The sequence below is a fragment of the Miscanthus floridulus genome, chromosome 12, assembly GCF_019320115.1.
Source record: "Miscanthus floridulus cultivar M001 chromosome 12, ASM1932011v1, whole genome shotgun sequence".
In the NCBI taxonomy this organism is placed as follows: Eukaryota; Viridiplantae; Streptophyta; class Magnoliopsida; order Poales; family Poaceae; genus Miscanthus; species Miscanthus floridulus.
The window spans coordinates 30596596-30668684 of NC_089591.1; the positions used below are offsets into that span (position 1 = coordinate 30596596).

General features: G+C 47.9%; 1 protein-coding gene across 2 annotated transcripts; it reads right to left on the reverse strand.

The window, feature by feature from the left end:
* Positions 1-19321: 19321 nt before the first annotated feature.
* Positions 19322-49645, reverse strand: LOC136498177 (acetylserotonin O-methyltransferase 1-like). 2 transcript variants are annotated; one of them, XM_066494134.1, is made up of 3 exons: positions 48832-49645; positions 47107-47196; positions 45816-46955 (listed from the first exon to the last, which is right to left on the reverse strand). In XM_066494134.1, exons 1-3 carry the CDS (start codon positions 49612-49614, stop codon positions 46758-46760), a joined length of 1071 nt encoding a protein of 356 aa, XP_066350231.1. In that variant the 5' UTR covers positions 49615-49645; the 3' UTR covers positions 45816-46757. The 2 variants fall into 2 exon arrangements, with proteins under 2 accessions (XP_066350232.1, XP_066350231.1); XM_066494135.1 differs by lacking the exons at positions 45816-46955; positions 47107-47196 and adding an exon at positions 19322-19438.
* Between the last annotated feature and the right edge of the window lie 22444 nt (positions 49646-72089).

Genomic DNA, 72089 nt, shown 5'->3' on the forward strand with positions numbered 1-72089 from the left:
TTATTCGCGCTCGTGGCCCAGCTTCGCTCTGGCCCAGTCGTGCCACGCCGTGTTCCTTCCTCCGTGTCGCTAACAGCACTGGCCCGCCCATCAGGTCTCCTTCCTCCTCCGTCTCATATTCGGTGTGGACATCTCCGCGTCGCCGCCGGCCATGTCCGCTACGCCTCGGCGCCGTGACACCCAAGCCGCCTCGACCCCCCATAAATACCGCCGTGCACGCCACCTCCAACCCTATCTCCAGCGCTACAGTTCCCTTTGCCAACATCACCGAGCGCTCACAGCCACGCCGCCACCAAGCGCCGCCATCCGCCATCGCCCAGCCAAGCACAGCGCCGCCTCCACTTGCTCCACGCTGCCGAAAATCCCCTTGGTAAGTTCTCCTCGCCTCTCTCTCTCCTCCCGTGGCTTCCCCATCAAAAACCATGGCCTCTAATGGCGTTTCCTTGCTTCGCCACCGAGCTCCGTCGCCGGCCATGGCCGTCCGCCGTCCTGGTGCTATTCCGGCGGCCAGAATAAGTCCCACCCTTCCTCAGCCGTTCATCGCGTGATCTGCGGTCTAGATCCTCCCATACCCCTTCGCACGCCATATTGCTAAAGAGCCCCTTGGTTTCTTCAAAATAGAACCGCGGTCCATTGCGTATTTCATAGATTCCGTCTTCTTCTTTGGAAAGCGTAGTTTGGTCGGTTTAGATCCAAAATACGTTTTCACTTACTTACAGATTTGCCACTGATTTTGTTTTAGCCATAACTTCTCCGTTTTAACTCTGATTTGACCCGTTCAACTTGCGTTAGGTTCATAATTTCATAACCTACATGTTCATACTACTGTTAGATATGTTTTAACTTTTAAAATCAAGGTTAGATTTAATCTATTATTTTAATAAAGGAAATCTTATTTAATTCATATCTTCTACGTTTTAGCTCCGTTTTGACCCATTCCAGTTGCGTTAGATTCATAGCGACGAGATCTACGCGTTAGTAATAGTGGTTACCATGTCACTATTTCTAGAATTTCATGGTTTAAACTCTAATTTGAATAATAATTATGCAACTAGATTTTATAGATAAAATATGATTTGTTTTACTTTAGTTTTATAATTCAAATCTGAATTTGATTCAATTCAATTTATATAAGCTTCTATATAGTTAAAATAAATGAAGCCTATAGTTTTTGCGTATAAAGTAAATCTTTCGGTGCTTGTATCTTTTCAACCGTAGCTCCGAGTAGCATGCTCTTCGTGTCTGTGTGTTCGTAGTGAGACGTAGATTCGTTTTACAAACTTTTTATCTTGATTTTTATGTTTGGTGTACTGTTCTAGTTTAGATCTATTGTTTGTTTTATGTATGATTGTATGAATGCTTGTGTAGTGCTCTATGATTATGTCCAGTCAGTGAGATATATGTGGTGAATCAAGAAGTAGATTTTTGAAGTTTTGGACTTGAAGAAGGATCTAAGTTTAAGGCAAGTATAGCATGTGATCTTCTTTGTTGTCCTATACATCTTTAATCATTTAATTCATACTACATGTGTTTACCTTGACTGCCACTAAGGATTTCCTAGTATTTTGTTACCTTGTCCCTTGTTACCTATGGGGTATTGCATTGGGCAGTTTGATGCTAGTGCTCAATTACAACCATGATCTTGTAACTTGACTAATGGTATATGCAATAAACGTTAAAAGATGTTTTTAGCAACATGGAACAAGGGGGCTAGAGCCTTGGGCTATTTTATGGTGCTCTAGATTCCTCTCCCTAAGGATTTATATGTAAGTGATCATCCAGGGCTTACAGTACAACTGTGAGGGCTACATGACTCTAGCTTTAGCTCAGTATGAGGACATTTTCTAGCTTGTTAGTGGTTATCTTCATTGGCGTAAGAATGGCTTGACGAATCGGGTATAGTGCGGCCTCTATCCTCTTGAGTATAGGCTGCGTGTCATTATGCCATCGGGAAGGGGGGCTCTATATCTGTTTGTCGAGTGAATCTAATGGCCCTAACTTGTTAGACGAACCTTTGAAAGGCTTAATAGTGAACTCTGCCGACCTTCCTTAGTAGTGGGTCAAGAGGCTCGCGACCTCGAGCGAAATGGTAAATCACGACTCATAGTGAAAGTATACAACCTCTGTAGAGTGTAAAACTGGTATATCAGCCATGCTCACGGTCACGAGTGGCCTTGAAACCTTACAGAATAGATGATCATTAATGGTTAATGATGATGAACACTAATGATACTGACGATGAAGATGCTCACTAATGATTACGGTTTATGCTATTTATTATTTATGTTTACCTGATCATGTGTTTATAAGGGCTAGTGATAAACTTGTTGCTACTCCTTTGCTAAAATTACGATAATTAAAAGCTAATTGCAGTTAAACCAGTGTCAGCCTTTTGAGCCTCATGAACCCCATGTTATATTTGTTGAGTACGACATGTACTTATGTTTGCTTTACTTTTTAAATCTTTGGAAAAATCTCGGATGGATACCAGATTGCTAGAGTTTGGAGGAATTAGCCTTGTGATCAACTAGTCAGTTGTCCCTGTGGATTTGGAGTATTTGCCTGAAGATCGGAGTTGTCTTTCCGCTTTCTATACTCTGAGGTTATATTCTTTATACTAATACGTTATGTATTTAAGCATTGTCTATTGATATTACCCTTATTTGTAGCTATATATAAGATTTGACTTCCTAGGCTCACATATGGTGTGTATCTGGTTTTGTCCTTAAAACCGGGTGCTACAGGCGCGCGTGCCGAAGGGGGGAGGTGCGCTTGGCAAGGGCGGTCTCCCACTGCTCCGCTATCCATATCGGGAGGATCTCCAATAGAGGAAAGAGAATATGAATATGATCGGTTGAGATTAGATAGATTGGGACGACACCATCTAGAGCCCCTTCCCCTGCCGGGCTCTTACAACTTCCATCTCGTTGATTTTGTTATCTCCCTGTGATGATCCTCTCACCATCTCTATGATTATCACCTTTCCTCCTGCAGTTCTAGAAGGAATGGCTTGCTTGCAACGTTGAATTATCTTGACACAATTTTCATCGCTCCAATCAAGTAAATTGTTCTGAAACAGGTAGACATTATAAAAAAAATTGAAGGGAAAAAAAGAAAAAACAAAATAATGAAATAACCTATTTCTCTATAAGTTCGAATACTATTTCAGTACGCAATCAAGGATCCGAAGTCAATTTTTATAATTTATTGAAATAATATTTTCCATATGGAAGTTCATAACATATAATCTGGTTGATTTACCCAACTAAATATGTTTAGACTAGCACTACCAATCTTCCATATGATCACGTTTTGATTCTTAAGGTCGATGAAACTTATAATTTGTTCTTTCAGTATATATGCGACCTTTCTGTTGACTTTTGTTGCTCCAGTAGTTGAACAAACATAGGAGTGGGAAATAACACATCACGTTCCATCCATTTCAGTTGTGAGAGATTTTCTTCTTATATATGTTTATATAATACATTTTGACTCCAATCATTAACGTAAGAAATATTGCATTCCAATAGAATTTAACCCAACTATATGAAATCGACAGGTTCATTATATTTTTTAATCTTTCTATAATGTCACAAAGTGTAAGAGATCCAAAAATATGTTGTAAAGCATATATATATACTCACTTGTAAAAAAACATTTTCCGTCCACAACTTTGGTTTTTTGTACTGACGATTCATAATGCATAGACGCCAATAGAAATAGAACTATGAGCCAATGCTTTAATCGGACAGTATAAATAGATTTTTACCAGTGGTTTTCTTAAATCTACCGCCAGTAAAAATCATGTATTACTACGCTAACAGTTCTTTTAAGCTTATCCTAGTAGAAATCTAGTTTACATTGGTGATAGCGTTAAGAGATCTAGCAGTGTAAATACTTGATTTCAACTAGCAGTACAACCTGTATTTACACTCTCAGTTTTCCATAACCTAGTACAAATAATTTGAAAGCAATTTTTTTGAATTTATCAAATGATCTCAAATGGATAAATGATTTAAACAAAAATTGTAGTACTTGAAAAGATCTACAACTCTGTAGTTGACTAAATTTACATTTGGTATTATTTAAGACCACGGAATTATGTTTTAAGATTAATGATCTTGAAATTCATATTTTTTAATCTTTAAGATCTACACTGACGGCATTCTAAAGATTACTGCTAGTGCAAATATTTACACAGGCAATTCTTAAGTGATGGCAGTGGAATGTGTTGATTTTCACTAGTCCCTCGTACTACAGATTTGAAGAAACACCGATACAAATAAAAAAGTGCGAAGAGTTAAGATGTTTTTTTTCTGTACTAGTCACTTGAACGCAAAACGAGCCCGGTATTGAAATGCGCTGCTTGGTACGCCTGTTGTCGAATCAGAATTGTTTTTCTCATTCAATGGGGGAAATTAAGGGTTGTTATTATTGTGCTGTTTGCTCGCTTTAGCCCAAATTCAATGCGACAAACAACATTAGTTCGATTAAACCTATGATTAAATTAAATTGCTGCTAAGTTCTACTCCCTCCGTTCCTTAATATAAGCCATATAGTTTTTAGCACCAATATTAACACACGGCTTGGGGAAGGATGTGAGACCGAGGAAAAAAAAATCAGGCCATCTTCTCTCTTCCAATCAGATTGTTTCCTAAATCTAAGGGATTGGTTGGGACATGTGCTACGTACGGTGGGAAGATTTTCAAACTAATCGGCGTGGGAGCTGATACGTACCTATATTATGGAATTTTCTTTAGAAATCTATATGACTTATATTAAGGAATGGAGGGAGTAATCATTTAGCATGATCGTAACAGTGAGGATGTGGCCCATTGGTCATTGTAAATAAGCTTTTGAATTAATCAGTTAACCTATAAGAAAAGAATAAAAAAAGAAACACCCGCTCATGACGGGAGAATCAAGCATCCGAGCTGCCCAGCCTTGTTGGTGCGGACATCAGGCCCTTTCATTGCTTGTGTTGTTGGTAAACTTTCACATATGTTAGACACAGGTTATGTACACAAAAAAAATTACTAGTCTAATACGTACTTCCAAATTTATAAAATAAAATAATTTACCACATCCAATAGATCATGCATGCATCAATTAAATCTAAAAAAGATTTTTTATTTCTAGAACTTTCTTATTCATCCTATTTTAGAAAAATAAATAAATATACATATTTTATCTATTACCTCCATGCAATTAGTAGATGACCATAACCATCCGATCTAAATAAATTAACGGTTCATTGGGTCAATGATGGCCACACCGTTTTCATAATTCATGTTTGAGCAGCCAACAAGAACATCCCTATTTAAGAGCTTCCATGACACTGGTCTCATCACCGGTGATCTAGCCTCTCATATCCCACTAAAGATCCTATCACCATAGTTGTACAAACCTCCGCCACAATAAAGTACAACATCTTCTCGCAAAGGTGTTCCACAACAAGGTGAGCCAGTCCCACCAAAACCTACAATTATGTGGAGGCCATTCTCACACCATAACTAGTGATGGTAACACCTTCCTAACACCTTCCTGTATTAACACTTTTGGAATCTTGGGTGTTGTACCCACAACTACTAATGGGTAGCACCCTCCTATCATTCCTTTTCATATAGCGTTAGCCATCGAAATGTTTGTAAGACATATGATTAAATTAAATTGCTACTAAGTACTAATCCTTCATTATAATCGTAACACTGATGATATTTCCCATTGGCCATTGTAAATAAGCTTTCAATTAATCAGTTAACCAATAAGAAAAGAAAATAAGAAATACCCCCTCATGATGGGAGAGTCAAGCATCCGATCGACACAGGTTACATACACAAAGAAAATTTACTAATCAAATTTGTCATTATAAATTTATAAAATAAAAAGATTTATCACATCCAATAGATCATGCATGCATCAATTAAATCTAAAAAGATTTTTTTCTAGAACTTTCTTAATCATCCTATTTTTTAAAAATAAATTAAATAAATATATATTTTATCTATTACCTCCTTGCAAGTAGTAGATGATCATAACCATCCAATCTAAATAAAATGCTTCACAATCATTTGGGTGTACCATAGCAAAGCCCTTCCATATTTGATATACTTGGCTTGACTCATCAGTGGGCTTCGTGCATTGTAACAGGGTCAATGATAGCCACGGCCTTTTCATAATTCATGTTCGAGCAGCCAACAAGAACATCCCAATTTAAGAGTTTCAATGACTTTTGTCTCATCACCATTCTATCACTATCGTTCCACAAACCCCTATGAACAGTAAAATTGCAATATTTTTTCCCCTGCAAACGTCACTACTACAGAATTAGACATCACTGCCGGATTTTGAGAAACCGACAGTGATAGCCCATTACTGTCGGTTTTTGGCTAAATCGGCGGTGATAGGACACTGATAACCCAACCGACACTGATATTCGGGTCTTCACTTTCGGTTCATATCACTATCGGTTTAAGCCAAGAACCGACAGTGATATTGGGTCATCATTGTCAGTTTTAGCCAAAAACGGACACTGATACTATCATTGTCGGTTCGTGACTTGAACCGACAGTGATATGCTGCAAGAAAACTTCATAAGAAAACTTTTTTAATTTGAGATCATTTGGATGTCTAAATATTTTCATTTAAAATCATCTATCTAACGAAAATTATGTTTGATTTCTAAAATTAAAAATTTGAATTTTTAAACGATCTCGGATTGGGAAACGCCCAAAACAAAAGTTGTAGATCTCAAAAAGTTATGCAACTTTATAGTTGATAACTTTTTAATTTGAAATCATTTACTACTTCAAAATACTGATTGAATTTAAATTTTAAAATAGTTGAAAAACTATGATTTCTCTTTTTAATCTCTGGCTAAAACTTGTAACTAGTCTTTTGTCCCTCATACTAACTTCAAATTTGATGATTTTTTTCTCTAAAAATTTCTAAAATCATGATCTATTAATTTATTGTTTTGTTATACCTATTATTTTATCCATCTTTTTATGTGACTGTGTTTTATATATTTGAATTTTGAATTTAAAAAAATAGCAACTTCAAATGCCATTTTGGAACAGTAAATGATTTCAACTGAAAAAGTCATGAACTTAGAAGTTGTAGAACTTATCAAGATTTATAACTTTTATTTTGATTATTTCTTCATCCGATAAAGTGGTAGTAACATTATTCATAAAATTTGCATATCTCACTTATAGCTTCATAAACTATAAGAGGGATATGTAATATTTGTGAACAATGTTGGATAAGTAAATTATCAAATGACCAAAATAGAAGTTGTAGATCTCAGAAAGTTATGAAACTTTATAGTTGATAACTTTTTATTTGAAATCATCTTGTCAAGAAAAACCACGTTTGAATTTCTAAAATTTGAAATCCAAATTTTGTAAATGACCACAGATGGAGAAACTACCAAAATAAAAGTTGTAGATTCCAAAAAGTTATGAAATATTATAGTTGACAACTTTTTGATTTAAAATCATCTTATCAAGAAGAACTATATTTGAATTTCTAAAAAATTGAAATTTAAATTTTTTAAACGACCTCGGATTGTAACACCCTAAAATTTGAATTTTTGGAAATAGAGCTAAAATTATTTAATTTGGAATTTATGTGCTCATAAAAATATAGGAAAATAAAAAATTTTCATTAATTTAAAATTTATCATAAGGTAGCAACATATTTGCGCATACATGCAGCTGCATATTTATTTTGTGATGACTGGGTTTGATCAAAACTTCAAAAGGATTTAAATTTGGATTGAATTTGGATTTGAAAATTGGGTCTAAGAAATTGAAAAGGGATTTCTTTTACTTTCCCTCCCCTCTCTCGGCTTCCGGCCCGCTCCCTCATCCCGCGGCCCGCGTCTTCTTTTTCCTTCTCTGCGTGGCCCAGCAACGCCGTCCCACATGCCCATCTCGCGTTTTGGCCCAGCCAGCAATGCCCGCGCAGCCACCTCTCTCTCCCACACGTTAGTCACGGACAAGCGGGCCCACCCTGTCAGGTCCATCTTCAACCCCAAGTCATGCCCAGACCGGACTCTGCTCCAAATCGAGTCTGCGCTGTCCTTGCCCGATTTGGCATGTTGCCCACGCCGAGGCACCCCTATAAGACTCCTATGACCCCGCCGCATCCCCATTTCCCATCTGCGTTGCCCCAGAGCCCTAGCCTCACCCTCCCTGCTACCGTCTGGACCTCCCCGCAAAGACGAACTCGTCGCCACCGCCATTGATGCAGACCGCGACCGCACGGGCCTCCAAAATCATTTGCCGAGCTTCATGACCTGGCGACGAAGCTGCCGAGCCCTCCTCTTACTCTCTCTTGGTCTCGGTTGCTCACATGGCTTTGTTGTGGTTCACCAAAAGAGGCCATTTGCCACAACAAGCCATACATCGTCTCGGTGCTCTCCCCACCGTCGAGAACACCCTAGGTGAGTTTGCCATCTCCTTCTCCTTCTTCCCATGTTTTCGGTTTGTCCTATCGTGGCTCATAGGCCGTTTCCCGCGCTCACCGGTGACCTCATTACCGTCGGCAATGGCTGCGCCACTGCACTAGTCCTCTCCTTTGATCGGTCGCACCCCCAACCAACCACAACCATCCAATCTGAGATCTATGGCTCAGATTATAACATACCGGTTCGCTGGCCTTTTTGCTAAAGAGACCCTGAGTTTTTATGAAATCAACTTGCAGTCCACCCTCTGTTGAAAATAATTCAACATATGCCCCTAGATTTTTAGTTTCAGCCCCTGCAGTTTTTAAAAAATGACGCCCAGTCCATAGGACTATTTTAATTCAGTTTTCAATTATTTTTAATACAAAATTGATTTCAAAATATTTATAGAATTGCCATTGATCTTATTTTATGCATAGTTTATTCGTTTTAACTCCGATTTGACCCGTTCAACTTGTGTTGGGTTCATAATTCCATAATCTACATGTTCATCCAACTAATAAAGATATTTTCAACTTTTGAAATTTGAGGTTAGATTTAATCTATTATTTTATTAAAGGAAATCTGATTTAATTCATAACTTTTTCGTTATAGCTCTGATTAGAGTGCTTTTCACGTGTATGTGTTTGTAGCGTGACGTAGATTCATTTTATAAACTTTTCATCTTGATTTTATGTTTGGTGTACTGTTCTAATTTAGATCTATTATTTGCTTCGTGTATGATTGCATGGATGATTGTGTGGTGCTTTATGATCATGTCCAGTTAGTGAATTATACTTGGTGAATCAAGAAGCAGATCTTTAAAGATTTGGATTGGAAGAAGGATCCAATTTTAAGGCAAGTATAATATGAGGCTCCTTGGTATGTATTCACTTTAATGCAATCTCAACTCATATGCATATGTTAATGAACCGCTTGGAGTCTATTTACCATGATATTGATTATCCTATCCTTGATTTACCTATGGGTTTTGCATTTGGGTAGTATGCTCAATTTGCTCCAACTAATATTGATTAAAGAATATAATTAAAGATATATGCAACATGGTATTAAAAGATGCTTTTTAGCAACATGGAACTAATGGGGCTAGAGCATTGAGCTTTTTCTTATGGTGCTCTAGTTTCTCTCCATAAGGACTCATCTTTAAGTGACAACCCAGGACTTACAGTACAACCATGAGGACCACATGGATCTGGTATTAGTCCAATACCTTGCTCTTTCTAGTTTGTAGCAGTTTACCAAAAGGGCAAGAGGGGCATACCAGGCTAGATCTAGGCCTCATCCCCAAGGTGTGTACTAGGCTACGAGTATTAGTGCCATTTTTGGAGATGACTCCATAACACTTGGGAGATGGAATCCTTAGCGGATGCTCCTTATTAGAACTACTGGGGAAAGGCTTCGTAGTGTACCCTGCCTGCTCGCCTTGGAAGTGTTTTGGGAGTAATTAACCCGGACATATGGGCAACACGACTCATGGTGAAAGTGTACAACCTCTCTAGAGTGTAAAATTGTTATATTGGCCGTGCTCACGGACACGAGCAGCCTAGATCCTTACTGAATAGTTGGTTACTTGGATGGTTTGGGTTATGATTAAAATTGCTGATATCTCTAATTATTCATATTTGGGAGCCTAAGCATAACGTAGCAACTTATGATTAATAATAAAATATGACTAACTAAAAGTGCTTACCGTAGTTCAGCCGTGTCAAGCCTTTTCAGCCTGCATCCCCTTATATTATGCTTGCTAAACGGTAGTAGCTTATGCTTATTTTATTTCAATACTTTGGCAAAATCCCGGATGGGTACCAGATGGAGGTTCTTTAGTGGAGTTTTCCAAGAGGTGTTAGGCTTGTGATCAACAAGTTGATGATTCCTATGGTGTTGGAGGCTTCGCCAGAAGAATAGAGTTATTGTATATATTGTAAAGTAAGACTATGTCCTTTGTAACAAATGTTTATGCGCTATGTACTAAAGGCATTGTCTTTGATATTACCCCTTCATTTGTAACTATATGTGTGAATTGAATTCCTAGGCACATATATGGTGTATATCTGGTTTTGTCCTTAAAACCGGGTGCGACAAAGTGGTATTAGAGCTATGTCGACTGTAGGACATAAGCCTAGTTAGAAAATTGTCGTTTTTAGGTTTAGAATTTGCTATGAAATCCTTGGTCTATAAAGCTTGCTATTTTCTCCTATACTATATTCTTGTCTTTGCTGTTCATCTCCTTGTTGCTATAAATTTTGTCCCTATCTTCACCCTTGCTTTTAATTGCTTTTAGAGATATCACTTACCACATTCTCGCGCAACATGAAGGTGAAGCTGTAGAGTTTTGAACCCTTGATACAACAAGAACGCTAGTAGCGTGAGTAGAGTTATTGAGTCCTAATGCTTGAATTGTGAACATTTAATGTTTGAATGGTTGTCTTGATGTTCATGCTTGATTTGGATCTTTGTAATGATTGCAATGATTTTGTGGGTTATGCCCACAATTTCATTTAGTTTACATGATAAGGCATAAGGACCAATGATTAGATAGTTGGGTTGGTCTTTCTCGTCTTTGCGTGTGCTGTTTTCTGAGTAGTCAGTGTTCATCGGGTTATATCTCCAAAGGTAGATGCCCAAAAGTCATGAAAGTTTTATGGGTGAAAGTAGACTTCTGTATCTTTCATATGCCACTAGAATCACCTTCATATCTGTTATGGATTGGGAGTTATGACCTCTACAAGTTGAAGCTTCTACACTATCTAGGGAGTCTGAATAGTTTCGGTTGCGCCCTGTTTCCGACTAACTTAACCTCAGAATCTGGCAAGATGGTTTATACAAAAGTTGTAGGGAATTTCATAAGATTTCCAATGATATATGGACCATCTTCATATGATTTCTAGAACTTGAGATATGGCTGTCCTTATGAACTGCTACTGGTAGTTCTCGTCCAGAAAATTTTAGATTGATTGTTTTATCATGTGAACTACTTCTAGATCATGGATTACAACCAATAATTTTGCTAAATGTTGCAAATAGATGATTTCTACTAGGAGATGTGCTTCACATGATGCTAGAAGGAATGCCCCAATGCTAATCCACCGCCACCAAATCCTCCAACTATAGAGCAATCTATGATGACACAGACTCAATTGTTATAGTCCTATGTTCAGATCATCTAGGTCGAGATGTCCATTAGTTGGCATTGGTGTCTTGATTGGCTTACATTCATCTATCTTGAATCTCTTGAGAAGATCATTTGTATATTTCTCTTGAGAGATGAAAATCCCTTCTCTCATTTGTTTGATTTGAAAACCAAGAAAGAATGTAAGCTCTCCAATCATTGACATCTCGAAACTCCTTTGACATCAATTCACCAAACTCTTTGCAAGAATCTTCATTTGATGATCCAAAGATGATATCATCAACATACACTTGACAAATGAAGATATGCCCATCAAGCTTTTTGGTTAATAGTGTGGTGTCGACCTTCCCAATGGTGAAGCCCTTCTCAATAAAGAAGTCCCAAAGGCGCTCATACCAAGCTCTTAGGACTTGCTTGAGCCAATATAATGCCTTGGACAACCTATAAACATGATTAGGATACCTAGGGTCTTCAAACCTGGGAGGTTGATCAACATAGACTAGTTCATTAATAAAATCCTTTAAAAATGCACTTTTTACATCCATTTGATATAGTTTCATTTCATGATGTGATGCATATGCAAGGAGGATATGAATGACTTCTAGTCTTGCAACCAGTGCAAAGGTCTCTCCAAAATCCAATCCTTCAACTTGAGAGAACCCCTTTGCAACTAGTCTTGCCTTGTTCCTCACAACTACACCTTGATCATCTTGCTTGTTGCGGAACACCCACTTTGTTTCAATGACTCTTGCTCCTTTTAGCCGCTCTTCAAGAGTCCAAACTTCATTGTGGGTGAAGTTGTTCAACTCTTCATGCATGGTATTTATCCAATCTGGATCTTGAAGAGCTTTTTCTACCTTGGTAGGCTCATAGCAAGAGACAAAAGAGTGATGAGCAATAAATGAAGCAAGTTTTTGTGAGCGAGTCATTACACCTTTGATAGACTCCCTATGATGAAATCTTGTGGATGATATTGTAGTAGAGGTGTATTTCTTCTATTGACCACTTGAGGAGGAGATTGTGGAGCATCAACATCTTGTGCTCAGTGCCACTATTTGATCATGAGAGACATGAGTGTCTTCATTTTCTACTCTTCCATCTTTATCATCATCTTGTGGCACACTTGATGAAGACAGTGGATCGATCACTTGTACGTCATCTTCATCATCTTTAGGCTTGATGTCTCCAACCAGAATGTTCTTCATAGCCTCCCTTAATGGTTCATCACCTACATCATCAAGATTCTCATGTGCTCCTTGGGAGCCGTTAGATTCATCAAATTCCACATCATATGTTTCTTCAACCAAGCCGGTGGCATGATTAAATACTCTATATGCTTTGGACTTTGATGAGTAACCAACAAGAAAACCAATATCACAACATCTTTGAAACTTTCCTTGGTGTTGCCGCTTCTTGTAGATGTAGCATTTGCAACCAAACACCCTAAAGAAGGAGACGTCCAGCTTCTTCCCATTGAGCAACTCATAAGGTGTCTTGCCAAGGAACTTTTGAAGGAATAGGTGGTTGGATGCATAGCATGCGGTGTTGATAGCTTCCACCCATAGAGCTTTGGGGGTATTGTACTCATCAAGCATTGTTCTTGCAAGAGTGATCAATGTCCGATTCTTCCTCTCAACTACACCATTTTGTTGAGGAGTATATGTTGCGGAGACCTCATGTTTGATTCCAACTTCATCACAATAGGCCTCTATGTTTGTGTTGTCAAATTCCTTCCCATTGTCACTTCTTATCTTCTTGAGCTTCACTTCAAATTCATTTTGTGCTCTCTTAGCAAACTTCTTGAAGCATGATGCAACTTTGGATTTGTCATGAAGGAAGAATACCCATGTATATCTTGAATAGTCATCAACAATCACAAGACAATAAAGATTTCCTTCCCAAACTCTTGTATGTTGTTGGCCCAAATAAGTCCATGTGAAGGAGTTCTAGCACACTTGTGGTTGACATAAAAGCTTTTGTTGGATGAGTATTTGCAACTTGCTTGCTGGCTTGACATGCACTACAAAGCTTGTCCTTCTCAAACTTCACATCCTTCAACCCTCTCACCAAATCATTCTTCATTAGCTTCTTGAGTGAGCTCATCCCAACATGAGCAAGTCTTCTATGCCATAGCTAGCCAAGTGTTGTTTTGGTGAAAAGGCAAGTCTTCAAATTTGCATCTTCGGAGGTGAAGTCCACTAGATATAGGTTGTTGTATCTAAATCCTTTGAATATCACTTGATCATCATCCTTCTTAGATACAACAACTTCCTTCTCGGTGAACAAGCATTGAAAGCCAAGATCACACAATTGTCCAACGGATAGCAAGTTGAAGCTCAATGAAGCAACATATAGCACATTTGAGATAGAATGATCATTTGATATTGCCACTTTGCCCTAACCTGTTAACCTTGCCCTTTGAGTTATCTCCAAATGTGATTCTTTCTTGTCCATCTACTTCTTCATCTAGTGAGGTGAACATAAGAGGATCACCGGTCATATGTTGTGTGCAACCACTATCAATAACTCAATGACTTCCACTGGTCTTGTAGTTCACCTACACACAAGAGATCAAGCTTTAGGAACCCAAACTTGTTGAGAGCCCTTCACCTTCTCAACAAGTGACTTAGCAACCTAAATTTTCTTAGGCCTATTCTTGTTGGGGGTCCTAAGAACATGACTTTCATCTTTCCACTAGAGTCCTTTCTAAGCATGTAGTGAGCATTGAAGGCAAAAGGTCTATCATGCTTGGGCAAAGGTTGTGGTGGTGGAGTTTGGCACTCATGAGCAAAGTGGCCTTCTTTTCCACACTCAAAACACTTCTTTGGCTTTGGCTTTTGTTGTTGTTGAGCTTGAGCCTTCTTCTCTTTGTTTGTCATGTACCCAATGCCACTTCTATCCATCTTCATGATGGTGTTCATTAGTAGCTCATTTTGAAGATACTTGCCTCTAGTGAACTTGCTCAATCCAATCTTGAGATGCTCTTTCTCCAACTTGAGCTTCTTGTTTTCTTCCTTAAGAGCATCATTGTTTTTCTCTTCCTTGAGCTTCTTGTTTTCTTCTTTGAGCTTCTCATTCTCAAGTATCAACCCATCATCATGATCAAGAGTTTCTAGCACAATGGACTTGGTGGTTTTGAGTTCTTCAAGATCTTTCTTGAGTTTTTCATTGTCATTCTTGAGCTTGACAAACTTATCATAATCATCGGCCTCAACCACTTGCTCGCCCTTGCTACTAGAACTTTGCTCAATGCTCTCAATGATCAAATCATCACATGATGTAGCTATATCAATCTTAACAACATTGTTAGTAGCATCATGTGGCTCATTGGATAAAAATTCTTGAGCAATAACAAGATTATCATGATTAATCTTAAGAGTGGTGTATTCTTCTTTTAGCTTGTTGTGGCTAGTGATGAGCTCTTTGTGCACCCACTCAAGTTTATCATGTTTATCTTTAAACTCTTTCTTAGAAGATTTGAGCTCCTTGAGTTTGGATGATATAGCATCATTTTCTTCTCTAAGCTCAACACTAGCCTTTTCGGCTATATCACATTTTGCTAAAAGTGCATCATTTTTAGCCTCTAGCTTTTCATTCTTAGCTCTAGTTTTTATAATGATCTTAGTGTATTGTTTTAGCAATCTAGCAAGGTCATCATAGGAAGGTGATTCATATTCATCATCATCACTATCACTATCACTATCATCATCACTAGCATGTTCATCACTACTACTATCATCATCATTTGATACCTTGCGTTCACCCTTGGACATAAGGCATAGGTGTGTAGAGGATGATGGCGGTGGTGGTGGTGAAGATGATGAGTCAATAACAATGGCGGCCACCTTCTCAGTTGTCACTATCATCATCGGATGAGGCACTAGATGAATCAATGTCCATGAGCCAATCATCGACGATGTATGCCTTTGCACTCTTCTTCTTCTTGTGGAAGTCCTTCTTCTTGCCATCTCTCTTCTTATATGGCTTATCTTTCTTCTTCTCATCTTCATCACCTTGAGTCATCTTTCTTGCCCTTGTTCTTGTTCTTGAACTTATCTTTCTTGGGCTTTGTGCATTGGTGAGCTAGATGACCAAGTTCTCCACAATTGTAGCAATCCATCTCGGAGATTGGCTTCCTTCTAGAGCTTGTGAAGAACTTCTTCTTGCCATCGAACTTGATGCCACTCTTAGTGAGCTTCTTTAGCATCTTGGCGGTTTTCTTCACCATGAGAGCAAGACTTGCATCATCAAATTCATCATCACTTGAGCTCTCATACTCAAGTCTTGCTTTACCCTTCTCTTGGCTAGCTTTGAATGCTAAGTCCTTATCTTTCTTCTTGGTAGAGGATGAGCCATCTTGTGGCATGATGTGCATATACATCTCATGAGCATTGATCTTTCCCAAGATTTGTGTCGGTGTAGCGGTAGAAAGATCACCTTGATGGAGCACGGTCACAATATGCCCATATTTGTCAATGAGGAGGACACTCAGTATCTTTCTTACAACATCGGATGGTTGCATTTGAGTAAGTCCAAGCCCATTGACTTCCTCTACAAGAACATTCAAACGTGAATACATTTCATTAGCACATTCCTTAGGAAGCATTTCAAAAGAGTTGAGCTTTTTCATGACAAGATGATAGCATTCCTCACGCTCACTCTTTGTTCTCCTCATGGAGCGCACAAATGTCCGACCATAGTGCATGGGCGTCTTTGTGGTTCCTCACCCTATTGAACATATCTTTACAAAAGGCCTCTAAATATGGTGTTTCTAGCCTTTGCATTCCATTTTTCATAATTCAACTCATCTCCTTCTAGGTTAGTAGCATCCCGAGGTTTTGGAAAGCCTTATGAGGCGGCTCTAAGTATTTCAACATCTAGAGCTTCTAAGTACGCCTCCATGCGAATTTTCCAATATGGAAAATCATCCCCCTCAAAGATAGGAGGAGGTCCATCCCCATGAGACATCTTTCTCTAGGCGGTTAAGCCTAAATACATGAGCACGAGGCTCTGATACCAATTGAAAGGATCAAGATGCCCAAGAGAGGGGGTGAATTGGGCTAATTCTAAATTTCTTTGCAATAATTAAACTCTATGGTTAGCCCAATTAACCCATTGTGCCTAGAAAGTGTTTCTATTGATCTAACGCACAAAAGTTTAGCACCCTAAGTTCTAATCCTACTCTAGCATGGCAATTCTAGGAATGTAAATGACAAGAATTGAATTGTTCAAAGTAAATGCTCAAAGTAAAGAGAGAAGGAGGAACACGACGATGTTTTGCCGAGGTATCAGAGAGTCACCACTCCCCACTAGTCCTCGTTGGAGCACCCGCGCAAGGGTGTAGCTCCCCCTAGATCCGCACAAGGATCAAGTGCTCTCTATGGGTCGATTCTTTGACACTCCGTCACAGTAAATCACCCATAACCTGCTCACAACTTGAGTTGGGTCATCCACAAGCTCCACCAGATGATCACCAAGCTCTCCAATCACCACCAAGCCATTTAGGTGATGGCGATCACCAAGAGTAACAAGCATGAACTCTCACTTGACCATGACAAGCCTAATAAGAAGGGTGGATGCACACTTTGCTACTCTTGGTCTCACTAATGAGGGCTCTCTTTGGGATTCTCAAATCTCAATCACCTCACTAGGACCTTGCTCTTCTTGGCACTCTCAAAGGTGTTCCTCAGCTATTGGAATGAGCAAATGTACCCCCACACACGAGTGGAGGAAGTATTTATAACATGGGCTAAAAAACGAAACATTATGTGCCTCTACGGGGTGACCGGACGCTCCGATCATGTTGACCGGACACGCCAGTTAGTTCACCCCAAACTCTAGTGTTTACAGTGTGATCGAACGCTAGCCAGCGTCCGATCAGCATTGACCGGACGCGTCCGATCAAGATTTTCCCTCTCTAGGACCTTACTAGGAATCGATCGGACGCTGGCCCTCAGCGTCTGGTCACTTGACCTCTCAGTGTCTGGTCGCACTAGACGAAAACACCTTTGATCAAATGAACTGATCGGACCCTGAGCCAACGTCCGGTCACACCAGAGCCAGCGTCCGGTCAGTATTTAATCCTCCATTCACTTACAACTTTCGAACATATGTGAATGAAGTTTGCTCTATTGGATCTAAGGGCTACTTTGGAGCTACCTAGTGCTAGATTTAGCAAGTGTGCACCACACCTAACTCACTAGACTCACCTAGGTCAAGCTACCCGTCCAACCCCCCTTAATAGTATGGCCAAAGGAAAAACAAAGTCCTAAACTACTCTAAGTGTCTCTTCAACTCCAAAGACACTTAGAACTAGTCCATCCTTAACCTTGTCATCCATCCTTTGAAAACTGAAACGATTTCTATCATAGGGGCATGACCACCATGATTGCTCAATCGATCTCCATTACCATGACCTAACTTAATTGCCTCTGCAAAACACACGTTAGTCACAGTAATCATGTATTGTAATTAATCACTGAAACCCAACTAGGGGCCTAGATGCTTTCACCCTCCTCTCCCTGCCACCGCTATCGGTGCCCCATCCCTCCCCCTTCTTCTTCCCCTAGTGGGCAACCCTCCCCTCCCACTTCTTCTTCCCCGACAGGCGCCCCTCCCCTCCCTTCTTCCCCCACTGGCGCCCCTTCTTCTTCCCCGTCGGCGCCCATCCCCTCCCCTTCTTCTTCACCCAGCCAGATCCAGCCCTCCCTCTCTCGGATCTGGCAATGGGCCCTCCCCTCCCCTTCTTCTTCTCTCAGTCGGATCCAGCCCTCCCTCTCCCAGATTTAGCCGGTGGTGGCCGGATCTAGCGGCGGGGTGGCATGGTGTGGTAGTGGTGGCGGCGGCTTTGGTGGTGGTGGTGGCCGGCGGCTGTGGTGGTGGTGGTGGTGTCAGCGGCGGTGGGGCATGGTGGTGGCGGTGGTGGTGGTAGTGGTGGCCGGCAGCTGTGGTGGCGGCGGCGGCATGGTGGTGCCACCGGTGACTTATTTTTTTTCCAAAAAATATTTGTCGAGTGTTTTTGGGCACTCAGCATAGTCTTTGTCGAGTGCCTAATGATTGACACTCGGCAAACAGCTCTTTGCCGTTAGAACCTATGCCGAGTGTCGTTTACCGAGTGTAACACTCGGCAAACGCTTTGTCGAGTGTTTTTGGGGCTTTGCCGAGTGGCACTCAGCAAAGCTCCTATATCCCGTAGTGGACCTAATCATGAAGTGCATGTTCTCGGTGTCTAACAGGGATGAAAGTGAATGGCAATCTATCCACAAGTTTTTAGCCTAAACGTGGCCTATGCTAGCTTCTTCTATTTGTCGACGACTCTTTGATTCTAGTTTGCGCAAATAGGAAGAATGCTATGCAGCTACAAAGTATGTTACAAACATATGAGAGCATGTCTGGGCAAACAATAAATAAAGATAAGTCGGCTATTGTGACAGAACCACCCAATTTATACAAGATCAAGTATGGCTGTCATCTTTTAACACGTTGACGTGCACATACTTTCATTTATATAAACCCGACAGTCCGCCGAGTGTCACGAAGGAACATGGTAAATCCACATCACAACCAAGATCGCACGATTAAGCAAATACACATCATATATATAGAGTTGCAGCGAAAATAATGTTTACAATGAGTTCAAAATAATAATACAAGTTTAGGTTTTAAAACTAATTAGTGAAAACAACATAGCTTTCAAATGATTACAATAATATAAGTCCCAAATACATTGCTAGCATATGTGACATCCTCTGACAAAATCATATAGATAAGAACACTATATAGAGTTGCTGAGCCCACCGACTGGTTAGCCACCATCTTCAACAGGCCAAGAACCTCACCTGCAATATGGTGGGATAAATCAGTGAGTACTCAAATTTACTGAGGTAGACTTACCCGTCATAAACAAAAATAAAGTGACACTAAGGATCATGCAAGGCTTTATCGGTGGAGTTAGCTTGACAACATTTTGCATAAAATCTTAAGTAACATAACTTGGAGATTTAGTATCTTTAGCATCAAATTGAATACATATTCAATTAATCATCTCTAGATTAGCACCTGTACTAGAGCAATACCATGATTAAGCTAACAAGCATTAGTAACCATATCTGGTGTATTAATTTGAGCATCATCATAACCATCAAGTTCCATTAATTAATGCTACGTTGCCGCTGCTCAGTCAAGTTCTCATTATCCGGGAGATATGGCGACTCGAATCGATTCCAACTAGCTAGGGAGTTATTCCTAACACAAATCCATACTTTCCCCGTTGGGGTCGCGTCGGGTCACCTTTGGTATAACTCCGGTACAGTCGTGGGTCTAATCAGCACTGCACCCTCAGGGATACTACCAGTCTATCAAGAAATTCAGGCCTGACCTATCCTTGGACTCACACCACTGGCTCCCTGCACATCCTTACTTCCTCTAGTGTGCGCACTTTCACTTACTGAGTCCCGGTCTAAGTTGAGCTACTCGGCTTCATGGTCAGAATGGCTTATCTAGCCAACTAAGTGCTAGGCATGCATTCAACATGACATGAGGACGTATAGCGAATCGGTCCTTAACTGACACAAATAGGGATAAATAGGCACCAAGACCTCCATGCCTTGTTGCTTCTCTATTGCAATCCTGCTCGGTCTCCTTTTATTCATCAACACATGGTTATTTCCACGATATCAATTATAGCCAACCATGACCAAATATCTACCTATATCTTGTAGGTGACAGGAAATCACCTGACTTCTACCGAACTAAGCATGGCTAAGCATATATTTAATCCTGGACCTACATAGGATTCAAGATATATTTGTCTAGACAAGGAAAGTATATGCAGAGTGGTTCCAATCAACCCCTAGTACTTAATGCATCAACATAAAAGGACTCAAGTTGATATTTAGAAAATATAGGAGGCTTAGAATGCTCTAGGGCTTGTCTTTCAGAAACAAGGAAGGTTAGTGGTCAGGACACTTAGGAAGATCTTCCACGTTGACTTCTTCTTTCACCGAAACCTAGCTGCTCCTAGGATGCTTGCTCCTCCTCCTGACGCTCAGGTTCAAACTCGAGTAGCTTCACTCCTTCTGGGCAACCTATTGCATGCATATGCACAAATGAGTATCATGAATGCATAAGAGATGAGATGACATGATAAAGTGTATACACATGAGCATGGTTATCCACAAGATGTATGATAAGTTTAACATTCGTTGACCAAGTAGATGTATAACTTTCTTAGGAGCATATCTTTTCTATAGTACAAGAAACATACACTTGGTGTTCTAGTAACCTAAGGTAAAGTTGTTCATCATCAATAATAGGCTTAGAACCTATAGCTAACAACTAATCTCGATTAGCCTAAGCATCTACACAAGCATCACATAAGACAAACAATTATAATTTGACTTAGTCATTTCCTGGACTGTAAATAGTAGCTACTTATTTTGACCATATCTAGAGTTCTACTCAACCAAATATTATGATATTGGACTTTTTGGAAAGCTTATAAAACTTTCTACAACTTTATTATAGTCATCTCAAGATGATTCAATGGCTACCAAGGTCAAACAAAGCAATTTCCCAGATCTATCTAGAAATTCCATAGAATAAGCATTTCTGGAGACCAAATTCCAATAGCTATAACTCTCAAACCATTTAGCCTATTGCCATGAAAATTTGACACAAGCAAGATAAGTAAGTTATCTACAACTTTGTCATCGACAAGATTCACAACAAACATTATTCTACACATGCAATTTACTTAACAACAGAAACTGTCCAAAACAGTCACTATAATTGAATTATAGAGCAATTAATATTTCACTACATACAAGCAATCAAAATTGGGAACAACCAATGGTACCAATAGTTCATAGACATCATATACGCTTTAGAAAACATAACGGTCAAGCCCAAATCAATTATTTAAATGCCTTTATTAATTTATTTAGACACTAAGGTGAAATAAGGAACTTATATCAAAAGTGCACAATAAATTCTGAAAAAATTATAGTAGCCTACATATTATCCCCAAAATTCTACTATATAAATTTCATGCCATTTGGATAAGTATAGCCATCTCTACAAAAATGACAAGTTGTATAGGCTTATTTTAACAAAAATAGTTTAGCCTAGTGAAAAGTGTCAAATAATAGATTTTATATTTTTCTTAGTGTTACCCAAGAACCATAACACTATGTAAAAATTTGCATAATCATAAGTTATGTATTTTTACCCCATTTATTTTCACTAGAAACTAGCAATTAATCAACGTTAAATAGGAAGACCATATTCCAAGTATACCTACTGTAGGTTTAGCATTTTTTCTAGCTAGAGCATATCAACACAAGACTAGTAAAACTAGAATCATAATTTTTGCACTTCCCTAGCTCAAGATATGCATTTTATAAGATAGAAACAAATTTAAAAGCACTTATATAGCTTAATTTAATTCCCCTAGAAAAATATCTAAAACAGTAGGTTTCATATTTTTATCAAATAATACACTTCATGAAGAATCTAACAAAATTTGGTTCACTCAATTTGGATACTCCGAGCTCTAGATATGAATTTTTGAAGTTTGCTACAAAATCTAGAATAATAAATAAAGAAAATCGAATTTCAAATCGAGCTCAGCTGCTAGGTGCACCCTATTCATACACCCCGCTATGACTAACGCACGGGCTCTAGGAGTCAACTGACCCCACAAGTCAGCCACACCGAAGCAAAGCGGCGGTTGACCGACGAAAAGCTCGTCGACGGCGAGGTCTTCGGCGGTAGTGTCTTCACCATCGTGACCTACTCAACATCCCACGTCGACCGGTACCCTCGGTTGGCTCAGAGACTCACTGGAGCTATCCCAACGATAGTGATGGCGGCTTGGCGGCGATGCGTGGTGGCGCACCGGCTATCTCCAACCACGACGAGTTCGGACAGGCTCGGCTACACCCCTACTAGGACTTAGCGGAGACCTAGGGTTCAGATTGGGGCTTGCGAGAGTGCCGGTGAGGCACGGCCACGTGCATGGTGGCACGACGATGTGAGCACGATGATGGCACGGTGACGTTCCACTCCGACAAGGCCAGCATCGGCCTTAAGCTCTTGCCTCGAGCTGGACCTAGCTCTAACCTCACCCTAACACGAGAAGAGAGAAGACACGAGGGCTCTAGTCACCACGGCCACGGTGAGCTCGAGCTCAGCAGGTGCCAATGGTGTTCGCGGTGACGTCATAGTGGCAGAAATAGTGGTAGGCCTTTACCTTGGGCTCGAACGGCAGCTCTACTGGGTCGAGGTGGTCGAACGGAGCAAGGCAGAGCTATTGGCATGGGCGATTTGGAAATGGAGTAGTGAGGGCTACGTGCGAGCTCGGCGAAGCTCACGGTGACAATGGCGCTCGGCTTCGCCGTGATGAGAGGGAGAGAGAGCAAAGCGAGGCGAGTGAAAGCGAGTGGGAGCGAGTAGGGGACACGGCCATCTTGTCAATGCGCTGGCCCGAAATGGCTCGGCCATCGCTGGCGTATGACCACCACATGGAGCCCGTGGCCTGGCACGGTCGGCCACTGACATCGTGCGTGTTCACGGCTATCAGAGCCCGACGTGCACGTCTGACAGAGCAACTTTGTGACCTTGTAACTCCTAATCTGTGGCGAGTCAGTGCAAGGTGTGTGAACAAATCTTGTACAACTATGTAAGGGCTACAAGATTGCTTTAGAAATCATCTTCTAATTCGCAATGGTTTGGAAATTACATCACCTCAAACTCAGGTACGTTGAAACTGTAATCAGCTCCAACACTTACAAAAAAAATTTTAAAGTCCAAAATAGTATTTTCTTGCTACTTGTAAGCTATTTTTGAGTATGCTACGCACTGAATTAGGTCTTGGCCCAAAAATTAAAGTTGTTACTCTAGTCAAGTACTACAACTTTGCTTAAGGGTGCACTGCCATGCAAGCACTCTAAAGCATAGTTCAACTTTGGTCAAACTAGTAACTTGAAAAGTGGAGTTTCTAGAATAACTATGACTTGGGGGCTGTTTTAGTCCATGTCATGAATACCAAACTTGTTTCGTGTACCATCCTAAACATGTTAAAGTGTTTCTATGGCCCCACAAGCATTTCATGCATTGGTCACACACAATGGCAAGCATATACATGCATATAGCTATCATCACATGTAACAAAAGTAAGGTGATTGAGATAATACTTCATATGCTTATGCTCATGGATGCTCAAATGATGCTCATGCTCATGAATGCAAGTGCCCAATGCATGCTTAACACTAGGGTGTTATAGCCCCAAGAATTGCCTTCACCCTGCCATGGATGAGGACTAAACCATGGGGCATGATACTCCTAAGTTATCCTCTCTGTTATGCTTTTGTTGGAAATGACCGTGGTACGGACATGCATTTGAACTAAGTATGATGTTGATGTCAAACTACTTTGCTTCCGCTATTTGAACTTGGTTTGTAATAACTATGTGAACTTCGATGTATGTGAGATACTTGTGAACCATTTGTGAACTGTGATGTAACATGTGACTTGTTATGTTGAATCATATACGATCTTGGTTTGTATGTTGGTTAGTTTGAGATCCTTCGTGATTTTATCGGACTACCAAGTTTATAGGGGCTTAAGTATGATAGTTTGATCGCTTTGGTGATTGCTATTATACTTGTGCTCTTATAAATTGAACGGTTCTGTTACAGCTATTATGTTTAGTAGCAACACAAGGGATGTGTACGTGTGGTGTGTAGAGGTGAAGTCAGTATTGTGGATTGAGAAGGAAACCATGAATAATGATCACTACCTTGGGCTATCGGTGCATATCGGGAGCGGACAAGCAGCAAAGTTCACGTACCTAAAGGAGAGAATGTGGTTGTGTTCAAGGATGGAAGGAGAAAATGTTGTCTAAGATGGGGAAGGAGTTTTTGATTAAGGCGCTTGCACAGGCCATCCGTACGTTTGCGATGGGTTCTTTTGACCTCACGAAGGGCATGTGTGATCAAATGAGCTCACTAACCGTTCGCTGGTCTAGTTCAGACCAGCCAGCCAGCTGGTCCCCCTCTCAGTTTACTGTTCACCATATCAGCCAAACAGTATTTTTCTCTTACAACAATTTAGCCGGAACAGTGTTTTCAGGCAAGTTTCAGACCAGCGAACGGGGCCAACGAAGACAAGATGCATTGGCTAAGTTGGGATAAGCAAACACTACAAAAGGATGAAGGGGGGATCGATTACAGAGACTTGCTTACCTTATTACCTTCAATTTAGATATGCTAGCTAAGCAGCGCTGGAGATTGTTGTTGAATCCTGAGTCGCTATATGGGTCTGATTGGTTACTTGCACAGGACTTCCATTGTATTAAGATTTATGCAGCATAGGCTACGCCTGCACAAATTAATGCAATTTGCTGTTGTTGGTTGGTCTGCATTGTCTTATTGTACTGTTTATGTCTCTGTTTGGTTAGATGCATAGTGATAAGCTGCATCTAGTAATCTTTGTTCGGTAGCACTGGACATTTGAGAATTGAGATCTGTATTGGCAATTCATCGAACACCCTCGCTGCACGCGTGTTTAATTACCTCAAAGGTTCAAACACCGTCCGGCTCCAACGCGTCAATACGGATTGGTGATGTCGATGCCACGGACGCCAATGTTCTTGAAAAGCTTCATGCTTCACACGCTGCGATTGTCTATTTTCAGCCGTGGATGAGCTTCTATCCAGCCTCCAGCGCCTCACCATCATTCTCTCACCTCCGGCATGTCCGCGCTCGCAGAGGAGCCTGTGTCACTCATGAACCCGGGCGACGCTGTGAGCACAGGCGCGTTCGTCCTACTACTACCACCCCAAGCTACGACTACGGCCGCTTCCCCGTGAGCAGCTCGAGCGCTGGCGTCGCCGCACCAGCGTGCGCAACCTCCAGAGCCATCCTGTTGACGCGAAGATTGGTCACACACTAGGTAGGGCTAATCGTCTGGGTCGCTACGAACCGAAGAACGTAGTGGATAACCAACACACTTTCGGGGTGAAGAGCGGAGAGGTTTACGAGCAAACCACCAAAATTTAACCAACGTGCTTGCGTGACGAAGAACGGCTAGCTTCCGAGAAAACCAGCAAAGGAACCATCGAAGCTCTCGCCCGGGAGAGACCCCGTCGGGATGAGGACGTCGTCGGGTTGCCCTAGGTCGGCCGACGAGCTTAGAGTGCCATCCTTGGTCGTCGAATCAAGCGATGAACAGCATAATACGTTAAAAGAGGGAAAAATAGAGTTGTAGATGTAAAAACAGCTAATGGATAGTTGGATGTCTCTCCATCCGCGGTCACCCTTTATTTAAATAGGGCGGCTGGTCTTTCCTGAGAATAGGAAGCAATCGGCGAACCAGATTGTTTCATGGTCGGGGAACAAGATGAATTCCGATTAGACTCCAGCGTTGCACGTACTAATCAAAGCCGTCCAATCAGAGGCCAAGTCCATCATGTGTACGAGTACCTTCAGCCTGATGTACCTGGAGCCTGGAAACGTAAGCTTACGCACACAGGCCAATATCTCGTATATGCATGCACTTTCCAAAACCAACAACTCAGCTTACTCGTAAGCTGTCTCTCCATCTCCGACTCGTCTTGCATGCATATATATATACATATATGTCAATTATTATCTGATCTGCATGCACATATAAAATTCCTTTTGTCGAAGCAAAGAACCACGGATCCCTTGCCTATTTTCCTTTTGCTTTTTCTCACGTAAACAATCCGTTTGGCAGTAGTAGATCTTCTGGACTTGTCCACGTATGACCGAACGTACAGCACCTGGACTCCGTAGTCCATACCGGAGCTCCAACCAAATAATTTGACTTGACAATCTTGAGTGTCAACACATCCACGCGGGCGTCGTCCCGAGCGGCCTACGGGGGGTCGCGGCGTCGGAGACCAGCCTCGCCGCGCAGAAGTAAGCGAGCTTCTGCCGCAGCCTTGAGCACATTCCGACCCTTGACGTCCCCGTGCGCGATGCCGGCCTCCTCGTGCAGGTACCGCAGCGCGGCGGCCACGCTTAGGGCAGGGCAGGGAACGGCAGCGCCGGCGATGCGATGTAGGCATGAGCAAACGCAGAGGAGAAAGCCATCTGTGCCTCGGCCAGTCGGCCTGTAGAGTGTAGAGGGGGTGCAAAACGTTTGCACAGCGGGTGCAGCAGCTGCAGATTGGGTGCTAATGCAAGCCTGCATAGTTGGATACGCCCGAATTTGAGGGAATAGTGGGACGTAGATGAGCCTTGCTTTGATTGAGGATAGTACTACGCTACATAAGGCTTTGTACAGGTAACCATTCAAGTCTATTTTGCATTATGGAAGCCTGCAGAAGGAGTTGTGCACGCAACCGATCAGACCCTATGAGAATAGGTTCTGCCTGTGCGTTACTACCCTGATGGTGATATTCTAAAGGCAAAACCAAAACGATTTAGGCCTTATTCATGGAGAAGTATCTTGATGGGGGCTCGACATGGTAAAGCAAGGTATCATTCGGCGCATAGGGGATGGAACAAACGTTAGAATATGGACCGATGAGTGATTACCAAGAGAACATCTGCACAGGCCATATACACCAAAGGGGGCAAGTCTTCTATCATGGGTTAGCGAACTCATAATCCCTATCATAGGTTGTTGGGATGAAGAACTCATCAGGGACACCTTTTTGGAGGAGGATGCAGATCTTATTCTGAGTATTCCAGTACATGAGGGTATGTACGATATACTAGCTTGGCACTATAATAAGAATAGGCTTTTCACGGTGAAGTCAGCTTATAAAGTGCATTTTGAGTACAAAAGGAGAAGCTGGGGGTAGAAGAGCGGAGTCTGCTGCATCTTGAAGATGAAGGGGGGATGACAGGTACTGGAAGGAGCTATGGAGGATCCCTTGTATAAGGAAGATGTTGCACTTCTTATGGAGATTCAGTCATAATAGTTTGGCACTACGTATGAACTTAAACTGGTGTGGGATGAAGTTAGCTACTGTCGGGTACCTTAGGATGGGGTACCCCCAGCAAAACATCAAACGGGTTGCTAAGGTCTCATATAAAAATAATAAAAGCAAGAAGGTAAGTAGTGGGCCCCTCCTCCACCGTGACCGAGCCCACTGGGTCCTCCCCCTCCTCGCTTCGAGCCTCGAGCAGCAGGCCCCGGCATCCTGACGCCAACTCCGCTTCGCGCGAGGCCCCCCCGGGAAGGCCTCGGCAGGAAACACCGCTTCCGCCTCGCCCGAGGCTCTCCACGAAAGGCCTCGGCAGGAGGCGCATTCTCCGTATCGCGTGAGGCCTCTCGCGAGAGGCCTCGGCAAGGAGCCTGATCTCCGTCTCGCACGAGACCTCATTCTCCGTATCGCTCGAGGCCGGCTCGTCCGCGGTCCGTCACCCCCCGCCTCGGCCGACCCTCCCGACAGCGAGTCACGTCTCATTAATACTTTCAACCACTCCCGCAATCTCAGCCGGACAGTGGCTCAACATCACAGAATGTCCGACGCGACCCGAAGTCGCATCAGCGCCATACCGGCCGGGACAGGGCACGGCGGGGATTACCGGCCACTGTGTCCCAGCACTGTGTCCACGATCAGCGCCTGGGGCAGGGTATGACAGGGGTTACCGACCACTGTGTCCTAACGCTGCACCCATGACCCACCGCCCGCTCAAGGCCTCGGCACTGTACATCGGGGCCTCGGCAATCTCGGGGTTCATGCCTACCGAGACCCCCCACCGCAGTACAAGCCTCAGCACCGACCGGGCCTCAGCCTCGCGCACAATCTGTCCACCACGGCTTGCACGTTCGCCGCCACGTCCACTCCGAGACATTCCCGGGGCTCCCACGACGCACAGGATCTGATGGGGACAACCACGCCGCCCCCATACTTCAAGGACGGATCACTCCTACGGCCACGCCGCAACAGGAACAGGCCACAGGGTTCGGACGTGCCGCTCCTATTAGCACGACGCCGCATAGTGATACATGTACTGACCTCGTCCTCCCTTCAACTATAAAAGGAGAGGACTTGGGCCACTTAGGGGGGTGCACCGGATAACACACACACACACGCACATTCCAACCGCTTGAGAGCAACGTCTCAGACGGCCCACACGACACCCTGCCGAGACCTGGGACTAGTTCTCTCTCTCCCTTAGCTTGTAACCCCCTACTACGAGCACTCCGGTGCAAGGAATACAAGTTCGATCTCTCAGACTGGACATAGGGCGCCGATTGCTCGAACCAGTATAAACCTTGTGTCTCTTTGCATCACCATCCGGAATTAGGAGCACGCAGATCAAATTCACTAGTCGGTCGAGGACCCCCCGGTCCGGAACACCGACAGTTGGCGCGCCAGGTAGGGGACGCTGCATGTCAGTTTTGTCATCCCAGCAGGTTCTGGATGGCAGACCCCGGACGACCATTGCGTCTCGGCACCGTAGTTTGGTTCGGGAGCCTAGAATTCATGTCTCTAGGGCATGAATACGACATGGTACTCCTCGCTCCCCGAGCCCCACCATCCGATGATGAAGTTACGCACCGGCAGCCCAGGCGCAGGCGGCGCCCGGGCGGCCGTTCTCGCCGCGCTCGTCAGGCACGACGCGAGCAAGGCCACCCCGACGCTACGCGAACCCGGGGCGGCATGCCACTCCCCGCCGATATCCTACGATCAGCTGTTGGTACGGGGTCCCTGGCCGGGGACCTATCTGGCCTGAGCTTGGACAAAGGGAAAACGCCGGTGGCTTGCGATGGTGCCCAGTCGTCAAGCTCCGCTCCACCACTCCCTGAAGAACCGACCCCGGCGGAGCAGAATCTGGCGACGGCACCATCCCCATACCCCTTTGGGTTGAGAAATGCCGCTGCTTCTTACGCCTACGCATACGCTGTCGCTCATGAGGATCCCTCAGAGCGCTGCCAGCGCTTTCGTCTTGACCTAAGCACCCATGCCGACTCCACGGATGAGGACGAGGCATGGCCCGGAGTGGATTTCTCCGAGCTCCGTGACCCTAGGGCTTTGCGCCAGTTCTTGGCCGCAAGCGACTACTGCTTCGGTTACTCCGACTCCGACGACGAAGGCACTTACGACCCCACTCGCGAGTGCTTCCACGTCGGGCTCGGGATGCCGAGGGCAGGTGAAGAGGATGAGGGGGTAGGTAGCCGCTCCCCACTTTGTCCAGGGGCGGGCGCCGTCACGCCCCCACGCAATGTCCTGCCGGCCGCACGAAATGAGAACATTGCTCTTGCACGACCTCAGCGCCCAGACCTAGAGCAACTTCGTGAGCTCTAGGCCAAGGTTGAACAAGACCAACTCCTTCTGCAGCAGCTTCGAGACTCTCTCGAACAGGAACAGCGAGGCCGCGGCGAAGGCGGGGGAGCCCGACGAAGGGCCCGCGATGTGCATCACCGCATCCATGATGACGAAGGGAGCGAGCAACCCCCGGTCTTCAATCGCGCCAGCCAGAACGTCGCGGCTGCGGCAATACTGGTCCGCGCGATGCTCGAGCCTTCTACCATGGAAGGGCGACGGGTCCGCGGCGAGCTCCGCGATCTCCTAGAGACCGCTGCAGTTCAGCAGGCCGAGAGTTCCACCTCCCGACGGCACGGGGGCGCCTCGAACCTTCTCACGGCACCACCTCGGCAGGACAGGGAAGCCCTGGCTCGTCCCGAGCCCGACTGAGCGCCAATAGCCCACAGGGTTCCCGTGCTCTTGGACCGCCTCGGCAATCGACGTGAGGTGCAAGGAGACCATGAGGCGGTCAGCAGGCGACGACGCCACGACAACGAGGGGCCCGCTCGGGGCTACCATCCACACCGAGGCGGTCGCTACGACAGCTGGCGAGGACCGCAGTCCTTCCCCTGAGCCACCAGGCCCTCGGGTCTTCAGCAGGGCCATCCGCGCTGCTCCTTTCCCCGCCCGGTTCCGACAGCCTGGCCAATCTCATGAAGTACAGCGGCGAAACCAACCCGGAACTCTGGCTCGCTGATTACCGCCTGGCCTGCTAGCTGGGCGGCGCGGACGATGACCTGCTCATCATCCGTAATCTCCCCTTTCTCTTGTCGGACTCAGCACGAGCCTGGCTCGAGCATCTCCCTCCCTCTCAAATCCACGGCTGGCGCGACTTGGTAAGGATCTTCGTCGGAAACTTCCAGGGCACATACGTGCGCCCTGGGAATTCCTGGGATCTTAAGAGCTGTCGCCAGAAAGCTGGGCGAGTCTCTCCGAGACTTCATCCGGCGCTTCTCCAAACAGTGCACCGAGCTACCCAGCGTCGGCGACTCAGAGATCGTCCAGGCTTTCCTCTCTGGCACCACTTGTCGGGACTTGGTCCGAGAATTAGGTCGCAACGTACCGCGCTCTGCCGCCGCGCTCCTCGACATTGCCACCAGCTTCACCTCGGGCGAAGAGGCTGTCGGAGCCATCTTCCCTGACACCGACGCCAAGGGTAAGCGGAGGGAGGAGGCCCCCGAGGCCTCAGCCTCCCACCTCCCTAAGAAAAAGAAAAAGGGGCGCCTGAGGAAGTAGGAGGTCCTAGAGGCTGATCTGGTCGCGGCCACAGAGCGCAAGAATCCCCGAGGCTCCAAAGGCCCTAGGCCCTTCGACGACATGCTCAAGAAACCCTGCCCTTACCACCAGAGCCCGGTCAGGCACGCTCTCGAAGATTGCACCATGCTACGGCTGCTACTACGCCAGGCTCGGGCTCCCCGACGACGACACCAAGCAGAAGGGGGCCGGCGGTCGGGACGAAGACAAGGACGACGGGTTCCCCGAGGTACGCAACGCTTTCATGATCTTCGGTGGGCCCTCGGCATGCCTTACGGCGCGGCAGCGCAAGAGGGAACGTCGAGAGGTCTTCTCGGTCAAGGTGGCCACCCCCCAGTACCTCGACTGGTCTCGAGAGGCGATCACCTTCGATCGAGATGATCACCCCGACCGTATTCCGAATCCCGGGCAGTACCCACTGGTCGTCGACCCGATCATCGGCAACACCCGCCTCTCCAAGGTGTTGATGGACGGAGGCAGCGGCCTCAACATCCTCTACGCCAACACCCTGGAGCTCTTGGAGATCGACCGGTCGAGGCTCCGAGGCGACGTCGCACCCTTTCACGGCATCGTGCCGGGGAAGCGCACGCGACCCATCGGGCGCATCGACCTCCCTGTCTGCTTCGGCACCCCCTCCAACTACCGCAAGGAAGTCCTCACCTTCGAGGCCGTCGGGTTCGGGGGAGCCTACCATGCCATTCTGGGGCGACCGTGCTACGCCAAGTTCATGGCAGTGCCCAACTATACCTACCTCAAGCTCAAGATGCCAGGCCCTAATGGTATCATCACGATCGAGTCCACAGTACGAACATGCATACGACTGCGACGTCGAGTGCATCGAGTACGCCGAGGCTCTTGCGGAGGCCGAGACCCTCATCGCCCACCTCGACCAACTCAGTGGCGAGGTGCCTGACTCCAAGCGTCGCGCGGGGGCGTTCGAGCCCGCTGAGACCATCAAACTCATCCCGGTCGACCCCGCCTGCCCCGACGACCGGGCGCTGAGGATCAGCGCCACCCTCGACATCAAATAGGAAGCCGTGCTCGTCGACTTTCTCCGTGCGAACGCCGACATATTCGCATGGAGTCCCTCGGACATGCTGGGCATACCAAGGGAGGTCGCCGAGCATGCCCTGGACATCCGGGCCGGATCTAGACCGGCGAAGCAACGCCTGCGCCGCTTCGACGAAGAAAAGCGCAGGGCCATCGGAGAGGAGGTGCAGAAACTCTTGGCGGCCGGGTTCATCAAGGAAGTGTCCCACCCAGAGTGGTTGGCTAACCCCATTTTAGTCAAGAAGAAAAATGGGAAATGGAGGATGTGTGTAGACTACACCGGTCTGAACAAAGCCTGTCCAAAGGTCCCCTTCCCATTACCTCGAATCGATCAAATCGTTGATTCCACCGCAGGGTGCGAGACCCTGTCTTTCCTTGATGCGTACTCCGGCTACCATCAGATCAAGATGAAAGAGTCCGACCAGCTCGCGACTTCTTTCATCACACCGTTCGGCATGTACTGCTACGTGACGATGCCCTTCGGCCTCAGAAATGCAGGTGCCACGTACCAGCGGTGCATGACCCAGGTCTTTGGCGACAACATCGGGCAGACCGTCGAGGCCTACGTAGACGACATCGTGGTCAAAACCAGAAAGGCTGAGAATCTCGTGAATGACTTGAGGGTAACCTTCAAATGCCTTAGAGAGAAGGGCATCAAGCTCAATCCCGAGAAGTGTGTGTTTGGGGTCCCCCGAGGCATGCTCTTGGGATTCATAGTCTCGGAACGGGGCATTGAGGCCAACCCAGAGAAGGTCTCGGCGATAACCAGCATGGGACCAATCAGAGACCTCAAGGGAGTGCAGAGGGTCATGGGATGCCTCGCGGCCCTGAGCCGCTTCATCTCGCGCCTTGGCGAAAAAGGTTTGCCTCTGTACCGACTCTTGAGAAAGTCCGAGCGTTTTTCTTGGACCCCCGAGGCCGAGGAAGCCCTCGACAGACTCAAGAGGCTGCTCACCAATCCTCCCGTTCTGATACCCCCGGCCATGGACGAGGCCCTCTTACTCTACGTCGCCGCAACAACCCAAGTGGTCAGCGCCGCCGTAGTAGTAGAGAGGCAGGAAGAAGGGCATACTCTGCCTACCCAGCGACCTGTCTATTTCATCAGTGAGGTGCTCTCTGAGACCAAAGCACGCTACCCCCACATCCAGAAGCTAGTCTACGCCGTGGTCCTGGCCCGGCGCAAACTGCGCCACTACTTCGAGTCGCACCCGGTGACTGTGGTATCATCCTTCCCCCTGGGCGAGATAGTTCATAACCGAGAGGCCTCGGGCAGGATAGCCAAGTGGGCTGTCGAGCTTATGGGGGAAACCCTGACCTTTGCGCCTCGAAAAGCGATCAAGTCTCAGGTCTTGGCTGATTTCGTGGCTGAATGGACAGATACCCAACTACCACCTGCTCAAATCCAGACGGAGTGCTGGACCCTGTACTTCGACGGATCCCTGATGAAGACCGGGGCAGGCGTGGGTCTGCTCTTCGTTTCGCCCCTCGGAGTACACATGCGCTACATGGTGCGGCTCCACTTCGCCGCCTCCAACAACATGGCCGAATACGAGGCCCTCGTCAATGGCTTACAAGTCGCCATCGAGCTTGGGGCACGGCGCCTCGACGTCCGAGGCGACTCGCGGCTCGTCATAGATCAGGTGATGAAGGAGTCAAACTGCCTCGACCCTAAAATGGAGGCTTACTGCAAGATGGTACGACGCCTAGAAGACAAGTTCGATGGCCTCGAACTAAATCACGTCGTGCGAAAGTACAACGAGGCCGCCGACGAGCTGGCAAAGATGGCCTCGGCACGGGCCCCGGTCCCCCCGAACGTCTTCGCCAGAGACCTCCACAAACCCTCCATCGGCTGCACCTCGACAGCAGAGGAGGGCCCACCTGGGGAACCCATGGCAAAGCCCGACGCCCCCTCTGCTGCCGAGACCCCCTCGACCGAGCCTGAGGTCATGGAAGTCAACGCCGAGCCTCCGCAGAATGATCAGGACGCGGATTGGCGAGCCCCGTTCCTCGATTGGCTTGATCGGGGGGAGCTTCCCGATGACCGAACTGAAGCACGACGGCTTGCGCGCCGAGCCAAGACCTACGCCCTCTACAATGGCGAATTATACAGGCGAAGTCCCTCAGGTGTCCTTCAACGATGCATCAGTTCCGAGGCGGGCCAAGCCCTGCTTTGGGACTTACACGCAGGCGCCTGCGGGCACCATGCGGCGCCTCGGACGCTCGTAGGGAACGCTTTCCGCCAAGGGTTCTACTGGCCGACGGCGGTCGCCGACGCTACCAAGCTAGTACGCTCCTACGAAGGATGCCAGTACTACGCTCGGCAGACACATCTCCCGGCCCTGGCCTTGCAAACCATCCCCATCACATGGCCGTTCGCCGTGTGGGGGCTCGACATGGTCGGGCCTCTGCAAAAGGCCCCCGGGGGCTACACCCATCTACTGGTATCAATCGACAAGTTCTCCAAATGGATCGAAGCCCGTCCGATCAATCGAATCAAATCCGAGCAGGCAGTGCTGTTCTTCACTGACATTATCCACCGGTTTGGGGTCCCCAACACCATCATTACCGACAACGGGACGCAGTTCACCGGCAAAAAGTTCCTGACGTTTTGCGACGACCACCACATCCGTGTGGCCTGGTCGGCCGTAGGACACCCAAGGACCAACGGCCAAGTAGAGCGTGCCAACGGCATGATCCTGCAGGGCCTCAAGCCAAGAATTCACAGCCGGTTGAAAAAGTTCGGCAAGAAATGGCTCGCCGAACTCCCGTCGGTCATCTGGAGCCTGAGGAACACTCCAAGCCGAGCCACGGGGTTCACTGCCTTTCTTCCTAGTCTATGGGGCCGAGGCCATCCTCCCCACCGACCTAGAATATGGTTCCCCGAGGCTGCAAGCCTATAACGAACAAAGCAACCGCACCACCCGAGAGGACGCCCTCGATCAGCTGGAGGAAGCCCGAGACGTCGCGCTACTACACTCGGCCAAGTACCAGCAGAGCCTGCGGCGCTACCAGGCCCGACGCGTCCGAGGCAGAGACTTGAAGGTAGGCGACCTGGTGTTGAGGCTAGCACAGAGCAACAAGGGTCGCCACAAGCTGACCCCACCATGGGAAGGACCGTACATCATCGCCCAAGTACTGAAGCCCGGGACCTACAAGCTGGCCAACGAGAAGGGCGAAATCTTCACCAACGCTTGGAATATAGAACAGCTACGTCGCTTTTATCCCTAAATTTCCAAGCATTGTATATGTCGTTTCTCGAAATACAATTACTAAGCGTTCTTTAATTGGTCTTATTTTTCGAGAAACCCCCCGGGCCCATCGTAGGTCTCGGCAGCACAATAAAGGTGACAAGGGAGACTCGGTTATGCCTCGGCAGAACCAAGCCTCCCTCGGGGGCTAAATGGGGGACTCCCCCTAGGTCCCACGCACCACTCCTTAGTGTTTTTTCGCAAAAATTCCTTCGCCAAGACTCTAGCAAGCTCTGACGAATCACTTGTAGAGACTCCTCGAACCAAGGTCTGTTTCCTAAGCAAGAGGCCGGTAGAGTCGCGAGACGGCCTACGCCCCCGGGCTACGGCACTCCCTCACCACCTCTCGCTCAAGGGACGGCTTAGGCTCCAAAGGGGTGTTTTGCAAACGAAATCTGATCAGGAGCAACAGAGGGCAAAGGCTCGGAAACATGAGAAAAACGACTAAGAAGCACAAATACGTCAGAAATAAAGGCCTCGACGGCCACAAACGTTATGATACAAAAATAACCCCTATTCTATCTTTACATAGCCCCCAGGGCCCAGATTAAGGCTCAGGGCCTCCAGCACCGGCAGATGGTAGGGGAGGAACCACCTCATCTTCAAAGAGCGTCGCCAGCGCCGTGCCAGGGCCTTCCGCCGCCTCCAGCAGCTTCGCGACCGCCGCGTGGGCCTCCTCGTCATCATCAGGCAGAACGTAGCCATCACTGATGGCCGGGAGGTCGACGCCAAGGTAGTGAGAGGAGATGACGGCCATCGCCCGCTTAACACCCGTGTGCAGCGCCCCTCGGAGCCGCTCGCGCATCTGGCTGCTCAGCGCAATCAAGCGGCTCCCAAGGGAGCTGCCCGACTGAACCCCCTCGACTTCCAGGGCCTCGCAGGCGGAAAGGGCAGCACGCTTTAGCGCCTCGTGCTCCCCGATCTCGGTCTCGAGCACCGTCTGCACCGCGCTGGAAGCCTCGGCGGCCCGAACGATCTCCGCCTCTGACTCTGCACCACGGAAAATGGAATAAGGTCGAGCCAGAGAAAAAACAACCTAAGTTAGGGACGGAAGCCCACGGAGCTCACCCTTGGCCTTCAGCTCCCAGCGTCGGGTCTCGGCCTGACAGGCCTCGGCTTGCTCCTTCAACCGCTGGGCCTCGACTCGAGAGGCCTCGGCCGCCCTGGAGGCTTCACTCCCCAGCTCTGTGTCATACAAGGAAGTTAGGAAGCGAACATAAGAGGAAGAAAGCAAAACAAGGGGACTCAAACTCACCCTCGACCGTCCCCCTCAAAACCACAGCCTCGATCTGCGAGGCCTCAACCGAAGCAAGGGCCTCGTTCAGAGCGCCTTTGGTCAGCCGGTGCGCACTCTCCTCTGCCCCCAGCTGCCCGGCGAGGGCCTTGCCCGAGGCCGTCGCTTCTTCAGCCCGGGACCTGAAGGCATCCCGATCGCTGACGGCGCGGGTAAGCTCCTCCTCCAGCTCCTTGATCCGCGCCGCCAAGGGGGCGAGCTGCGTCTGGGCTGTGGCCGCCTCGACCTTCGCATCGGCACAGCGAAGGCGGAGGTCCTCCACCTCCGCGCTTCGTGCCGACAGAAGCTCGTTAGCATCGGCAAGAAGGCCCCTCTGCCTCTGAAGCTGGTCCCAGATTCCCCTCTCCCGCCGGAGGAAGACCGACTTCCCGAGGGACCGGGTCTCGAGCTCCTGAGGAGGCAGAGCAGAGGTCGTCGATTGCGACAAAACCAAGGAAAGAACAACGTCGCGCGAGAAAGGAAAACACGAACCTGAGCGACTCCGGGCAGTTCGTCGGCCACCACGGACAGCGCCGTCCAGTAGCGACCGCTCCGCCAGCTCGCGGTACTGCTCGAAGGTACTCCAGCGCCCGCCCTCGGCCGTGTCCTCGAGGGCGAACAAAGGCTCCCCCTCAGGGTCGTCCCGGCTCCGCCACAGTACCCGCGGGTGATCCCACCCGCGGGGCTCGGGTCGCACCCGCACGAGGGCCGAGCTTCCCTCGTCTAAGAGCGGCGCCGGCTGCTCCACGGCATCGGTCTCCTCGGCGCCGACCACCTCCCGCGCCCAGGAAGTATCGTCGGAGGAGATCGGATAGACCTCCGTCTCCCGGGCACTCTCCCCGCAACAACGGCGGGCCCTGAGCCAAGGGCACGGCCGAGGCCTCCGCCGCCTGCATCTCCGCCTCCTGCGCAGACGGCCTCGCTGCCATCACGACTGGCCGTGGTGACCTCGGGGGCTCCAGCCTCTGCAATCACGGCCTCGGCGGTCTCGGGGGCTCCGGCTTCCGTCATTGTGGCCTCGGCAGACGCAGAAGCGCCGACCGCGGACACTGCGGCCTCGGCGGTCATGGGCGCCGGGGCCTCCATCGCCTCAGCCCCAGAGGCCCCGGGAGCCTCGGCAACAAAGGGCACGATGGCCCCATCCGACCGTGTAGGGGCCGCCTCGGCAACCCTTCCTTGGGCAGCCGGTTCCTTTGGGTCGACCCTCGCCGACGCCGCGCCGCGTTGGATGGCGGCTTGTGCCTCCGCCACCCAGTGGGCAGAGGAGCCGGGGCTCGCCTTAAGCGCTTTAAGGGGCGCCAAGGGGAGGTCGCCCGCAGGCCACTTCCGACTAAAGAAAATCAACCTACAGGGTCAGCACGAGACCAAAAAAGCGAACGGAAGACACCATAACCCCGCCAAAAATACACTTACTTTCGAACGGGGCAGCCCCAGCTTCGCCACGGCAAACCTCATCCGCGACGGCGGAGGCGGCGGCAGTGGCGCCGCATCCGCATCCATCGGCGCCGGTCGGTCCTCAGCGGACCCCGATGCCCCTTCGGTCCTCTGCGGGGCCGGTGGCGTCGCCTCCACCGCCACCGGCTCCGCCGCGACCGCCGAGCTTACCGGGCTGACGGCGCGTTTGCCTAACGACCGCGCCTCGGGCATGTCGGCCTCGGCCCCGGAGGGGGCCACCGCCGGCCCCAGGTCCGCTTCTGCTCCCCTTCCCAGGGGTGCCGGGCTGCTTGCCGACGCCCCGGGCGCCACCTCCACGATGTCAGGAAGGTGGTCTAGGGGGCCTCGCCCCACCTCGCCCTTGTCATTCCCGTCCTGAGGCCTCCGTCGACAACGACGTCGACGGGGATTCCTCCAACGGGAGACCATCCTTCCGTTGCTGACGGCGGCGCTTATCCAACGCCTCGCGCGCAAGGATGTGCTTCGTGCGCTTCGCCGCCTTAGCATCCTTTCGCTTCTTCTGCGCGTCGGCGTGAGCGCGGTTGATCGCCCGCTGCCCCGCGTCCTCAGGGAACGGGCGGCGGGGAGGAGCGCACGTCCCTCATCCCCTGAAGAAACGACAAACGCGCATAAGGAAACAAGGGATAAAGGGAGGCTGAGGAGGTTCAGAGGCTACAGCGGCGCTCGACTTACCAGCGAAAGGAACCCCCGACGGACGCATCGCGAAGGGGGTCAGGTTGCCACCCCTCAACTTCACATCTACCGTCTCCCCCACCCGACGGTGAATTTCCTCGTCGGAGAGGGCGGAGGAAGACATCCGGGTGCCTTCGACGGGCTCACCCGGCCTCATCTCGAACAGCCGCCGCCGCCGAGCCATCAGCGGCAGCACCCTCCGGCGGTGGAAGGCGGCCACGACCACAGCGACGGTGAGGCCATGGTTCCGCAGCCTCGCCAGTCCCTCCAGGAGCGGCTCCAGCTTGGGCTGGTCGACCTTCGGGACGCCCCACTTCCATTTCTCCGGGCAACTCTCCACAATCCGCCCAGTATAAGGGGGAAGTCCTCCGTCGTCGTTACGGAGGTAGAACCAACTCGTGTACCATCGGCGGTTGGAGGACGCGAGTTGGGCCGGAATGTAGAGGTGCAGGCGGTCCTGACGCACTTGGAGAGTGCAGCCTCCGGCCCTCGATGCCTTCCTCTTTCCCGACGTGCCCGTCGGCTTGGTAGTATGCCCCGCCCGGAACAGGTGGAGCCACAAATCCCAATGGGGAGCGATCCCCAAATACCCCTCGCAGACGGCAACGAAGATAGCCGCCTGAGCGATGGAGTTGGGATTAAAATTGTGGAGCTCCACGCCGTAGTAGTGCGGGAGCGCCCGCATGAACCGGTCCGCCGGAACGCCGAGGCCGCGCTCGTGGAAGGAGACGAAGCTCACGACGTAGCCGTCGCGGGGCCTCGGCTCCTAGCTCGCCGTACGGAGCAATCCACTCCGGCCTGCTAAGGTCTGTCACCGGGCGGAGGAGTCCACCGTCGACAAGCGACTGGAGCATCTCCTCGGTGACGTCCGACGGATCCCAAGGGTCCGCCTCGACAACGACGACGTTGCCGGCCATGAGTGCGATGGAGGAATCGGGCGCGGCGGTGAGTCCTTCTCTCTCCCTCCACGCTCTCGCTTTTTTCTCGCTTTCTCCCTAGGCTCGCTCTTCTCTCCTCTTCTCCCCGGCACCCGCTGCTCTGGCGACGGCTCGACGGAGGTGGCAGGCAAGGTAAGACAAGGAGGGACGAGACTCTTCGGGTATTTATGCAGGGAGGAGGTGAAACGAACGGGCGATGAAATCGGGGAGGTTTTCCCCGTCCGGCGCGGTTAACCACGAGCCGATTTCGGCGGCCCACGCGCCCACGTCTCCCGCATTAAATGCGAGGACAGTTACGTCCCGTCCATCACGTCGCGCTCGGCCACTACGGCAGCAGGCGTCGGTTCGCCTCCCCACGAAACCGCCTCAAAAGGCGCGCCACCCGCGGCCGAGCCGATAGGGAAGATATTTCCCGTGGCCTGTTCCTTTCATAGGAAGGAACCGGGCTCTGAGCCTATTACGATCCAGGGGTTCGAAGGCTGGACCCCAAAGGGTTTCGACAGCCGCCCCAGGATAACAGAGTCAGGGGCGACTGCGGGCGAGCCTGTACGGGGCCGAGACCCAAACGAGCGAAACGCTTGGGACGCCCAAAGTCAGTGTCCGAGACCGGCAGGAAAGTATCCGAATGGGATCCCACCGTAGGGAGGCACCGAGCCACCGAGGCCCAACGAACGGCCTCGGCACCCACTAGAGAAATCCGCTGGTACTCTTGGAGTGTGTCTCTGGACCGCTAGCCGTCCCCTAACGAACGGGGTTCGGGCCTCCACTCGGACTACCCGATAACAGCTCACCGGGAGTGCCACCGCTCATGCCCATCGAGGGTAGCGAGGCACATTCCACCCCTCCTTCCGAGCGAAAAGGAAGCGCGAGGGTCGCATAAAAAGTCAGGGGAACCCCTGACGGCCTTCTCGCCCTATGCAGAGGCTAGGGGGCTCCTCCTGCAAATATGCCGAGACCCCACGACCCGGGCTCGCGCCCAAAGGGGCCTCGGCAAACAAACCCTCACGCGCGAGGGGCGTATGAAAAGTCAGGAGAACTCCCGACGGCCCTCTCACGCAGAGGCTAGGGTCTCTTCCTGCAACCTTGCCGAGACCAGAATGGGCTCGGCAAACTAACCCTCCGTCCGAACGAAAAGGACATGTGAAGATCAGATGAAAGGGCCAGAACACCCAAGACAAAGACGAACAGTCCGAAACCGCGCTAGAAGTTTCACTACAAACACGATAAAAAGGGCACCGAGCCCGTTACGGTCCAGGGGTTCGAAGGCTGGGCCTCCAACAGGTTTCGACAGCCGCCCCAGGGCAACAGAGTCAGGGACGACAGCGAGGCGAGCCTACGAATGGCCCAGGCCCGAGCGAACGGTCGCTCGGGGCGCCCTAAGTCGTGTCCGAGACCGGCGGGGAAGTATCCGAATGGGATCCCACCGTAGGGAGGCACCGAGCCACCGAGGCCCGCGAACGGCCTCGGCACCCACTAGAGAAACCCCCTGGTACTCTTGGAGTGCGTCTCTGGACCACTAGCCGTCCCCCAGCGAACGGGGCTCGGGCCTCCACTCGGACTACCCGCTAACAGCTCACCGGAAGTGTCCACGCTCGTGCCCATCGAGGGTAGCCTGGCACATTCCACCCCTCCTTCCGAACGAAAGGAAGCGTGAGGGTCATACCCAAAGTCAGGGGACCCCTGACGAACCTCTCGCTCCATGCGGAGGCTAGAGGGCTTCTTCCTGCAGCCTCGCCGAGACCCCCGCAACCCGAACTTGCGCTTGGAGGCTCAGCAAATGCAATAAGAACTACTCGTTCAAACACGAAAATAAAGAAAGCCCCTGGAGGAGTAACTCCACTCCTCCGGGGGCTCGGGGGCTACACCCGGCGGGTGCGCTCGCGCGCACCCACCGGAACCTCAAAAAACAAACCCCAATTCCTACGGGGCAGGTATAAACCAAGCCTCGGCAAACCCTCAGGGGGAGTGCACGCACTCCCCCCGAGGCTCGGGGGCTACTGTCGGGTACCTTAGGATGGGGTACCCCCAGCAAAACATCAAACGGGTTGCCAAGGTCTCATCTAAAAATAATAAAAGCAAGAAGGTAAGTTGTGGGCCCCTCCTCCACCGTGACCGAGCCCACTGGGTCCTCCCCCTCCTCGCTTCGAGCCTCGAGCAGGAGGCCTCGGCATCCTGACGCCAACTCCGCTTCGCGCGAGGCCCCCCCGGGAAGGCCTCGGCAGGAAACACCGCCTCCGCCTCGCCCGAGGCTCTCCACGAAAGGCCTCGGCAGGAGGCGCATTCTCCGTATCGCGTGAGGCCTCTCGCGAGAGGCCTCGGCAAGGAGCCTGATCTCCGTCTCGCACGAGGCCTCATTCTCCGTATCGCTCGAGGCCGGCTCGTCCGCGGTCCGTCACCCCCCGCCTCGGCCGACCCTCCCGACAGCGAGTCACGTCTCATTAATACTTTCAACCACTCCCGCAATCTCAGCCGGACAGTGGCTCAACGTCACAGAATGGCCGACGTGACCCGAAGTCGCATCAGCGCCATACCGGCCGGGACAGGGCACGGCGGGGATTACCGGCCACTGTGTCCCAGCACTGTGTCCACGATCAGCGCCTGGGGCAGGGTATGACAGGGGTTACCGGCCACTGTGTCCTAACGCTGCACCCACGACCCGCCGCCCGCTCAAGGCCTCGGCACTGTACATCGGGGCCTCGGCAATCTCGGGGTTCGTGCCTACCGAGACCCCCCACCACAGTACAAGCCTCAGCACCGACCGGGCCTCAGCCTCGCGCACAATCTGTCCACCACGGCTTGCACGTTCGCCGCCACGTCCGCTCCGAGACATTCCCGGGGCTCCCACGACGCACAGGATCTGATGGGGACAACCACGCCGCCCCCATACTTCAAGGACGGATCACTCCTACGACCACGCCGCAACAGGAACAGGCCACAGGGTTCGGACGTGCCGCTCCTATTAGCACGACGCCGCATAGTGATACATGTACTGACCTCGTCCTCCCTTCAACTATAAAAGGAGAGGACTTGGGCCACTTAGGGGGGGGCACCGGATAACACACACACACACGCACATTCCAACCGCTTGAGAGCAACGTCTCAGACGGCCCACACGACACCCTGCCGAGACCTGGGACTAGTTCCCTCTCTCCCTTAGCTTGTAACCCCCTACTACGAGCACTCCGGTGCAAGGAATACAAGTTCGATCTCTCAGACTGGACGTAGGGCGCCGATTGCCCGAACCAGTATAAACCTTGTGTCTCTTTGCATCACCATCCGGAATCGGGAGCACGCAGAACAAATTCACTAGTCGGTCGAGGACCCCCCGGTCCTGGAACACCGACAGCTACTATGTGGGAGATTTAATGAAGATGGTGGGCATTTATTCTTCAAATACAAACATGTGCTTAAGCTATGGAGTGAACTTTTCCTTAAACATATCAGAGAATGTTTGGCGAATGCTCTGTCAGCCAGGGAGGCGGTCAAGGAGATACTGACATTAAGGAAAGAGGTATAGCACCAAGTGATCATCTACTATATCACTAGTGGTCAAGAAGATGTAGAGTTGATTGAGGAGAAAGGCAAAGGGATGCAGTTTGGAACAACTTGTTCGGAGTTATGTAGGTGAATTATCAGTGATGCATCAGCAGGAGAGTGCACCAACTCAATAAAAGGGGAAATGGAGAAAACCACCACAGAGTTCATGAAGATAAGCTATGATGGAGCCTTCCAACAAAGTGATCGAAGTGGGGGCTCGGGTTTTATAATTTGCATCTCTGATGGTGGAAATAAACTGATTCTTGTAAAATCAATATCAACGAACCGCGCGCCAAAGTCCACCTAGGATGTGTGGGCGGCAAATAGGAGCAGCGGTGGTATCTGGACTCCGGCGCCAACAACCACATGACGGGCTCTAAGGAAGCCTTCTCCGAGCTCGACAGCAACATGATCGGCACTGTGAAGTTTGGTGACGGCTCAAGAGTGGCGATCAGAGGGCGCAGCACCATCATCTTCAGGTGCTAGAATGGTGAGCACCGAGCACTGACGGATGTGTACTACATCCCGCAGTTGTGTTCAAGCATCATTAGCATCGGGCAACTAGATGAGCGTGGATGCGAGGTACTAATTGAGAGCGGGATCCTAAAGATTCAGGATCGGTAGCGGTGTCTTCTCACGAAGGTAAAACACTCACATAATCGATTGTACCTGCTCGACTTAAAGGTGGAGCAGCCGGTGTGCATGGCAGCACGGCACACCGAGGAGCCGTGGCTGTGGCATGCCCGGTTCGGCCATCTCAGCTTCGACACGCTCCATCGGCTGGAGAAGATGGTTCAGGGGCTGCCCCACATCAAGCACGGAGAGCTCCCTAGCCGGGTAGCAGAGGAGGCTACTGTTCCCAAAGGCGACCAAGTATCGCGTGGCGGACGCTCTCAAGATCATCCACGGCGATCTCTGCGGAACAATTACGCCGGCTACAAACCGTGGTCGCTATATGTGGCTGCAACTCCTAACGAGCAAGAACGAGACGACGGAGACGATCAAGAAGTACAAGGTGTGCGTGGAGGCGGAGAGTGGCAAGAAGTTGCGTGTGCTACGGACTGATCGTGGCGGCAAATTCACTTCGGTGGAGTTTGCTGCATACTGCGCAGATTAGGGTGTGGTGCGACCCCACACCGCGATGTACTCGTCACAGCAGAATGACGTGGTGGAGCAGCAGAACCAGACGGTGGTCGGCATGGCTCGATCCATGATGAAGGCCAAGAGCATGCCAGCAAGGTTCTAGGTTGAGGCAGTGACCACGGCGGTGTTCATCCTCAACCGCGCGCCCACCAAGGCCCTGAAGGGAAAGACGCCGTTCGAAGCTTAGTATGGGCGCAAGCCGAGCATGTCCTTCTTTCGGACATTCGACTGCATCGACCATGTTAGGAAGACAAAGCCAGTCCTCACCAAGTTGGAGGATAGGAGCACATCGATGGTGCTCCTGGGCTACGAGGAAGGTACCAAGGCATACCGGCTCTATGATCCACGTGGAGGCAAGGTGGTTGTTTCGTGCGACGTCGTGTTCGACGAGAAGGAGGCCTAGGACTAGGACAGTCTGGACACGAGGGAAGCTAGCGGCTTCACCAGCACCTTCGTCGTCGAGCACTTGGTCATCCACGGTGGTGGAGACGCTGGAGAGGAGGTGCCAACCACTCCAGCAACAGAGCCAAGCACTCCTAGGATGGTGTCGAGCACTCCAGAAGGGGTGCCGAGCACTCCGAGAGAGGTGCCGAGCACTCTAGGAGTGGTGCCAAGTGGTCCTACAGTGGTGCTGACCACTCTAGGATGGGTGCCAAACGCTCTCATAGCGGAGCCGATAGGTCTTGCAGTGGCGCCGACCACTCCAAGATTGGTGCCGAGCACTACTGCAGTGGTGCCAACCACTCTAGGAGTGGTGACGAGCGGTCCAGGAGTAGTGCCGGGCACTGCAGCCAGGGTGCCGAGCACTCCAGCTGCTGTGCCAACCACTCTAGCAGAACATGGGACTCCATCGATGCTGATCGAGTTCACCTCACCTCCAAGCGACATCACTAAGTTCGTGGATGCCTTCCACGATGGTGAGGAGGTGTGGTTCCATAAGCTGGACGACATCGTCGACGGCATAGGGTCCTCAGGCCTGGCGGGTCGGCTGCTCAATGACCCAGAGCTGCTTCACATCAGTGCAGAGGAACCACCCACGTTCGCGCTGGGCAAGCACGATGCAAATTGGCAACGAGCGATGCTAGAGGAGATGAAGGCGATCGAGGAAAATGAGACTTAGAAGTTCATCGATCCACCTCCAGGATGCCATCCGATTGGCCTGAAGTGGGTGTATAAGGTCAAGTGGGATGAGCGTGGTGCCATTGTCAAGCACAAGGCACATCTCGTCGCCCAAGGCTTTGTCTAGCACGAGGGCATCGACTTAGAGGAAGTCTTTGCACTGGTAGCGCGCATGGAGTCTATCCGACTGCTACTGGCTTTGGCAGCAACGAAGGACTAGCGCGTCCATCACCTGGACGTAAAATCGGCCTTCCTCAACCGTGAGCTGGCGGAGACGGTCTTCATCAGACAACCTCCGAGTTTCGCCATCAAGGGAGCGGAGCACAAGGTGCTCAGACAACGCAAGGCGTTCTACGGGCAGCGGCAGGCCCCGCGAGCGTGGAACGCCAAGCTTGACGCCACGCTGGGCGAGCTTGGGTTCACGCGGTGCGCAATTGAGCACATGCTCTACACGCTACGACGGGGGAAGGAGGAGCTCATCGTCGACGTGTATGTGCACGGCTTGATTGTCACTGCGCGCGTGCGGAGGACGTCGATAGCGCGAGATGGTGGCTCGTTTTCGAATGAGCGATCTCGGCGCGCTCTCCTACTACCTTGGCATCGAGGTGAGATAGGGGAAGGAGGTGCTCATGCTCGGTCAGAGCGCGTACGCCTCGAAGCTGTTGGAGCGGAGCGGCATGGCTGAGTGCAAGCCATGTGTGACTCTGATGGAGGAGTGGCTAAAGCTAACGAAGGCCAGTACCACGGCGAAGGTAGATGCAACACTCTACCGAAGCATCGTTGGCGGTCTGCGCTACCTCATCCACATTAGGCCAGACATTGCATTTGCTGTGGGCTATGTCAGCCGCTTCATGGAGGATCCCCGAGAGGATCACTAGGCCGCGGTGAAGTGGTTACTACGTTACGTCAAGGGGACGGTGGATCAGGGGATCGTCTTCTCCAAGACAGGCAGAATTGGGCTACAACTCACTGTGTTCAGCGATTCAGACATGGCGAGGGACATCGACAAACGGTGGAGCACCTCTGGCTCTAATCTCATGGCAATCACTGAAACAGAAGGTGGTGGCGCTGTCCATGTGCGAGGCAGAGTACGTGGTGGCGGCCACAGCGGCGTGCCAAGCTGTGTGGCTGTGCCGGCTGCTGGGCGAGCTGACCGGTGTGGAAGCTCATCCACCAGCACTAATGGTGGACAACCAGCCTGCCATCGCCCTCGCGAAGAATCAAGTTCTCCACGACCGGAGCAAGCACATCGGCATCAAGTTGCACTTTCTTAGGGACTATGTCGACGGAGGGTAGATTGTCATCGAGTTCGTCGAAACTGGTCGGCAACTCGCGGACGTCCTCACCAAGCCGCTCGGCCGTCTTCGGTTCACGGAGCTGAAGAAGATGATCGGCATGGTGGAGGTTCTAGGGTTAGCAGCAAGATTAGAGGAAGAATTGTAAAAGTAATCTGCTACTCCCCTGTACGCGCGGCCAGACATTGGTGGAGGTTCTAGGGTTCTAGGGTCACCATCTCTATGATTATCACCTTTCCTCCTGCAGTTCTAGAAGGAATGGCTTGCTTGCAACGTTGAAGTATCTTGACACAATTTTCATCGCTCCAATCATGTAAAATGTTCTGTAACAGGTAGAAATTATAAACAATTTGAAGGGAAAAAAGAACAAACAGGATAACGAAATGACCTATTTCTCTATAACTTCCGATACTATTTCAGTAGGCAATCAAGGACCCGATGTCAATTTGTATAATTTAATGAAATACTATTTTCCATATGGAGGTTCATAACATATGATCTGTTTGATTTAGCCAACTAAATATTTTTAGACCAGCGCTACCAATCTTCCATATTATCACGTTTTGATTTTTAAGGTCGATGAAACTTAAAATTTGTTCTTTCACTATATTGCGACCTTTCTGTATAAAATAGGAGTGGGAAAGAACACGTCATGTTTCATCCATTTCTGTTGTGAGAGGTTTTCTTCAATCATTAGCATAAGAAATGTTGCATTCCAAATAAGTTTATCCCAACTATATGAAATTGAACGGTTTAATATGGCTTTTAATCTTTCCAAAATGTCATGAAGTGTAAGCGATCCAAAAATATATTGTAAAGCATATATCCTCACTTGTAAAAAAAACGATTTTTGTCAATGCCTCTGATTTTTTTCAACCGGCGACTTATAATGCATAGGCGCCAACATAAATAGAATTATGGGCCAGGGGCTCTGAGCTGATAGTGTAATACATTCTACTAGCGTTTTCTTTAAGCCTATTGCCAGTTAAAATCGTATATTTACACTAGCTGTTCTTTTAATCCTACAATCAGTACAAATCCTGAGTAAATACTTGATTTCAACTGTCAGTTCTCTTAAGCCTACCACCAGTAAAGATGCATTTACACTGGCAGTTTTCTTAACACAATACAAATAATTCAAAATCAATTTTTGGATTTTCAAATGATCCCGGATGAAGAAATGATCTAAAATGAAAGCTATAGCACTTGAAAATATCTGCAACTTTGTATTTACTACTTTTTCATTTAAAATTATTTCGGACCAGGAAATTATGTTCTATGATTAATGATCTTGAAATTCATTTTTTTAATGTTTTAATAACCTTGGATGGAGAAATGATCTGAACCAAAGTTTTAGAACTCAAAAATACCTAAAATATTTCGGTTTAAACTTTTTCATTGAATTCGTTTAGGTTGTCAAATATGCATTACAATATTTACTGGAGTGAATACAAAAAGAAATGCATCTACTGCTCAAGTACAATGGACCTTGATGCGTAGTGGTCAAGAAAGGAACATAGTGCGTTAGAAGTCATATGATTTTTCATGCGCATATAGTTGCCGAGAATTGAACTCACAACTTTAGGCCTCATTCTAAAAAATGATTTACATAGACGGTTTGTGTAAGCATGCCGTCAGTACAGATCAATTTACACTAGCAACGTTCTTAATTGTACAAATATTTACATAGATCGGTTTGTGTAAGCATGCCACAGTAAATATGTTTTTTTACCAGTGACTTTAACGCATAACCAGCCCTGTACTGTAATGCGCCACGTGGTACACCTATCATCGATCTATATTTTTTTTCATTTTATTTTGCTTGCTCGTATCAGAATTTTTGTTGGTGGAAAATTAAGAGTTGCTATTGTGTTACTCGCCCTAGCCCAAATTCAATGCAACAAACAACACTAGTTCGATTAGGACGAATAGTAGACCGTGCGATATATTATTCATACCTTGAGGAAGACAGCGTCAGCCGATGGAATGGACTCAAACATGTCACCTGCGATGAAATGCATGTTACCATCACTGGCGGTTGCCTGGCTGACGACGTGAGGAAGGTCCAGCACCGTACACTTAATGCGTGGAAACGCCCTCGCTATGACCTGCGCGGCCGCGCCATGATGGCCGCCACCAACATCGACCAGCGAGCTCAGCCCGCGAAAGATACGGCCCTTGTCCATAATAACGACCTCGAGGAAGAGCTGGCTATCAGCGGCCACGGAGTCGTTCAGGAGGCTGCTAAACGCGGCATCCTGGTTCGCCATCTCCGACTGGGAGCAGCCGTGCGCCAGCTCGAAGAGTGACCCGGCAGCAGCCGGCTCCTTTCGTAACCAGTCAGACATGCTGAAGAAGGAAGATACGACGAGAGGACTCACCAAGAACGGCACCATAGGGGACAGGTTGAGATATCCGACGAGGAAGCGGCACGCCGTGGTTAACCCGTACACGGCATCACTGCTGTCTTTACCCGCGGTGGCAGTGAAGATGCCCGTAGTGCTGAGTACTTCCATCACGCGCCGGAGGTGTGGCACCTTGGCTGGATGTATCTTGGTGTCGGCTGCGATGTCGGCTAGAGTTGCAGCCCCACCGCGGCGGTGGATGATGTCGGGGATGCTGAGATCCACTGCGCACTTGAGAGCCATGGACTTGATGTAACCGTGCAAATTGGTTTGGAGCTCGGAAAGAGATACTAGCAAGTCCTGGAGGCTCACTTCGGCCAAGAGTCTAAGCGTCATGCTGAGGTTAGCAAGCTTCACTGCAAACTAAAGCTCGTCTGTGTACTCGGGGGCTAAGATTTGTTCCATCCAACCCCTTTTATAGAGAACACTATGTCACTATCCAACGCCTTCTATACAGAACACTAGAATGACCAAAACATTTATTTACTCAGAATACACAAGAACATATCAATCTATCAAGACGTCACCATGTTTTTCCTCTAAGAGTACTCCCTCCGGTCTATTTTATCTGGCGCAAGTTCGAATGACACGGTCTTCTAGATTACACTTTAACCATTCATTTGCTTTATATTATATTATTTATGCTTATAAGCTTATAATTATTGGATAGTATAATTCCTTATCAATTTAATCATATAAAGCTTGTATTATAGTATAGTTAAAAATTTTAAGTCTAATTATTGGTCAAAGTTTTTAAAGTTTAAATCTTGATACGTGTGTGCGCCGGATAAAATGAACTGAGATTAATATTGACTACACTATGCATGTGACATGAAGAAAGAATATCCACCCATGTGTTCTTGATTTCTACTAGAAAACAAGTTTATCGAGGCCGTCAAAACAGAACTATGGTGACAACAACCACCTCTGTAGTAGAGGCATATTCGATGCCCACCTCTGTAAATATTTTTTTAAATTAAAAAAAGGCCCGGCAAGGCCATCGACGCAGCCTACAATAAGGAAAATAGCATCTTGCATGGGACATTAAGTGATTTTGGGGTTTGAATGATAGCACATGACCATTTTGACTAACATCGGTTGCTAGTATATAAGGTGAAGTTTAAATGGACGCAAGATATAAACAACATGAAGATTGCTAGTATATAAGATAAGAAGTCTGTGCAGACACTACTACACTATTCTTTTGGCAGGTGGGCGAAGAAGTCTGTGCAGACACTACTACACTATTCTTTTGGCAGGCAGGCGTTTTGGGTTTACACATTAGGGAAAAACGTCCGTCTTTGCCAAAAGGCATGCGTTAATGTGGCTTTGCGGAGGCGAACACAATGCCTGTATGCGAAAGTCAATATTTTCATAGACGGGCAGAATGCCCGCCAGGGAAAATGAATCAGAAAAACAAAAAAAAAAAAGAGAAAACCCCATGGACAAGCCCGCCCGAGCCCATCCACTTTCCGCCGCCGCCGTCGTCGTCTTTGCTGGATCAGCCGCCTAGGGGCGCCCCTGCCGTGGATCTGCCACCGGTACACGCGCCTGTCATGGATCTGCCGCCGGGGAGCGTGGCTGCCCTCGATATGCCGCCGAGGGACCCGGCTGCCCTCGATCCACTACCAGGGGTGCGCCCGTCCTAGATCTAGCCACCCTCTGTCAAACTCCACGCCTGCTTGTTGGATCTGGCCTGTCGTGGAGCTTGCTCGAAGTCGCGGTCGGCCATCGGCCTCCCGTCACTGCCACCGGGTCCGCCCTGCACGCTGTCGCTCGAGAGCCTGCTCGGGTGGGGGAGGGGCGCCGCTGCCGCTGCTCAGAGAGGGTGGGGTTGGGGCACCGTGCCGCTGCTCGGGTGGGGAGGGACGCCGCCGCCACTGCTCGGAGGGTGGGGAAGGCGCGCCGCTCAGAGGGTGGGGGCAGCGCCACCGCTCGGACCTCGGAGGGAGCCGGGTGAGAGAGAAGATGCAGAGAGAGAGTGAGTGAGACGAGACACAGAGAGGAACTTCTTAGGAGACGGGCTGAGTGGGCCGAATGGGCTTCGCTGGATTAACTGAGGTGGGTCTCTTAAGAGGTCTGACCTAAAAATAGATCCATTTTCGGAGGCGGGCCTCTCCGTAAATCGATTTTTGACCGCCTTCGTAAATCAGTTTTACGATGGACAATTTTGACCACATCCGTAAATAAAATGTTCGGCTCCATAAATGTAGTTTGCGAGACGGTTAATTGTGACTGCATCCGTAAATGAAAACGTCCACCTCCGAAAATCCTCAGGCATTTTACGAGACAGTTAATTTTTTGTCTGCCTCGGTTAATGTTTATGCAGTGTCTCGTAAAATCATTTTTGTAGTAGTGGAAAAACCTAAAACTCATGCAATGAGGCCATGTTCGCTAAAAAGCTAGGCTGAAAATATTGTTCACTGATTTATTATGAAAGAAAAATACCGTAACATGGCTGATAAGCCACACTAATAAGTTCAAGCGAAGACGGCGTCAAGTCACCGAGTGGAAGAAGCCCGAATGAAGGGACATAAAGAAACGAAGCAAAAAAGAGGCTGCACAGCAGCATCAGAATTGTCCGTGGTTACCCGCAACAGTGCACAAGAAAACGTTCATGGGCATTAGAGTCCACAGAGGAGATTTCTGTTTGCCCAAAAACTCCGATGTAATCAGAGGGAACTGTTAGATTAATTTGGGCTAGACCCATTATTTATTCTAATTAATCAAATAAACTTTAAAGGCCTACAATTATTGTTAAGTGGAAAAGTGATTAGTACCATATGAGAAATTCACTAAAAAGGTTCTCAACTTAAATAGCGAGTCTTAGGACTCTCACATAGACAAGTTGAGAGGGAGAACCGGGAGGCCACACGCGCGTGTCGCCGCCTCTGCCGAGCCGAGCCGCCCGTGCGCGCGCGCGACGCGCCGTTGGCTGGCCTGGTTTGGCCTGGTTTAGCCTAGTTTTGTCGCTTGGCCCAACCAAAACCCTAGCTGCCGCAGCCAACTCCCAACGCCCAACCACCCTGTCCAGGTTCATTCCCCCGACAGGGCCTAATGGATAGATGGGGAACGGAGCGGCTATAAGGGGGGGGGGGGGCGCCCCTGTCCAGCAGGGGATAGACCAAACTCTTCCTCTTCCTCCTCTCCGCAATATCTGAGCGCTGAGCTGTTCGTCTGTATCTCCGACCGGAGTTCCTGCGCGCACAGGGAGCTTCGGTAGCAGGCCTCCGGAACTTCCCCTGTCAAGCGTACCTGCACGGGTAGGCGGAGAATCAAGTTTTTGGGGAGCATCGGCTTTCCGGCGCGACTGCTGCCCCGTCTTCGCTTCTACTGGATCCTGTTCGGGGGCTTCTGCTTCCTGACGGGAGAGTCCCGTGTTACTGCTCCGACACCTCACCTGCAGGAGCTTCCCATGCTACTGCTCCAACACCGCACCTGCAGGAGCCTCCCGGCACGACCTCCTCTGCAACATGGTGGACACGAGGAGGACTGGTGCTCGCACCAACGCCACCGACGGAGAAGATGGTGGCTCACTATCCACGGGTACCGGTAGTCCCACACTAGGGTATAAACCTAATCCCACTGTGCGCTATTGTTCATATGCTATTCTGTTAGTGTTGTTAGCGTACTTGGTTGCTGCACTGTTAAATACTATCTGCAGTAGTGGTGGTGTTACAGTATGGTTAGTGGTACTGTTACTATTGGTTAAGTCGTTTTCATGGATTAATATAAGTCGTAAATTGACCAAATGTTCAACAATCCAAAAACTTGATAGGTCTTTTTCGGCTGCTAGTTTTGCTACGTCACTAAAACCACCATCATTGAAAGATGATGGATCCAACTATAAAGTGTGGCATGTCCGTTCCAAGCTGTGGTTCACTAGTATGCGTTGTGAGCACGTGATTAAGGAAAGCACATTGAACCTCCTTTCTCTCACGAGGAGGAGATTAAGTTCAATGAGGCAGATAACTTGTTCAAGGGGGCTCTCATCAGCATATTAGCTGAAAGCATGGTGCAAGTGTACATGGATATGGACACTGGCAAGGACATGTGGGATGCACTTGAGGCCAAGTTCGGTGTTGCTGATGCTAGCACTGAGCTGTACATCATGGAGAAGTTCTATGACTACAAGGTGGTCAATGACCGATCTGTAGTAGAGCAGGCTCATGAGATACAGATGCTGGCAAAGGAACTCCAGAACAATGAGTGTGAGTTGCCTGACAAGTTTGTGGCCGGCGGTATCATCGCTAAGCTGCCACCTACTTGGTCGAGTTTTGCCACTACTCTAAAGCACAGGAGGCAAGTGTTCAGTGTAACTGATCTCATTGCTACTCTTGGTGTGGAGGAGACTGCTAGGGCAAAGGACACTCATGGCAAGAAAGCGCATGAGGAAGGTTCTTGCACCAATCTAGTGCAAAAGAAGAACTTTCATGCCGCACAGAGGAAGAAGAAAAACAAGCCTGCAGTCAAGCCTAAAGCCGCAACTTTTGAGAAGAAGGGCAAGGAAAAAGAAAAGGGTCTTTGCTTTGTCTGCGGTGCATCTGACCATTGGGCAAAAGAGTGCCCTGACCGCAAGGGCAAGCAGAAGAAGACCACAAACATGGTTGTTAGCGAATCTAGAGGATCTAGGTACGGTAATCATCTACCTATAGTTTTTTCAGTTTGTCTCTCGCCTGAGTGGTGGGTTGACACGGGTGCTAACATTCATGTATGTTCTGATGTTTCTTTGTTTTCTTCTTATCAGGAACAAAGAGGTTGCTCCTTGCTGATGGGAAATGGTACGCATGCTGCTGTACTTGGTGTTGGTACGATCAATCTGAAGTTTACTTCGGGAAAGATTGTGTAGCTAAAGAACGTGCAGCATGTCCCCTCCATCAAGAAGAATCTCATTAGTGGGTCTCTATTGTGTAGAGACAGCTTTAGACTTGTGTTTGAGTCCAATAAATGTGTTGTATCCAAGTATGGAACCTTTGTTGGAAAAGGCTATGAAAGCGGAGGCTTGTTCCGCTTCTCTTTGATGGATTCTTGTGATAAAATTATGAACCATGTGAGAAATGATGATGAGTCTAATGTTTGGCATTCCCGACTCTGTCACATCAATGTTGGTTGTATGACACGCTTAGCTAGTTTAAAATTAATCCCTAAAATCGATCTGGTCAAAGGGTCTAAGTGCCATGCTTGTGTTCAAGCGAAGCAACCTCGCAAGCCTCACAAGGCTGTGAAAGAGGCGAGAAATTTGGCACCGCTAGATCTCATTCATTCTGATCTGTGCGAGATGAATGGCGTATTGACCAAAGGAGGAAAGAAATATTTCATGACTCTTATTGATGATAGCACTAGATTTTGCTATGTGTACTTGCTAAAAACAAAGGATGAAGCAATGCATTATTTTAAAATCTATAAAGCTGAAGTAGAGAACCAATTGGAAAGAAAAATCAAACGGTTGAGGTCTGATCGTGGGGGAGAATACTTTTCACATGAGTTTGATTCATTCTGCGAGGAACATGGAATTATTCATGAGAGGACGCCTCCATACTCCCCCCAATCCAATGGGATTGCCGAACGAAAGAATCGCACTCTAACTGATTTGGTTAACGCCATGTTAGACACTGTGGGACTTTCCAACGAATGGTGGGGTGAGGCTATATTGACGACATGTCATGTCCTGAATAGAGTTCCTACAAAGAATAAAGAAGTAACACCATTTGAGGAATGGGAAAAGAAAAGGTTGACTCTCTCATACCTACGCACTTGGGGATGCTTGGCCAAGGTGAATGTGCCAATCGTCAAAAAGCACAAACTTGGACCAAAAACTTTAGATTGTGTGTTCCTCGGTTACACTTTACACAGCGTCGGCTATAGATTCCTAGTTGTAAGCTCTGGAGTACCTGACATGCGTGTCGGTGCAGTGATTGAGTCTAGAGGTGCTACATTCTTTGAGAATGAATTTCCTATGAGAGGAAATGTACCTAGCACATCTAGTCAAAAACCTGTTGATTCCCCCATGGCGCCAACAGAACATCTTGAACAAACATGTGTTGAGAATCCTAAGGAGGATAATAGTGGAGCTACTTGAAAGAGTAAGAGACAGAGGACTGTAAAGTCTTTTGGTGATGATTTCACTATATACCTCGTGGATGACACTCCAAGCACCATTGCTAAGGCATTTTCCTCTCCCGACGCTAACTACTGGAAGAAAGTAGTGCGAAGTGAGATGGATTCAATTATGACCAATGGAACTTGGGAGATTGTTGAGCATCCTTATGGGTGCAAGCCTGTAGGATGTAAATGGGTGTTCAAGAAAAAGCTTAGGCCTGATGGTACGATTGAAAAGTACAAGGCAAGACTTGTGGCTAAGGGTTATACCCAGAAAGAAGGCAAGGACTTCTTTGATACTTATTCACCAGTGGCCCGATTGACCACAATCCGAGTACTACTTGCCCTGGCTACGTCTCATGGTCTTTTCGTTCATCAGATGGATGTTAAGACGACTTTCTTAAATGGAGAGCTAGATGAGGAGATCTACATGGATCAGCCTTATGGTTTCGTAGTAGAAGGTCAAGAAGGAAAGGTGTGTAAATTATTGAAGTCTTTGTATGGCCTAAAACAAGCACCTAAGCAATGGCATGAAAAGTTTGATAAAACTTTGACATCTGCTGGCTTTGTTGTGAATGAAGCCGACAAATGTGTGTACTACCAATATGGTGGGGGAGAAGGAGTAATCATGTGCTTGTATGTGGATGACATACTAATCTTTGGGACAAGCCTCAATGTGATTGAGGAAGTCAAGGACTTTCTATCAAAGAGCTTTGACATGAAGGATTTGGGAGTGGCTGATGTGATACTAAACATCAAACTACTAAGGGGAGAAAATGGTGGGGTAACACTTGTACAAACTCACTATGTGGAAAAGGTACTGAGTCACTTTGGTTATAGTGACTGCAAGCCTGTGTCCACTCCCTATGATCCAAGCGTGATCCTAAGAAAGAACTAAAGAATAATGAGGGATCAGTTGAGATACTCCCAAATCATCGGCTCGCTAATGTACTTGGCTAGTGCAACGAGGCCTGACATCTCATTTGTTGTGAGCAAATTAAGCCGGTTTGTTTCAAATCCAGGAGATGATCACTGGTGTGCTCTTGAAAGAGTATTGTGCTGTCTAAAGGGAACATCGAGCTTTGACACTCACTATACTGGGTACCCGAAGGTACTCGAGGGCTATTGTGATGCAAATTGGATATCTGATGCTGATGAGTTAAAAGCCACAAGTGGATATACATTCACACTTGGAGGTGGCGCTGTTTCCTGGAAGTCTTGCAAGCAGACCATCTTAACGAGGTCAACAATGGAAGCAGAACTTGCAGCACTTGATACCGCTACTATTGAGGCTAAATGGCTCTGTGAGCTCCTTATGGATTTGCCGGTGGTCAAAAAACCTGTGCCCGCAATTTCTATGAACTGTGATAACCAAACAGTAATTATCAAGATAAACAGTTCAAAGGACAACATGAAGACCACTAGGCATGTAAAGAGGCGGTTAAAATCTGTCAGAAAATTGAGAAACTCTAGAGTAATAGCATTGGACTATGTCCATACGTCTAAAAATCTAGCAGATCAATTTACTAAGGGACTATCGCGTAATGTGATAGATAGTGCATCGAGTGAGATGGGACTGAGACCCACATGAAGTTCTATCATAGTGGCAACCTGTCCTATGTGATCGGAGATCCCGTGAATTAGGATGGTGAAACAAGCTATGGGTAGACTGAGGGAAGAGACCCTTTTAATAAAGGTCAATCTCTTGAGTAATGCACTTCTCTTCCTATCTGTATGGCAGGTTGGTAAATACCTCAATGTGATCCGAGTGGCTTAATGAGAAGCAAAGATGTTGGCCCACGGGGCATCTTAAAGGAACACACCTATGTGAGTTCGATTGCTAGTCACAATCTATGAGATTTGGGTAATCTCTAGATACTCATGAATAGGCCAGGAGTATGACTTATATGCTCCAACCAGAGGGGATGCTACAGGCAGCCTAGTATCAGTAAAGGAATCGAGTGAGCCTCACTTTGCACAAAACTGTCAATTCAAGGCATAGTCCATTGGTTAGTTGTAAATAAGTGTAAACTCCTTTTCTAGATGGATGTTCAACTTAACAGTCTCCATCGAAACACTGGTATATCAAACAAGCTCAGAACTGAAGACATTAACTATGGACTTCTAAAGTTTGGTGGGGATAGTTAGATTAATTTGGGCCAGGCCCATTATTTATTCTAATTAATCAAATAAACTTCAAAGGCCCACAATTATTGTTAAGTGGAAAAGTGATTAGTACCATATGGGAAATTCACTAAAAAGGTTCTCAACTTAAATAGTGAGTCTTAGGACTCTCACATAGACAAGTTGAGAGGGAGAACCGGGAGGCCACACGCGCGCGCCGCCGCTGCCGCCGAGCCGCGCCGCCCGCGCGCGCGATGCGCTGGGTCGGGCCGTGGGCCATGGGCCATGGGCCTGGTGTGGTTTGGCCTGGTTTTGTCGCTTGGCCCAACCGAAACCCTAGCTGCCGCAGCCAACTCCCAACGCCCAACCACCCTGTCCAGGTTCATTCCCCCGACAGGGCCTAACAGACAGATGGGGAACGGCGTGACTATAAGGGGGGGCGGCGCCCCTGTCCGGTAGGGGATAGACCAGACTCTTCCTCTTCCTCCTCTCCGCAACATCTAAGTGCTGAGCTATTCATCTGCATCTCTGACCGGAGTTCCCTGCGCGCACAAGGAGCTTCGGTAGCAGGCCTCCGGAACTTCCCCCGTCAAGCGTACCTGCACGGGTAGGCAGGGAATCAAGTTTTTGGGGAGCGTCGGCTTTTTGGTGCGACTGCTGCCCCATCTTCGCTTCTGCAGGATCCTGTTCGAGGGCTTCTGCTTCCTGATAGGAGAGTCCCATGTTACTACTCCGACACCTCACCTGTAGGAGCTTCCCGTGCTACTGCTCCAACACCGCACCTGTAGGAGCCTCTCGGCGCGACCGCCTCTGCAACATGGTGGACATGAGGAGGACTGGTGCCCGCACTAATGCCACCAACGGAGAAGATGGTGGCTCACTGTCCGTGGGTACCGGCAGTCCCACCCTAGGGTATAAACCTAATCCCACTGTACGCTATTGTTCATATGCTATTCTGTTAGTGTTGTTAGCGTACTTGGTTGCTGCACTGTTAAATACTATCTGCAGTAGTGGTGGTGTTACAGTATGGTTAGTGGTACTATTACTATTGGTTAAGTCATTTTCATGGATTAATATAAGTCGTAAATTGACCAAATGTTCAACAATCCAAAAACTTGATAGGTCTTTTTTGGCTGCTAGTTTTGCTGCGTCACTAAAACCACCACCATTGAAAGATGATGGATCCAACTATAAAGTGTGGCATGCCCGTTCCAAGCTATGGTTCACTAGTATGCGTTGTGAGCACGTGATCAAGGGAAAGTGCATTGAACCTCCTTTCTCTCACGAGGAGGAGATTAAGTTCAATGAGGTAGATAACTTGTTCATGGGGGCTCTCATCAGCATATTAGCTGAAAGCATGGTGCAAGTGTACATGGATATGGACACTGGCAAGGACATGTGGGATGCACTTGAGGCCAAGTTCGGTGTTGCCGATGCTAGCACTAAGCTGTACATCATGGAGAAGTTCTATGACTACAAGATGGTCGATGACCGATCTGTAGTAGAGCAGGCTCATGAGATACAGATGCTGGCAAAGGAACTCTAGAACAATGAGTGTGAGTTGCCTAACAAGTTTGTGGCCGGCAGTATCATCGCTAAGCTGCCACCTACTTGGTCGAGTTTTGCCACTACTCTAAAGCACAGGAGGCAAGTGTTCAGTGTGACTGATCTCATTGCTACTCTTGGTGTGGAGGAGAATGCTAGGGCAAAGGACACTCATGGCAAGAAAGCGCATGAGGAAGGTTCTAGCGCCAATCTGGTGCAAAAGAAAAACTTTCATGCCGCACAGAGGGAGAAGAAAAACAAGCCTGCAGTCAAGCCTAAAGCTGCAACTTTTAAGAAGAAGGGCAAGGAAAAAGAAAAGGGTCTTTGCTTTGTCTGCGGTGCATCTGACCATTGGGCAAAAGAGTGCCCTAACCGCAAGGACAAGCAGAAGAAGACCACAAACATGGTTGTTAGCGAATCTGGAGGATCTGGGTACGGTAATCATCTACCTACAGTTTTTTTCAGTTTGTCTCTCGCCTGAGTGGTGGGTTGACACGGGTGCTAACATTCATGTATGTTCTGATGTTTCTTTGTTTTCTTCTTATCAGGAACAAAGAGGTTGCTCCTTGCTAATGGGAAATGGTACGCAAGCTGCTGTACTTGTGTTGGTACGATCAATCTGAAGTTTACTTCGGGAAAGATCATGCAGCTAAAGAACGTGCAGCATGTCCCCTCCATCAAGAAGAATCTCGTTAGTGGGTCTCTATTGTGTAGAGATGGCTTTAGACTTGTGTTTGAGTCCAATAAATGTGTTGTATCCAAGTATGGAACCTTTGTTGGAAAAGGCTATGAAAGCGGAGGCTTGTTCCGCTTCTCTTTGATGGATTCTTGTGATAAAATTGTGAACCATGTGAGAAATGATGATGAGTCTAATGTTTGGCATTCCTGACTCTAACACATCAATGTTGGTTGTATGACGCACTTAGCTAGTTTAAAATTAATCCCTAAAATCGATCTGGTCATAGGGTCTAAGTGCCATGCTTGTGTTCAAGCGAAGCAACCTCGCAAGCCTCACAAGGCTGTGGAAGAGGCAAGAAATTTGGCACCGCTAAATCTCATTCATTCTGATCTGTGCGAGATGAATGGCGTATTGACCAAAGGAGGAAAGAAATATTTCATGACTCTTATTGATGATAGCACTAGATTTTGCTATGTGTACTTGCTAAAAACAAAGGATGAATCAATGCATTATTTTAAAATCTATAAACCTGAAGTAGAGAACCAATTGGAAAGAAAAATCAAACGGTTGAGGTCTGATCGTGGTGGAGAATACTTTTCACATGAGTTTGATTCATTCTATGAGGAACATGGAATTATTCATGAGAGGACGCCTCCATACTCCCCCCAATCCAATGGGATTGTCGAACGAAAGAATCGCACTCTAACTGATTTGGTTAACGCCATGTTAGACACTGCGGGACTTTCCAACGAATGGTGGGGTGAGGCTATATTGACGGCATGTCATGTCCTGAATAGAGTTCCTACAAAGAATAAAGAAGTAACACCATTCGAGGAATGGGAAAAGAAAAGGTTGACTCTCTCATACCTACGCACTTGGGGATGCTTGGGCAAGGTGAATGTGCCAATTGTCAAAAAGCGCAAACTTGGACCAAAAACTATAGATTGTGTGTTCCTTGGTTACGCTTTACACAGCGTCGGCTATAGATTCCTAGTTGTAAGCTCTAGAGTACCTGACATGCGTGTCGATGCAGTGATTGAGTCTAGAGATGCTACATTCTTTGAGAATGAATTTCCTATGAGAGGAAATGTACCTAGCACATCTAGTCAAAAACCTATTGATTCCCCCATGGCGCCAACAGAACATCTTGAACAAACATGTGTTGAGAATCCTAAGGAGGATAATAGTGGAGCGACTCGAAAGAGTAAGAGACAGAGGACTATAAAGTCTTTTGGTGATAATTTCACTATATACCTCGTGGATGACACTCCAAGCACCATTGCTGAGGCATTTTCCTCTCTTGACGCTGACTACTGGAAGGAAGCAGTGCGAAGTGAGATGGATTCAATTATGACCAATGGAACTTGGGAGATTGTTGAGCATCCTTATGGGTGCAAGCCTGTAGGATGTAAATGGGTGTTCAAGAAAAAGCTTGGGCCTGATGGTACGATTGAAAAGTACAAGGCAAGACTTGTGGCTAAGGGTTATACCCAGAAAGAAGGCGAGGACTTCTTTGATACTTATTCACCAGTGGCCTGATTGACCACAATCCGAGTACTACATGCCCTGGCTGCGTCTCATGGTCTTTTCGTTCATCAGATGGATGTTAAGACGGCTTTCCTAAATGGAGAGCTAGATGAGGAGATCTACATGGATCAGCCTGATGGTTTCGTAGTAGAAGGTCAAGAAGGAAAGGTGTGTAAATTATTGAAGTCTTTGTATGGCCTAAAATAAGCACCTAAGCAATGGCATGAAAAGTTTGATAAAACTATGACATCTGCTGGCTTTGTTGTGAATGAAGCCGACAAATGTGTGTACTACCGCTATGGTGGGGAAGAAGGAGTAATCATGTGCTTGTATGTGGATGACATACTAATCTTTGGGACAAGCCTCAATGTGATTGAGGAAGTCAAGGACTTTCTGTCAAAGAGCTTTGACATGAAGGATTTGGGAGTGGCTGATGTGATACTAAACATCAAACTACTAAGGGGAGAAAATGGTGGGGTAACACTTGTACAAACTCACTATGTGGAAAAGGTACTGAGTCGCTTTGGTTATAGTGACTGCAAGCCTGTGTCCACTCCCTATGATCCAAGCGTGATCCTGAGAAAGAACCGAAGAATAATGAGGGATCAGTTGAGATACTCCCAAATCATCGGCTCGCTAATGTACTTGGCTAGTGCAACGAGGCCTGACATCTCATTTGCTATGAGCAAATTAAGCCAGTTTGTTTCAAATCCGGGAGATGATCACTAGCGTGCTCTTCAAAGAGTATTGCGCTATCTAAAGGGAACGTCGAGCTTTGGCATTCACTATACTGGGTACCCGAAGGTACTCGAGGGCTATTGTGATGCAAATTGGATATCTGATGTTGATGAGTTAAAAGCCACAAGTGGATATGCATTCACACTTGGAGGTGGCGCTGTTTCCTGGAAGTCTTGCAAGCAGACCATCTTAACGAGGTCAACAATGGAAGCAGAACTTGCAGCACTTGATACCGCTACTGTTGAGGCTGAATGGCTCCGTGAGCTCCTTATAGATTTGCCGGTGGTCGAAAAACCTGTGCCCGCAATTTCTATGATCTGTGATAACCAAACAGTAATTATCAAGATAAACAGTTCAAAGGACAACATGAAGACCACTAGGCATGTAAAGCGGCGGTTAAAATCTATCAAAAAATTGAGAAACTCCGGAGTAATAGCATTGGACTATGTCCATACGTCTAAAAATCTAGCAGATCAATTTACTAAGGGACTATCGCGTAATGTGATAGATAGTGCATCGAGTGAGATGGGACTGAGACCCACATGAAGTTCTATCATAGTGGCAACCTGTCCTATGTGATCGGAGATCCCGTGAATTAGGATGGTGAAACAAGCTATGGGTAGACTGAGGGAAGAGACCCTTTTAATAAAGGTCAATCTCTTGAGTAATGCACTTCTCTTCCTATCTGTATGGCAGGTTGGTAAATACCTCAATATGATCCTAGTGGCTTAATGAGAAGCAAAGATGTCGGCCTACAGGGCATCTTAAAGGAACACACCTATGTGAGTTCGATTGCTAGTCACAATCTATGAGATTTGGGTGATCTCTAGATATTCATGAATAGGCCAGGAGTATGACTTATATGCTCCAACCAGAGGGGATGCTACAGGCAGCCTAGTATTAGTAAAGGAATCGAGTGAGCCTCACTTTGCACAAAACTATAAATTTAAGGCATAGTCCATTGGTCTGTTGTAAATGAGTGTAACTCCTTTTATAGATGGATGTTCAACTTAACAGTCTCCATCGAAACACTGGTATATCAAACAAGCTCAGAACTGAAGACATTAACTGTGGACTTCTGAAGTTTGGTGAGGATTGTTAGATTAATTTGGGCCAGGCCCATTATTTATTCTAATTAATCAAATAAACTTCAAAGGCCCACAATTATTGTTAAGTGGAAAAGTGATTAGTACCATATGGGAAATTCACTAAAAAGGTTCTCAACTTAAATAGTGAGTCTTAGGACTCTCACATAGACAAGTTGAGAGGGAGAACCGGAAGGCCACACGCGCGCGCCGCCGTCGAGCCGAGCCGCGCCGCCCATGCGCGCAATGCGCCGGGCCGGGCCATGGGCCATGGGCCATGGGCCTGGTGTGGTTTGGCCTGGTTTTGTCGCTTGGCCCAACCGAAAGCCTAGCCAGTGTAACCAACTCCCAACGCCCAACCACCATGTCCAGGTTCATTCCCCCGACAGGGTCTAACGGACAGATGGTGAACGGCGCGGCTATAAGGGGGGGGGGGGGGGGGGGCGCCCCAGTCCGGCAGGGGATAGACCAGACTCTTCCTCTTCCTCCTCTCCGCAACATCTGAGCGCTGAGCGGTTCGTCTGCATCTTCGACCGGAGTTCCCTGCGCGCACAGGGAGCTTCGGTAGCAGGCCTCCAGAACTTCCCCCGTCAAGCGTACCTGCACGGGTAGGCGGGGTATCAAGTTTTTGGGGAGCGCTGGCTTTCCGACGCGACTGCTGCCCCGTCTTCGCTTCTGCAGGATCCTGTTCGGGGGCTTCTGCTTCCTGACAGGAGAGTCCTGTGTTACTGCTCCGACACCTCACCTGCAGGAGCTTCCCGTGCTATTGCTCCAACACCGCACCTACAGGAGCCTCCCGGCGCGACCTCCTCTGCAACATGGTGGACACGAGGAGGACTGGTGCCCACACCAACGCCACCGACGGAGAAGATGGTGGCTCACTGTCCGTGGGTACCGACAGTCCCACCCTAGTGTATAAACGTAATCCCACTGTGCGCTATTGTTCATATGCTATTCTGTTAGTGTTGTTTGCGTACTTGGTTGCTGCACTGTTAAATACTATCTGCAGTAGTGGTGGTGTTACAGTATGGTTAGTGGTACTGTTACTATTGGTTAAGTCGTTTTCATGGATTAATATAAGTCGTTAATTGACCAAATGTTCAACAGAAACGATACCGGAGAATAGAGTGTGCCCCAGGAGTTTCTGCACTGGCAAATATATATCATATTTATTTATAGTCCAAGAGCAGAAAGGAGAACAGAGGCATGCACTGCCTGCTGCTAATTGACAAGACACGATAACTCTACGTAATGGCTTGTATATAATTAAAGCATTATTCATATGTAGATCTCGATTACTAAAAAGGGGCCCAGTACTGGCATGATTTTGCAATCGTCACTGAATCCAGCATCAGAAAGGATCTTTTTCGATTCATTTATGTCTCGTTCCACCCCGTTGATACTCAACATGACCAGAGGAGAGGGGCGCGCGGCCAAGGGGGAGGCGCGCGTAGCAAGGGCGGTCTCCTACTGCTCCGCTATCTATATCAGGAGAATCTCCAATAGAGGAAAGAGAATAGGAATATGATCAGTTGAGATTAGATACATTGGAAGGAGTCCATATCTATAAGGACTTCCCTCATCAGGTTACTTAGGAGATAAGTCTACCCAGGACTATAAGTAGAGGAGCTATGTAATCATTGCAATCAAGAAAGAACAGCCTCATGCTTATCTTTTCTCTCTCCCTCTCCCTTCCCCTGCGCCAACTCCTCCTCTCCCTCTGCCCTAGCACCGCCGCTCCCTTCCTCTGCTCATCACCCTCCACACCCTCAACCCTAGCTACCGCCATCTAGAGCCCCTTCCCCTGCCGGGCTCTTACACTGGTATCGGAGACCAGACGATCCATGGATTCCATCAGCAACTGATCGAGAACTTCACCGTCGATCTTCGCAAGAACTTCGGGGAGATGCACCGTCAACTCGTCAACCTCGACAACCATCAGCATGCTATCGAGCGCACACGGACCCATGGCGACGCCACCATCACCGGCATCCAGGACAGATTGGACCGGGAAGCCGCCATCGATGACCTCGCCGTAGAAACTAAGCGAGTCATGATCGCTGCCAGCAAGTCGTATCTCAAACACAAGATGGACGAACCCCAATCCTCCAACGCTACGGAGATCATCCTAGCTATATCAGACAGCTTGCTTTCTAAACCACCTCCATCACCACGGCCACGAATGGCGCCGCTGTTTCCCCCACTGGAGGAAACTCGAGTCATCTGTATGGATGTCCACCAAGCCCTGGATGACAACTACTCCGAGCCTGCAACACCGCCAACCACGACTACGTCGGGAACACACCACCGACACCCCGCTGTCCACCAACCATTGGACATCAACCAGTAGGAGCCACCGCCGCGCACGCCACCGGTGCCAACACCACCAGCAGTTCAGCATCAACCACCACCTGTGCACGCAGCCTGCCGACTCCCACCTAGCTCGGTGGTCGCACAACACTTCAAGGCGCCATCACAGCAGCAGCAGGCCACCGGCACAAAGGGATGATGCGCCCCGAACACCACTGACTCGGACGACACCAACAACGGTGGAACCACCCCGACGACATGTCCCTATCAAGACACAACTCACAACTCCCACATATGATGGCTCGACAGACCCAAGGCCATGGCTATCGCATATACGACAAATCTCCAACTTATACCGTCTGCCAGAGACACAACAAAACTAGTACGCGGCCTTTCATCTGGCAGGTGAAGCACACTGGTGGTACATGCACACAACGACGGATACACTCATGACTAAGTGGGCATACTTCACCAACAGCATCATCCGCAACTTTTGGCCCCGACCACAACACCACCAGTGACCTCGCACCACCGCGTCATATCAGCTCCGTGAACAACTACATCAACAACTTCATCGCCTACGCTCTACACATCGGCATCACCAGTGAACAACACCAAGTCAGCCTCTTCGTCACTGGCCTTTAGGATGCACTCCGAGTGGCGGTTGTCCATCACCATCCATGCACGATGGAGACGGCCATCGACCTCGCTCGTACCATGGAGACCCTGACGCCTGCCTCCACCAACATGGGCTGACCCACCTCCGCTATCGGCAACGGTTCCGACATCACACCACGACGAGATACAGGCAGCTCCAACACCGGGTCGGCCAAGGAATCATCACCCCCGCCTCCCGCGATGGCCCCTACACTGCCTAACGCCCCTATTCGCCCTCAATCAGCCGGCACCAACACTAGAGCAGCCACTCAGATCGAGCCAGACCAAGAGATCCTCGCCCAGCTCCGTGTCGCCGCCACGGAAGAGTGTGAACTCCAGATCATCTCTACCACCATTGAAGTGCATGTAGCAGCACCAGCTTGGTCCCTCCAACATGGCATCATCCGCTACAACGAACGATACTACATTCCGGTAACTTCACCTCTGTTATAGGACTTGCTCGAGTCGCTTGGAACTGCATCCCCACATCTCCTAGCCATTGGCCTCCACACAGCGACATCTACACCGACAATGCAAGCCTTTCCCTCGAGCATCCTACTCCTCAAGGCATGGCCACAACGCATACTGCCAGCCGCAACGATCATCTTCTTTGACAACAACGACCAACAGTTCCTCTCCATCGAGGACACCTACATCGGTAGGCAGCACGCCAACGGTCATCCACTGGTATCTCTGGCAAACTACGACACCGGCGACCTCCTCTTCGGCTCACTACAGCACTTCAACATGACACTACTGACCATCGTCGCTACAACATTGTGCCGGCGCATAATGGGACAAGTTGACGCCGGACAGGTGCACTCGCTTCCACGACCTCCACGGGTGATGCAGACACTACACTTCCTAGGAAAACTCCCAGGCGCCCCCATCTACGTAGCCCGCTGCATTCATGAACCAATTGATGGCTCGGGGATCGGCAGCTACTACATCTCCGGCTACTTCGGCTCCTGCAGCTACTACTTCCAGTTTTCTGACTACCACATCAACACCAACCAATTAAATGACACTTTGGGCCACCTCACTGTTCAAATTGCAGAACTACCCGAGGACAATGGACCACCGCCAGAGGCTGTCAAAGATTGGACAATGATTCAGCGCGAGGACGCGCTGATCGGAAAAGGGGGGAGTGATGTCATGCGTCGGATGGAGGGCCTAGGCCAGCCATGCCATCTGAGGAGAGGGGCGCGCGTGGCGAAGGGGGGAGGCGCGCCTGGCAAGGGCGGTCTCCCGCTGCCCCGCTATCCATATTGGGAGGATCTCCAACAGAGGAAAGAGAATAGAAACAGGATCGGTTGAGATTAGATAGATTGAGAGGACGCCGTCTAGAGCCCCTTCCCCTACCGGGCTCTTACAACTTCCATCTCGTTGATTTTGTAATCATCCTGTGATGATCCTCTCACCATCTCTATGATTATCACCTTTCCTCCTGCAGTTCTAGAAGGAATGGCTTGCTTGTACCGTTGAAGTATCTTGACACAATTTTCATCGCTCCAATCATGTAAAATGTTCTGAAACAGGTAGAAATTATAAAGAAATTGAAGGAAAAAAACAAAATAATGAAATAACCTATTTCTCTATAAGTTCGAATACTATTTCAATACGCAATCAAGGATCCGAAGTCAATTTTTATAATTTATTGAAATAATATTTTCCATATGGAAGCTCATAACATATAATCTGTTTGATTTACCCAACTAAATATGTTTAGACTAGCACTACCAATCTTCCATATGATCACGTTTTGATTCTTAAGGTCGATGAAACTTAAAATTTGTCCTTTCAGTATATATGCGACCTTTCTGTTGACTTTTGTTGCTCCAGTAGTTGAACAAACATAGGAGTGGGAAATAACACATCTCGTTCCATCCATTTCTGTTGTGAGAGATTTTCTTCTTATATATGTTTATATAATACATTTTGACTCCAATCATTAACGTAAGAAATATTGCATCCCAATAGAATTTTGTCCCAACTATATGAAATCGACAGGTTCATTATATTTTTTAATCTTTCCATAATGTCACAAAGTGTAAGAGATCCAAAAATATGTTGTAAAGCATATATATACTCACTTGTAAAAAACGTTTTCCGTCCGCAACTTTGGTTTTTTCTACTGACGATTCATAATGCATAGACGCCAATAGAAATAGAACTATGAGCCAATGTCTTTAATCGGACAGTATAAATAGATTTTTACTGGTGGTTTTCTTAAATATACCGCCGGTAAAAATCATGTATTACTACACTTACAGTTCTTTTAAGCTTACCACTAGTAGAAATCTAGTTTACATTGGGGATAGCCTTAAGAGAGTGTAAATACTTGATTTCAACTAGCAGTACAACTGTATTTACACTCACTTTTCCATAACCTAGTACAAATAATTTGAAATCAATTTTTTGAATTTATCAAATGATCTCAAATGGATAAATGATTTAAACAAAAATTGTAGTACTTGAAAAGATCTACAACTCTGTAGTTGACTAAATTTACATTTGGTATCATTTAAGACCACGGAATTATGTTTTAAGATTAATGATCTTAAAATTCATTTTTTTTTAATCTTTAAGATCTACACTGACGGCATTCTTAAGATTACTGCTAGTGCAAATATTTACACTGGCAATTCTTAAGTGATGGCAGTGGAATGTGTTGATTTTCACTAGTCCTTCGTACTACAGATTTGAAAAAACACCGATACAAATAAAAAAGCGCGAAGAGTTAAGATGTTTTTTTTCCCTGTACTAGTCACTTGAACGCAAAACGAGCCCGGTATTGAAATGCGCCGCTTGGTACGCCTGTTATCGAATCAGAATTGTTTTTCTCATTCAATGGTGGAAATTAAGGGTTGTTATTATTGTGTTGTTTGCTCGCTTTAGCCCAAATTCAATGCGACAAACAACATTAGTTCCATTAAACCTATCATTAAATTAAATTGCTGCTAAGTACTAATCATTTAGCATCATCATAACAGTGTGTCACACCCAATTTTAAGGATAAAATGACGTGCAAAACCTTATGCGCGCCCAGAGATCAGTCATACACATAAGCCGACAAATTATGAATAGTATCATCACCAATGTTTATTACATCACGAATAAGTCGGAGTTATTACATAAATATAGCGTAGGTAATAAAAGATCTCTCGCAGAAGCTTTATTTCACAGGGACGTCGACTGGTTGACCACAAGTTTAGTAGTCCTCAGGAAAATTATCATACCCAAAGTCATCTGGTACCTATCCGGAATTTTTATCCAAATAATAAAAATAAACAAGCGTAAGTACATGTCGTACTCAACAAGTGTAACACGGGGTTCATGAGGCTCAAAAGGCTTGACACCGGTTTTTCAGCGTTTAGCTTTTATTTGTCACAATTTTAGATTAAGAGTAGCAACATGTGGTTTCAATTCCCAATGCAAAACACATGATCAAATGTAAACATTAGTAATGAATAGCATAAACAGATATTACTTAGTGATTATCTATTCTGTAAGGGTTCCAAGGCTGCTCGTGACCGTGAGCACGGCTGATATACCAGTTTTACACTCTGCAGAGGTTGTACACTTTCACTGTGAGTCGTGATACCCATATGCCTGAGTTTATAACTCCCAAAACACTTCCAAGGTGAGCAGGCAGGGGTCACTATGAAGCCTTTTAAAGGTTCGTCTAACAAGTTAGGGCCATTAGATTCACTCGGCAAACAGATGTAGAGCCCCCGTTCCCGAAGACACATTGACACGCAGCCTATACACATAAAGATAGAGGCCGCTCTATACCCGATTCGTTAAGCCATTCTTACGCCAATGAAGATAACCACTAACAAGCTAGAAAAGGTCCTCATACTGAGCTAAAGCCAGAGCTATGTAGCCCTCACAGCTGTACTGTAAGTCCCGGATAATCACTTACAGATAAGTCCTTAGGGAGAGGAATCTGAAGCATTTAGAAAGTAGCTAAACACTCCAGCCCCCCGTTTCCATGTTGCTAAAAATCATATTTTAATATTTATTGCATATACTATTAGTCAAGTCACAGGATCATGATTTAATTGAGCTCTAGCAAAGCTACACAAATGCATAACCCATAGATGACAAGGCAATAGTCCAATTCTAGGAAATTCCTAACAAGATGACACATGCAACATGAATTTAATGAATTTAAGTGAATTGGAAACAAGGATGATCGCATGCTATACTTGCCTTGAGCAAAGTACTCCTGCTGGTCCTGCTCGTCAAAGTCGTACCCTTGATCTCCCACGAACTGCTCACCGTCTATACTCGATAACCACAGCAACATACAATCATCCAGGAGCAATCATGCAAAGCAAACAAGGCTATAGATTAGAATAGTACACCAACAGCAAAGAGTCAAAATGAAAAGTTTGGAAAACAAATCTACGTCTCGCTACGAACACACAGACGCGAAGATCACAAAAATCGGATCTAAAACGGAGAAGCTATGAATTAAACAAGATTTTCTATAGGCAAATAATAGATTAAATCTAAGCTCGAATTATAAAAGTTGGAAACCTTCTTTACAGTAGCATGAACATGTAGATCACTTATTTATGAACCTAATGCAACTTGAACGGATCAAATCGGAGTTAAAACGAAGATTTTGTGGCTAAAACAAGTTGAATGGCAAAACTGTAAATAACTAAAAATGTATTTCAATATAACCGATGCAAAATACGCTTTTAAAAAGAGAAAACGAAATCTGTAAACACGCTTTTGACTGCGGGTTAAGCCAGGAATAATTGTAAGGGTGTATCTGCAAAGTCGGCAGCGAAAGGGTATCCTTCCATCTGATCCATTGGATTAGAAATCGACGGGCGGGAATCAATTTGACAGGGAGAGAGAGAAGACCCAAACTAGGACACTGCCGGCGGCAGTGAGCACGACGGTGGTCGGCGGCGGCGCTAGAGCGTTGCACGGCTACGACTGCTTGGGCGAAAAAAAAACGTGCAACAGATGAGATGGGGGAGGCGGCGTGGCCGACTATTTATGAGGACGAATTTACTTGGGCGCGACGGCATCAAGGAGGTCATGGCCGCTCTGGACTCGGCGGCGTCGGCGCGGAGGTAGAGTCTGTCCCGACCACAGCAAAAGGAAGGGGAAGCCCCTGACCTGTGGGCCAGGGCTGTCAGCGGGCAGAGGGGGCGTGCGTGGGCGTGGGCGCGTCCAGACTGGGCCATCGATTCGCTGGGCTGAGCAATGTAGCGCAGGAGGGAGTGGGCCGACGGCTTGCAGCGCAGAGGAAAAGGGCGCTGGGCCTCGGCCCGAGCATAGAGGAAAGGAAAACAGCGGCCTGGAAAAGAAAATGGGCCGCGCGGGAAAGAAATGGAGCGGGCCAGGAACAGAGGGAGGAGAAAGAATTTGTCCTTTTCTTTTCTAATTTCTTTCCAAAGCAATTTTGAAGACAAAATTCAAATCAAGTTCAAATTTGAATTCAAATCAAACCATTCCAAAAATTAATATGCAGCAGCATGAAGGCACATTCATGGTTATTGCCCTATATTTGATTTTAATTTGATAAACTTTATTATTCTTCCTAAATTTAAACGCTCACAAAAATGCTCAATAAATCAATTTCCCCTCCTTTAAAATGTTGTAAAATTTAGGGTGTTACACGGTGAGGATGTGGCCCATTGGTCATTGTAAATAAGCTTTTGAATTAATCAGTTAACCTAGAAGAAAAGAATAAAAAAAGAAACACCTGCTCAGCACGATAGAATCAAGCATCCGAGCTGCCCTGCCTTGTTGGTGCGGACATCATGCCCTTTCATTGCTTGTGTTGTTGCTAGGGATAAAAACGGATCGGCTACGGACGGATATCACCGATATTACATTTGTTTTTATATTTCTGTCCGGATTCGGATTCAAATACGGATAGTGTCAACTATGTCGCATAGGATACGATTGGATATCGACATCATAAATATGCGATTTGAGTATACGGATACGGATATGGTATCGGATGTTGGATATCCGGACTCGGATACGGACAGATCTCAACCTCTCTAAACGGATTC

Bases quoted from the DNA above. Each gene is read 5' to 3' on its own strand.
- LOC136498177 (XM_066494134.1), bottom strand. From the start codon at position 49,614: ATGACGCTTAGACTCTTGGCCGAAGTGAGCCTCCAGGACTTGCTAGTA. The intron at 47,197-48,831 runs GTATGAATAATA...TACCTGTTACAG, and splicing joins CTGACGCTGTCTTCCTCAAG to AACATTTTACATGATTGGAG. The intron at 46,956-47,106 runs GTGATAATCATA...CATCTTCTTCAG, and splicing joins CTAGAACTGCAGGAGGAAAG to CTCCGTGAACCGAAGACGGC.